General features: G+C 45.7%; 5 protein-coding genes across 12 annotated transcripts in view; 1 reads left to right on the top strand and 4 right to left on the bottom strand.

Annotated features, from left to right (window-relative positions):
* The window catches only part of TAC3 (tachykinin 3), a 3,865-nt gene extending 669 nt beyond the window's left edge, over positions 1-3,196 (bottom strand). The window contains exons 1-3 of the mRNA XM_011375872.1: positions 3,014-3,196; positions 560-656; positions 335-364 (exon numbers count right to left, since the gene is read on the bottom strand). Coding sequence (XP_011374174.1) covers positions 335-364; positions 560-656; positions 3,014-3,196 — 310 coding nt within the window. The remainder of the gene's footprint in view (positions 1-334; positions 365-559; positions 657-3,013) is intronic.
* Positions 3,197-8,572: 5,376 nt separating this feature from the next.
* MYO1A (myosin IA) lies at positions 8,573-30,282 on the bottom strand. Of its 2 annotated transcripts, XM_011375632.2 has the most exons (28): positions 29,968-30,282; positions 28,020-28,153; positions 27,783-27,898; positions 27,430-27,524; positions 27,132-27,236; positions 26,881-26,927; positions 26,681-26,744; positions 26,381-26,479; positions 24,334-24,437; positions 24,060-24,207; positions 23,461-23,579; positions 23,295-23,381; positions 21,865-21,930; positions 21,634-21,738; positions 19,599-19,661; positions 19,207-19,407; positions 18,811-19,037; positions 18,256-18,456; positions 17,994-18,087; positions 17,366-17,515; positions 17,191-17,259; positions 16,665-16,739; positions 12,783-12,917; positions 10,256-10,362; positions 9,755-9,887; positions 9,492-9,644; positions 9,218-9,345; positions 8,573-8,928 (listed from the first exon to the last, which is right to left on the bottom strand). In XM_011375632.2, exons 2-28 carry the CDS (start codon positions 28,131-28,133, stop codon positions 8,805-8,807), a joined length of 3,129 nt encoding a protein of 1,042 aa, XP_011373934.1. In that variant the 5' UTR covers positions 28,134-28,153; positions 29,968-30,282; the 3' UTR covers positions 8,573-8,804. The 2 variants fall into 2 exon arrangements, with proteins under 2 accessions (XP_011373934.1, XP_023376517.1); XM_023520749.1 differs by lacking the exons at positions 27,430-27,524; positions 28,020-28,153; positions 29,968-30,282 and having other exon boundaries at positions 27,783-27,858.
* Positions 30,283-33,490: 3,208 nt separating this feature from the next.
* Positions 33,491-52,301, bottom strand: NEMP1 (nuclear envelope integral membrane protein 1). Of its 4 annotated transcripts, none has more exons than XM_011375627.2 (9): positions 52,136-52,301; positions 45,961-46,085; positions 44,582-44,801; positions 42,213-42,285; positions 41,064-41,157; positions 40,517-40,631; positions 39,551-39,776; positions 38,581-38,754; positions 33,491-37,892 (listed from the first exon to the last, which is right to left on the bottom strand). In XM_011375627.2, exons 1-9 carry the CDS (start codon positions 52,290-52,292, stop codon positions 37,712-37,714), a joined length of 1,365 nt encoding a protein of 454 aa, XP_011373929.2. In that variant the 5' UTR covers positions 52,293-52,301; the 3' UTR covers positions 33,491-37,711. The 4 variants fall into 4 exon arrangements, with proteins under 4 accessions (XP_011373929.2, XP_011373930.1, XP_023376493.1 ...); XM_011375628.2 differs by lacking the exon at positions 52,136-52,301 and adding an exon at positions 51,888-52,094; XM_023520725.1 differs by lacking the exon at positions 52,136-52,301 and adding an exon at positions 51,733-51,857.
* Positions 52,302-59,059: 6,758 nt separating this feature from the next.
* On the top strand, positions 59,060-65,294 carry NAB2 (NGFI-A binding protein 2). 3 transcript variants are annotated; one of them, XM_011375625.1, is made up of 7 exons: positions 59,060-59,505; positions 60,947-61,820; positions 62,244-62,377; positions 62,724-62,775; positions 62,870-63,002; positions 63,216-63,413; positions 64,401-65,294. In XM_011375625.1, the coding sequence occupies exons 1-7, from the start codon at positions 59,423-59,425 to the stop codon at positions 64,508-64,510; spliced, it is 1,584 nt and encodes a 527-aa protein (XP_011373927.1). In that variant the 5' UTR covers positions 59,060-59,422; the 3' UTR covers positions 64,511-65,294. The 3 variants fall into 3 exon arrangements, with proteins under 3 accessions (XP_011373927.1, XP_011373928.1, XP_023376490.1); XM_023520722.1 differs by having other exon boundaries at positions 59,248-59,505; positions 63,201-63,413; XM_011375626.2 differs by lacking the exon at positions 63,216-63,413.
* The window catches only part of STAT6 (signal transducer and activator of transcription 6), a 13,602-nt gene continuing 9,676 nt past the window's right edge, over positions 65,234-69,159 (bottom strand). The window contains exons 16-23 of one of the 2 annotated variants that reach the window (XM_011375623.2): positions 68,929-69,065; positions 68,450-68,596; positions 68,169-68,232; positions 67,959-68,066; positions 67,675-67,767; positions 66,866-66,916; positions 66,643-66,774; positions 65,234-66,560 (exon numbers count right to left, since the gene is read on the bottom strand). In XM_011375623.2, the coding sequence (XP_011373925.1) occupies positions 66,371-66,560; positions 66,643-66,774; positions 66,866-66,916; positions 67,675-67,767; positions 67,959-68,066; positions 68,169-68,232; positions 68,450-68,596; positions 68,929-69,065 (922 nt within the window). In that variant the 3' untranslated portion in view covers positions 65,234-66,370. The remainder of the gene's footprint in view (positions 66,561-66,642; positions 66,775-66,865; positions 66,917-67,674; positions 67,768-67,958; positions 68,067-68,168; positions 68,233-68,449; positions 68,597-68,928; positions 69,066-69,159) is intronic. The other variant, XM_011375624.2, reaches the window with a different exon arrangement.

The following is a 69,159-nucleotide window of genomic DNA, read 5'->3' as shown; positions in this document are numbered from 1 at the left end:
TACTCCTAAACCCACACTCTCTGACCACCTCTCCCTCCTTCACATTTCATGAAGTCTCTGCCCCAACAAGTGACTGGCTTAGACTCTTCACAGCCACCAAGAGATCCTCTTGGTTTCCAATGACCAGCCAGCAGAGGAAGAATCCACCATGCCCCTCACACCTGCTTCTTCCCAGTTCCCAGGGGCCTCTCACATTCAGGCAAGGCTAGCCGAACCGTTGCATATTGTTTGCACCACCTGAGATCGGGCCTGCCAAAATAGTCAGTGAGCTCCACACCCACAGAGCTCTGGGCAAGTGGTCAGCTCAGATAGGGAGGGAGATGAGGCTACTCACGTTTCTGGAAGAGTGACAATGTCTTGGGATCTGTGAAACCAAGAACAAGTGTGTTACTGGAAAGTGGAATTTGGAAAGTGACGATTAGGGGGTGGTTCAAATCACAATCTTCAATTAATTACTAGGCCACCTCCAGTCTTCTTCCCACCTGAAGGGGTCTCCCAGGCCTATTTAATCTTCACAGTCCTATCCCCACATGCCCCCCTCCCCAGGGCTGCTTCCTACCCTTGCTAGCTTTGCCCAGAGTTTTGAGCAATTCATCCACAGAGACTGAGCCACTGCCAGAGAGTGTCTTGAGCAACTGGTTGATATCCGGGAGCTTCTATGGGAGAAAAACAAAGAGGGCTGAGGCAAGGGTCTCACACCTGATCCACTCACTCTTTTCCCACAATAAACAGTCTCTTCCTGAGTCTATCACAGCTCGACCTGACATTTATTTCTTCCAGGGTCTCCTCTGGTTTACAATGGAAGAGAAGTGGCTCTCAAAGTGTGGTCCGTGGGCCAGCAGCATCACCACCAGGAGCTTGTTAGAAATGCATAATCTCAGTCCTACCTCAGACCTACTGAGAGAGAATCTGCATTTTAACCAGGGCCCCAGGTGACTCACATGCACAGCAAGGTTTGAGAAGCCCTGGTAAAGGAAATACATTGGGCATCCCCGCAGGCTGACCAGCTGTCCCTTTGCTCAGGACTAAGGGCCTTTATGGGATGTGGGACTTTCGGTGCTCAAGCTGAGATGGTCCTGGCAAAACTGGGACAGTTGGCCACGCTACCCAAGCTCAAGGGCCCCCTGTCCCTTGAGGTCCTCTCCCAGCTCCTACCACCTCTCAGTGAGCAGGACCATCTGTTCTTTGCTCCCTGGCATGTGAGGAACTAGTTTGCCCAAGGATGTGGTTGCCTCACTGAGTGAGCCATGAATTCCCCACTCACAAGAGAGGCCCATCAGACAGGGCAAGTTTCTTTGGGTCTGTAGTCCATGAATGAGTTGCAGACAGGATTTGGTCCTGGGAACAGGTGGGAGTAGGCAGCTGGGGTACATCTGCAACCCCAAGATCCCCCCACTCTGTGCTATGTCTATGGATGTTTCTCTCCCTATGTTTACCACTGCCTCTCACTCTTTTCTTCTCCATGGGTTTCTGCCTCTGGTTTTCTCTCCCTCTCCCCCTTTCTACCCTGGATTTAAATTTTTAGGAAGGCAGCAAGCTCAGAGTGATACCTTTACTCCTCCACCCCACGACTGAACCCTAGGTTCTGGAGTTGCTGCCAATCAGGGTTCTTAATTGTCTAAGAGATCTTTTTAGCAACCTGGGCACAGCAGGATGGTTGGCGGGCACATACTGCATACCACACACCACACACCCAGTTCATTGCAGCCACGAAGAGACAATGACAATGATCATGTTTGGAGATTCTCACTTTGAATCTCAGAGGTGCCTCTCTCTCCAGAGTCCACACGTCCCTGGGCTGCCAAGCACACACAGAAGCACATTGACACAGGATGCACCCCCACACGGACCAATCCAGTTGCCTAGGCACTCATATATCTTACCTTCTTCTCACTCCGATTTCCCTCACCTTCACAGACCTTCGAGGAGAAGGGGTGGGACAGCCATCTCTCTCTTTCACTGACCAAGAGGGGCAAGGTCTCAAAGCAAATATACCCAGAAATTCTATCTTGAGCTGGAACTTTGGGCTCTGAACACAGCGTCCAGCCCATATTTGGCACTCTCTGTGTGTTTTGTGAACTGGCTCTTGTCTTTGGGATGTGGTACAACTGCTGCCACCTGCAAGGCTGCCAGCCTATTGTGCCCTGGGACACCTCACCAGCTAGAGGAAGGCTGGCGATCTCTCTCTGCCCAGTGCATAGTTTCCCAGGCAGCCACGTTCCCCAAATTGTTCAAATGCTCTGCTTACCTCCTGTAATGAGATGCTAAACAGATTTGAGCTGGAGAGGAAATTTGACTTCACTCACTGAATTTGTAATAAGTTCCACCTATAATCATCTTAAAAGCATTTGTATCAACGTAATTGCTATCATTTCAAAACCTTAAAAAGACTTCCTCCTTGCTCTCCTCCTGTAGCCCTACCCTGACAAGTCCTATTCTTTTCCATAGAGGAACTTTGAAAATCAGGGCCCAACCCGTTTTGTGTTCTTTTTTTTTTTCTTCCTATCCTGACTAAGCAGTGACTAGAGGGGGTCAAGGGAGAGGAGAGGAAAGGGTTAGGATCTTAGGAGCACCTGAGGTTACCAGGGAGTAGATGAGCAGAGAACAGAGAATTTATTTGAATTTTGAAAACAAAATAATACACATAACCGATAGGTAAAATGGCATACAAATGACTATTTGGGAGAAAAATTCTGTGTTTCATACCATCCAGGGAATAGAGAGGATCTGCCCCCACCCCTGCAAAGGAACAGAACCTGAGTGGACCATAGAGAGCCTTAGACCACCCTGGCCCACCCCTCACGGTACCATCTAATCAGCAAGTCATCAGTCAATTATATTGGTAGGGCACCTCATACATACAAGGTGTCAAATTCACGCAGAGGGATGGAGACACTTACAGACATGCCCTGAGACAGTGAAAACATGAGTTGACTATAGAGGCAGGGAAATCCAGCCCTCTGATGGATAACCCAGGTAACTCCCAATCCACCTGCTCCGCTTTCCTTCCTACAGCCTTCGGGAGCACTGCTCCCATGACGTTGCCCCGTACTTTGCCAGGGTAGGTCCAGCTGGAGGAGTACTTTACCTCCTTGTGGCTCCTATCAGGCACCATCTGCTCCTGTGACTTCTTGCAGACAGCCCCTCGAGCCAGGCTGAGGACCAGGATGGCTGCCAACAGCAGGGCACTCCGCATGGTGCCTAGGAGGGCAAAGGGACAGGAAGGAAAGGCAGGGAGGAGGACACGATGCAGGGGCAAACACAGGAAACATTCGTGACCAGTAGCCCTGATTCACCAGTCCTCAGTGCCCACATCCAAGCCCTGGTGAGTATTTCTGAGCAGAGGGGGATATTCCTTGAGCTTGGCTTCTCTGCTCCTCCATTAAATATTTTCCCAGGATGCGCACCTGGCAATGAGCAATGATGCAATAGTGCTGGGAACTCTAGGTTCTGAAGGAAGATGATAGATTTACAGGACATGCATGGGTCTATTTTCTAAGTCGACTTGAGGAGGGATCCTGGATTCTATTCTCCAGCACTAGGTAACCCCAAGACTTCGGCAAAAACTTTCTAGTATGGTACGATCAGTCTGCACCCAAAGGCTCCAAACATTACTAGCTCTCAACCCCTTTCTTTCTGCTTTCTGCTCATTTCCCTGCTCCCCAATCAAAGTCTGCCACCTCCTTTATTTCTCCTAACTCTGGCCCCTCTTCTTTGGTGCCAGCTCCAGTCCTTCCAACATTCACTCATTCCCACCTACCTGTGGAGCAGCTTTGAGCCTAGAGCTGGATGGTCTAGCAGGATCAGGGAGCTGGCTGGGAGGACTGCCTTGCTCCCCACAAAAGCTGGTCCTGCTGGTGCTGCTGGTGCTGCTAGTGCTGCAGGTGCTGCTGTAAAGAGAGAAACAGAGTAAAGGGGATCTGGGAATGTGGCAAGATCTCCAGCCCAGCTGCCTGATAAAGGCTCTGGGAGGGTCTGGGGGAGCCGGGGGAGGGGCTGAGAATCACCAATCCCAGGGTGGCTGGAAGGGAGGGGGAGGCTGATGGGAAGGAGGGTATAGGCTGCAGACACACACACACACACACACACACACACACACGTGCGCGTGCGCACACACCCCACAAAACCAGCAGCAGGCTGGAGTTATCCAGCAGTCTACTTTTTGACAGCCCCTGAGCTGGGCACATTAAAGAATGATTTGTGTATGGTTTGTCATAAAATTTCCATGCTAGGTCCAGCTCAATATGTGCAGTCCTTGGGCCTCTTTTTCCCCTTGTTCACCCACCAGCTCCTTGCTTTTAAACCTTCAAACTAGACTTGCCCAACCAGAACAATTTCAGGCTAGTGCTTCTTGGTCCGCCCACCACTAGGACAACAGAATAGCGAGGCTCAGGCCCTTGAGGATGGAGAGGTGACCCTGGCATCCCCTCCAGTCCTCATTTCACCCTCTGTCCTCCTCTCATTTGGAGTGGATCCATCACCTTTGTCCTCAAATGAACTGAGATTCAGTACTTCTCCCTGCTATTGAATGCAGAGATCTTTAGTGTCTGGCTTTCTCTACCACCTTCCCCCTGTGCCAATGTCCCTCCCCTCAGCCTCTCCATCCCACTCCTTCTTGACCCCTGAATCAGGGTGACTTAGTTGCATCCTTCTAGAGTTCTAACTTCTAGCCCTCCTGATATAATCTTGGAAGGGAGGAACAGAACACTACAGCTGAGCTGTTTCCCCACCCTTGTCCCCAACCCCAGCATCGATTTCTTAATTGCTTTTTCCAACACAGTTATATTTTTCCCCGCTTTCATCTGTCTCCCTGAGATTTAGGCACCTTCTCCCCTCACCTTTCAAGCTTCTTGTTCACTCTCCACACTGTAGAGAGGGCTTATGCTGCTCTTTTCACACCTAAGGTAGAGCCCCTGGGGAGAGTCAGAGTTACAACCAAGATGAGTGAGGAGACCCAAAAAGATGCTGCTAAAAGAGATGAGGAAAGAGGCAGAGTGAAGGCTGTTTCAGAGCAATTCATCACTCCCAGCATTTATAATGGATGTAGGATCTGAACATTTGCAAGGTTGGCACAGAGCAATCCATTCAATTTTCATCATCACCACATGTGAGTAGGAAATAGTCCCATTTTTCAGATGAGGAAAATGAGGCTCAAAAAGCTCAGTTCCATGCTTCAGGACATACAGCTACTGGACAACAGCCTCAGATTCAGATTTTCTCACTCTGAATCTCTGCATCATTTTATTGCACTGGTATGAGCTTTGACCAGAGGAAGTGGTGGCCCACCTACCCAAGAGACCTGGAAATTTGTAACCTGTACTCTTCTACATCTCGACACTGGGGAGAAAACCATAGCTCTGTAGTGTATTTACTACAAAGCTTCCTGCTCACCAACACCTTCCCTAATCAATCTATAACCTATTTAAAATTACTACTACTCCATACTCCATATCCCCCACCTATTTCTTTTCTTCATGCACTTATTTTAAGTCTGTCTACCCCTCTCTCCCCACCAGAATGTCAGCATCACAGGAGCAAGGACTTTTGTCATTTTGCGGTTGGATCTCTAGCTCTACAGTGTTTGGCATATAAATGGGTGCTCAAAAAAATTATCTATAAAACAGAAAGGAAGCCCAAGCCCAGCTTCTCACACTGCAACCCACAATGTGGGTCCTCCATAGAGCCTCTCAAGTGCTGCTAGGGTCTTGAAATGTTTGTCTCCCCATGCCACACTCCCAACACCCCACCCACCCTGGGACTTGGGCCATACTGAAAGAAGTCACTCTAGCTGCACAGAGCCCCATGCTCACCCCTGAATGAGGGCAGCAGCTAGGACTCTAGGCCCCTTTATGATGTGAAAGGCTAATGGGGCCTCATCCAAAGCTTCTCATTATCCACCTAATTATAGGGCCCAGGACCCAGGGTTGGGAGCCTTTGGTGGGATGAGGGGTAGAAGTGGGAGGCTGTTTACGTGTAAATGGCATGACTGGTTCATGTCTTTGAGAAGATCAGGTGTTGTTCTAATTGGGCCTAGCCATCTCCCACTTCCTCCCTTCCTCCCCGCACCAACCTGGAGGAAGTCCAAGCTAGGCAGGCTGAAGGGAGTTGGGGTACAGGAGGAAGAAGACTGAAGGCTAAGACTAAAGCCTCCTTCCTGGGTCCCATCTCTGTGTCAGCCTCCCTCCCCTCGCCAACCCATCTATCCCTGCCCCCAGGCCCTGGCACCAGGGAAGCAAGGCTTTAGCAAAGGTCCACCATGAATAATGTCCTTTGATGATGTAGCGTCTCACAGAGTATGGCAGGAGTCAAGGATGGGGGGGAGCAAGGGAATGGCAGGGAGAACTGATCGCCCCTTGATCTCTGGGATTAGCAAAGACTTAAAAGAACTGATGCTAAACTAAGTCAGAGAAGAGATGAAGGAAGGAGGCTTTGGAGGTATCCACCAAACGAAAATGAATCAGGAGGCGTCCCTAGAATTAAATGACAAAGTTTTATTCAAGGGTCTTTAGATTTGCAAATTTGAAAAGAACACTATCAAGTAACACCCAGAGCGTTTTGAAGAAAAAAGTTGAGAGTTCTTACAATAAAAAGTACATTCTTGAGAAAAATCGGCACTGCATTCTCTTGGGGGTTAGGTGACTCCCAGGATGGCCAGTGCACCACAGAGGCTGAAACAACTTTGAGAATGCTGGACTGGCTGAGTGGGGTGGGGAGGTGGTCAATAGAATTTCAGTTTCTCCCATCGCTACAGAGCCGATTCGAGCCTTATAACACAGGTAGGGAAACTGAGCCCCTGTAGAATTCAGGGAGAGGAAAACACATAGTCCTGGGCTCCAGAAGAGAAGAGAGGCAGAGACAGGAAAGAGGAAGAAGAAGGGAGAGATGGAGAGTAAAGAAAGAGAGGAACCCCCACCCTTATTCAAAGCAGCAACCATCTACATGACTGATAGGGGGAGGACAGGAGGGAGAGCAGGGACCTTGGCCCCTCCCCCCTCCCAGCATACCTAGCCTAGAGAGTCGACAGTGCCTTCAGCCCCCGGAAAGGAAAAGCAGGGTAGGGAGCAGCAGCTGCATATTCTCCTGAAATTGCTTCTGAAAATGACCAGACACTTCACTGGAAAAGTGACGACAATTTGGGCCCTGGGAGCAGGAGATGAGGTGGAGAGGAGGATAGGTCAGGCTCTGGTCATCACTGCCCCTCAGCCAGACAGGATCTCCTCGACCTGATTCTGAGAAGCCAAGGATGGGGGCAGCTGTGGGGTGGGGAGGCTGGGCAGAGCCTGATGTACCTCTATTCAGAACAGAGCCCCGCTACGACAGCGCTAGCCCCTCACCCTTTTGGGAAGAGCTGCCTCCCTGGGTCCTAGCACAGCTCAGAGCAGGTTGTGCCAGAACATGAACACGGGGCTTGTGCTCAGAGAGCAAGATTAATCTGCAGACAAGACGAGAAGTTAATCAGGTCTCCCACAGTATGATTACCTGGGGCCGTGAGCTGCCTGCCGATGGAAGCTGGGTGGAGGGAGACCCCAGTCTCAAAGCACAGTAAGCTCAATGGTGGAAACAGGGAAGAGGCAGGAAAGGCAGAGATTGTGAAAGGAGGGGGAGAGACATCCAGAGACAGAAACAAAAGCAGCCATTTGTATACTCTCAGAGCACAGATCTAAATTTTACTGCAAATAATAGGAGCTGCTTGTTCCCTAAAGGTAGACTCTGGGGTGGGAGAGGCTGCGATAAGACAGAGTCTATGAGGAAATACATACAAAGAGGGGGATGTTAAAGCATTATACAAAATGTTGTGTATTAATATTAGTCAGAGCCCACAGAAACGGGGACAATGAGATGGTGTGAGACAGAAATTGAGAAAAAATAATGACAATGACACAGAGAAAATAAATTAAGACAAGAGGGAAAAGGGTAGGTCATAGGAATGGGAGAGTCTGGGTGGGGTAGCCTCCTTCTGTCAAGTGTCACCAGCTGCAGGCCCCAGCTGTGGACAATGTGATTAGCAAGACAACTGCTGGCAGCAGCCTGGCATCTCTGGTGTACGGAAAGGAAGGGGGTGCCAGGGTGGGGCAGGTGTGATGTAGCTCTGTGTTGAGCTTGGGGGTGGAGGGGGTGATGGAGCCCCTGGGGACCAGGACCCTGCATTCCCTAGCTCACCACAGCTCACACGAGCCCTCTAGCCTTGGGCCTCTTTTCAGACTGAATCACCAAAGGATCCGAGTTTTCAACAAGGCAGGGATCCTCACTTCTTCCCTCTAGGGACACACTTAATGAATCAGCCCATTGGACACCTGCGACCTCAGTCCCATCCCTGCCCCCACCTCAGTCTCTCGAAAGCTCAGCCGGTCAAGGACCCAGAGACAATTTCCCTTCTTTTCCATTCTTATTATCTGTGTTAGCTAGCTCCAAGGAGCCTGAAGAAGGGGAAAGGGCTGGCGGGGACACAGGGGTGAAGGGGAAGGGGGTGGGGTGGGGAGAGGAGGAGTGGGCCTAAGTACAAGCCAGTGATAAGATGGGGAACAGCGACCACTCACGCTAACCACACCTTTGGGAAATCACTTGTTTTATTAGTGGGCAAAGAGGCTGAGGGTGGGAGGAAGCTAAGTTTGGAGAAAGGACTGGGAAGGTTTAGAAGAAAGGTCCTCTTCAAGGGTTCTTCAATCTCCAAGCGCCATCTCATGATCAGCGGGGTTAGACATGAGGTTCTCCCTCATAGGTGGGTGGGTGGGTGGGGCTGGTGCTGGTCCAGGAGGAAGAAACAGCAGTCTCTGCATTTGGCCCCCACTTTCTTACTATAGAGACTAGACAGTCACTTCCAAGCCACGACTCCCCTTCTTCTTGCAGCTTAGCTTGCCGTTCTCACCACCCTTAGGCCCCTGGATGACCTTGACAGCCACACTTCTCTCTTTGAACCTCACTGAGAACCTGGAGCGGGGAACAGACAGAAAGGCAAAGCTAGTGCCTGCATTCTCTACTCCCATATCTTCATGATGGCTTCCCCTCCCCTTCCTGAGGCAAGTACATCCCTCCATCCCCCCATATCAGAAGACTCAGGACCCCAGAGAACTTGTGTGAGGAGACTAAGAAGCTTCTCTCAGTCTACCCCCAACATAATATGCTTCACTTTCTGACTGCACAAATTTTCGTGGTCACAAGGACCAACAGCTTGGTCGTCTGCCCCAAGCCATTTCTCAGCCTCAGCTCATGGACTTACTGCTCAGCCACAGTGACTGGAAGCTGCTTCTGTGTGGTATCCAGCACCGCCTGGTACATTTTGGTCAGCAGTTCAACCACATGCTCGCTGACAAGCAGGAAGTCCCCCTTGGAACCCACCGATGAAATCTTAAGAAGGGGAAAAAAAGAATAGGAAAGGGATTTCAAAGGCCTAGAATAAGAGGTCTGGTCCCCATTACCTCCGGTCTGCCCTAGCCCTATGATGTCTATAACCTTCTCTAGTTTGAGGTCCTGCCCCCACCCAGTTCTGATACCTCATTCAGATGCAAGCCAAAAAGCCCATCCTTGAAGCTGGTGACTGACACCCCAGCCACACTGTCCAGCCCAATGACAGTTTTGACCTGGGACTTCTTGGCATCTGTGAGAATTATGTGCTCTTTGGTAAGGAGGAGAATTCGAGAAGAAGTCTAGGGACAAAACAGGAAAGGGTGAGGAAAGGCAGGATCAAGCCCCACCCTTCCAGCCAGCAGCCTAGGCTCTGGATCAGGCGCGGAGAGTTCAGAACGCAGGCCTTCACCTTGCCATTGCCACGATTGATCTTCTGCACAGTCTCTGCCACCAGGATAGGCCCTTCCTCGCTGCTTTTCAGAGTCTGCAGCTTGGGGTTTCCTTGCAGCCCAATGTAGTCACCGCGGAATGGAATGGGAACACTGAGGATGCATAAAAAGTATGCAGTGGAGACAAAGTCCTTACCCTGACTCCCAAGGCCCTGCACCTCCCTCCACTGAGTTCCCATCCTAACGCCCCTTCCCCCATTCGCCACCATATCCTCTATCACAGTGGTTCCCAGAGCACGGTCCAGGATCAACATTGGTAACCCCTGGGAACCTGTTAAAAAGGCAAATTCTTGGGCTACGCCCTCCAGACCTGCTGAATCAGAAACTCTGAGGAGGGAGTATAATAATCTGGGTGTTATCAAGCCTGCCATGAAGTTTGAGACCCACTGCTCTATCCCACCTGGTGAATATTCTCTTTGCTCTTGTTGAAACTGACCGTGCAAGGTCTGAGAGGCCCTCACCTCGGCGGGTATGCAGCCTTCTTGCCCTTGAATAGTTCACTGGCACAGAGCTTCTCCCTCAGGATCTCCACCTGCTTTGGGGACAGCTGATCCCGGAATTTCTTGCACTATGAGTGGAGAAGGGCAGAAGCTATGATCATGGAGGAAGAAGGCAGGGCTGGGAAGGGAGGTAGAGAGGACTCTGAGACATGGAAAGAGAGTGGCAGGGACTGGAGAAGAAGAGAGACAGAGGGAAAAGGACAGGCGCTAGACACTTCAGAGGGCAGGAGCCGAAAGAATGTTGGGAAGTAGGATGGGGTCCGAGGGATGCTGGGGGAGGGGGATGAGAACAATCCAATACAAGCCCCAGTTCGAGACAGGTGCTAAATAAGTATTTCCTGAACAGAAGACTATGCTAAGTGAAATAAGTGAGACATGAAAGGACAAATATTGCATGGTTTCACTTATATGAGATACCTAAAATATAGTCATGGGCACAACAACATTTCGGTCAATGACAAACTGCATATACGACAGTGGGTCCCATAAAATTATAATGAAATGAGAAATTTCTACCACCTAATGACACTGTAGCACACGCATCACTCATGTGTTTGTGATGTTGCTGGTGTAAACGAACCTACTGTGCTGCCAGTCATATACAAGTATAGCTCATGTAATCATGTAAAGTAATAATTCTTGATAATGGTAATAAATGACTATATTACGGGTTTATTATTTACTAGGTTATACTTTTTATCATTATTTTGGAGTGTACTCTTTCTACTTACATAAAAAAGTTTGCTGTATACCAGTATGTCATGTTATGCTGGCAGCAGCCAAACACATCTCGCGTTTACTGTATCTCTTGATTGCATCATTTTATCTTGTCCTTGATTTAATTGCATGGTGTTTTATACAGTAACATGCTGTATAGGTTTGTTAACCAGGAAGAGCAGGATATACCGTACAGCCTAGGTGTGTAGTAGGCTATACGTAGGCTATATCCAGGTTTGTGTAAGAGCACTCGGTGATGTCACACAGCAACAAAATTGTCTAACAATGCTTTCTCAGGACATATCCCTGTCGCTAAATGGAGTATGACTCCAGCCAAATTCATAGAGATTATAGGTTCCAGGGGCTGGTAGTGAGGGGGATGGGGAATTATTGCTTAATCTGTACAGAGTTTCAGTCTCGGATGATGAAAAAAAAAAGATGTAGATGGATGGTGGTGATCATTGTACAACAATGTGAATGTGCTCAATGCCACCAAACTGTGTACTTCAAAATAGTTAAAATGGTAAATTTTGTTGTGTATATTTTACTATAATTTAAAAAAGAGAAAGGGATAAATGAATGGGACTACATTAAACTAAAAAGCTTCTGCACAGCAAAAGAAACTATCGACAAGGTAAAGAGACAACCATCCGAATGGGAAAATATATTTGCAAGCAATGCCTCCAATAAGGGCCTAATATCCAAAATATACAAAGAACTCATATGACTCAATAACAACAAAAAAAAACAAACAATCCAATAAAAAAATGGGCAGGGGACCTGAACAGACACTTCTCCCAAGAAGACATACAAATGGCCAACAAATATGTGAAAAGATGCTCAACATCCCTAGCTATTAGGGAAATGCAAATCAAAACCACAATGAGATGTCATCTCACACCTGTTAGAATGGCTGTTATCAACAGGACAAGTAATAACAAATGTTGCAGAGGATGCAGAGAAAAAGAACCCCTCACACACTGCTGGTGGGGCTGCAAATTGGTACAACCACTATGGAAAACAGTATGGAAGTTCCTCAAGAATTGATTTACCATATGATCCAGCAATCCCTCTACTGGGTATTTACCCCAAAGACTTGAAATCTCATATCTGAAAAGATATTTGCACACCTATGTTCATAGCAGCATTATTCACGGTGGCCGGGACATGGAAGCAACCAAAGTGTCCTTTGATAGATGATTGGCTAAAGAAGCTGTGGTACATATATACAATGGGATATTACTCAGCCATAAGAAGAGGTGAAATACTGCCATTTGCAACAACATGGATAGACCTCGAGATAATCATGCTAAGCGAAATAAGCCAGACAGAAAAAGTTGAAAACCACATGATATCACTTATACATGGGATGTAAACCTAAAAGCAACAAACGAACAGGACAAACAAACAGAGACTCATGGACATGGACAATAGACTAGTGGTCACTAGAGGATGTGGTGGGCGGGGAGGAGGGAGGTAGATGGGGTAAAAGGGGTTACATATGTTGTGACAGGAAAAAATCTAAATATGGGATGGGAACATACAATTCAATATGTATATATGCCTTACTGTTAAATTGTATGCCTGAAACTTACTGGATTTTGTTAACCAATGTCGCCAAATAAATAAATAAACAAATAAAATAAAAATAAATTAAAAAGAGAAAAAAGTGGAAGATGCAGAAGAGGAAAATCAGAGGGCAGAGAACAGAAACACAAATGAGAGGGGAGGTGCCTGGGCACCAGGAGAGGCTGCCCTAAGCCCCACTCACCTTCCACTGGTAGAAGAGCTGCTGTAGCTCCTGATTAGCTGTGCTGAAGTACTTGTAAGGGGCAGCTGGCCACTCTTTGTTCAAGATATTGGTAGACGGCAAGTTGTTCTTCAGCCCCAGTAGAAATTTTTGTACCTTTGTTGGAAGCAGGAGAATTAAGTTGAATGATACAAAGACCTCCCAATAAGCAAACTCACACCCAGATCCTGCCACTTAAATGGAGGAAGACCACCCATAGTGAGAAGCAACAGGTAGAGCTAAGGAGACGAAGGGTGTCAACTCCTGGATCTCTTTCAGCATGAAGTGTAGGCTTGAGGCTGGGCTTGAGATTGAAGGGAGAGAAAGATTCATTCCAAGCAAAGACCCTCTACCCTGAGTAGTGATATGGGAGGAACAAGTATGAAAGCTGGCCTCAATATTTTGCTCCTTAATCTTCCTATTCTCTCAGCTGACAGTTGCCTAGAGCCGGCTGCCACTGTCTGTTATTGGACAAGAACCAAATTTCCCTTCCTTTCTGATCAGTCAAGCACGACACCTCAACCTGGCATTCAAAGTCCTCTCCTTAGAGCCCAACCTCTTGTCACGGGATCCTCTGCATTACCCTGGCACACCAACCAAACAGGACTCCTTGCCATGCCCTCTGCCCAGCCCATGCATTATTACCAACCACTCTGTGTGCCTTAGCTCATGCTGCTCTCAGCTCAACTCTGCCAGCCCAGATTCTACCCATCCTTTCAGATACAGCTCGTAGCCTCCCAGATTCCCTGGGCCAAGGGTGCCTCTCCTTTCTTTGGCGCCCCCTAGCATTTTGTCAATACTTCTGTTTTTGTACTACTGTTTTTCCCATGGAAATCTTCTCCCTTTTCCAGACAATGAGTGCTTGGGAGTCAGTTTCCCAGGTCTTGAATTTTTTCACCATTCAACATTTATTGAGTGTGTGCTCTGTACCTGGCACTGTTCTAGGATGGAGACACAGCAGTGAACAGAGCAAACAAAGTCTTCATTCTCATTGAGGTTACATTCTACTGGGGGTGGGGAAGGAGATCACCCACAAGCAAATAAACATATACAATGTAATGCCAGATAATTATATATGTTATGATGCAAAAAAGCAGGCCTTGAGACCGGAATGAGTGCTAGCATATTCCAGAAATAGAAAGAAAGCCAGTGTGACTGGACTAAATTGAGCAAGAGGAGAGAAGATCAGAGAGATGGTTGGTCAAGAACAGATCATGAAGGGCCTTGTAGGCTGTGGTAAGGCCATAGGCTTTTATTAGGAGTGAAATGTAACACCATTAGAGGGTTTTAAGGGGAAGGGTGACATAATCTGACTTAAGATTTTTAAAAATGTAATACAATTTATTTTCTTATTTTGAAAGTTTTTAAACTTGCATAAAAGTTGAAAACATTACAATGAACATCTGTATACCATATATCCCTCACCTGAATTCATCAACTGATGTTAACATCTTGCTCTATCGGCATGCCCTTTAACACATGCGCACTTGTATATAAATGCATACAAACATATAAATACATACATGCACACGCGTATACCAATCTTCACTGCCATATCATCTTAAAGTAGGTTACAGATATCATGACGTTGTCCCCTAAAACTTAAGCATGTACCTCCTAAGAATTGAGACATCCTCCTACACAATCATAATTCCATCACTACATCTAAGAAAATTAACATTAACTAGACACACTCATTCAACAGCAATGCATACTCAAATTTCTCCTAATGCCCTTTATAAACTTCTAAAAATATCCTTTTTAGCTTTGTTATTTTTCCTGTTCCAGGATCCAATCAAGTTTCACCCATGGCATCTGACTGTTTCGTCTCCCCCAATCTAGCACTAGGACTCCTAAGTCTTTATATACCAGGGAATACCCAGCACCCTGTTTATTTATGGGATAGAATTATTAAAGGTATAGAAAATGACTTGATCTTGAGCACTTCCAAATTTTGGGAATTTTCATGAAAACTTTTTCTAAGACATTAGGATAAAAAAAAAAATTAAAATAGAAAAAGGCAGAGCACTCAGTATATTGCCCCAGGAACTATCCAAGCTCTTTGCATCTTCCACTACAAAGACCTAGTGCACTTGGTTTAATCACTCCAGAGTCTCAAGTCCTTGGTCTAGCTTTGATTTAATTCAGTAAACACTCCTAAGCATCTCCCATAACACCCCATGTTCCAACTGATGTTGAGCCTCTAAGGGTTTTCGTTTTTTGATTGTTTTTTCTAGATCTGTAAAGTTCTGCCTTTCCCTATGCACCCCTCCTGCCCCCAGGGCAACCAGGGCCATGTATGCCTGGGTTGTTCAGGCCTCTATTGGGAGAAGAGGGGTGAGCAGTCTTAAGACAGTGGTTAAAACTCTGGAGTCAAATAGTCTGTATCCCAGCTCTACCACTTACCAGCTGTAGAACTCCTAGCAGGTTATTCAACCTCTCTGAGCCTTAGTTTTTACCTATAAAATGAGGGAAAGAAAAGGGCCTACCTCACAGGGTTATTGAAAGCATTAGAGTTAATGCATATAAAGGGCTTAGTGCATCATTAAGTATTCAAAAAACAGTAGGTATTAGTATAAGTTATAGGGAAGGCAATGACAATATATCTACTAATCAGAAACACTAGGGGAATCGATGCCTCGTGGCTCCCTGCATGCATCCTTCTGTAGGGGGTATGACTTAGTGAAATGTTGTTCTAAACCCAGCCTCTCCTGGGGTGATACTCAGCAGATGCCTGATAATATTCATGTGAAAGAAACGGTGGAAGAGGGGGTGGAAGAGGGGCAAGTCGTGAGCTAAGAGCAAAATCAGATTGCAGGTCTCAGGTATGCAGTTATGCAGCAAGAGGGCAGGAACTCTGAGAAGGCAGACACCCTGGAGCCAGCTGAGGAGAAGCCAGACAACAGAAGAGGCCTAGGAAAATAGAGCTTCCCTGGGGAGCGGGGAGGAGGACACAGTGAAGGCTCAGGGAGTCAGTGGAGAGGCCCAGAGTCCCCATTTCTCCAACTGGCCAACAGATCCAGCCTCTCTGACAACAAAGAAGAGTTCCAATGAATGTGTCTTGGGTCTGAAAGAGCACAGTTATTATCCTAACAATGGGTCAAATATCAAATCAGCAGAGGGGAATTCTCATTTATCCCAGCCCCCTGTCCAAGACCTCTCTTTCTTCCTCCTTTTCTCTGGCCTTTCCAAGGCTTCACTGGAAGTGCTGCTCCCTCTCTGTCTGATTTCCCTCCAACACCTCTCAGAAGCATCATTGCTATCAAATGGCTGTCTCTGGAAATCACCCGTCTCCGTCCCTGTTTTCCTCTGACTGGAAACTGCCAATAGTTTGAATGTCCAGGCCTGGTCCTGGCTTCTTCCTGCCCTCTCTGACCTGAGTCCTCCAGAATTAAGAGCCTTCCTGAGATTTAATTTCAGACTTGCCTGCTACAGTTTCAGAAGAGATAGAAGGGGCCTCGGAATGTTGGGTTAGTTAACGCTATATATGTCCTCACTCTGCTCTTCAGTGAGGCTCAGCCCCTTCAAATGTTCTTAATCACCCAGCCCCAGACTCTTCTCAGGTCTATTCACCATGGACCAGTGGGTAGGCATGCTGGGAACCCCTCCTACCACAGGGTTGCTCATAGTGTCTACTGAAGCCAAAATGTGCTCTTATTGTGCTCCTGGGCCCCAAGGCACTGGGGAGGGTCTGCTCCCTGTCCCACCTCTTCTTCTCCTAGGACTTAATTAAGTACATGCAGGTCAAGGAAGGTCTTAGGGGAAAGCTTGGAGTCACATCTTCTCAAACCCCACATCTGTTTCTTCCAAACCTGTCCCTTCCTCTTCAACCCCCCTCTTCCACCCTCAATACCCACCACTTACCATGCTCTTGTAGATGAAATTTGTCAAGGTGAGGGCAGCCCCTGACCGGAAGTATTTTCGATAATCCTTGCGGGCCTGGCAGGGACATACAAGAAAGGAGCTAAAGTAAAGATAGACAGTTAGACCCAGAAGATAGAAGGTAGACCTTGAAGAAGTTCTGCTTTCTCTCAACCACACAAACAGAGTAAGATAAAGAGCTGAGACTGTACCTGAAGAAATAAAGTCAGACAAGTTGGCAGTGAGGACACTCCAAACAGATGGCAGAGCTCTGCTGCGAAGTCAGAGACACACCCAGGCATATATACAGATCTCCCCAACACATATCCACAACTCTCAGACACACACGGAGCGGGCCCCGAAACACGCCTAGATACAGATGTGCCATCGCACTGAGGTATGTCCTGGGTGTAGGCAGGACTTGCTTTCTAATGCTTTTCCCCCCACAGCAGCTGGAACGATACAGGAGGAACCATTTGGGAGAAGGAACTACATGTGGGGAAGCAACCTCTCTCCCCTTCCCCATTACCTTCCACCCTCTCACAAAAGCCTGGATCAGCAATATCGACGCCTTTATCTTTCCATAGCGTTTCTTTTGCTGTAGAAAACAATGAGCCCATTAGAAAAACTCCATCTCCTGAACCACCTCTCCCATTTCCCACTCTATTAGAGTGAGGGGGTGGGACTTTAGGGGTAACTGGTACCATGTTGCCCCGAAACCAAGAGGAAATGAGGATCTGACTCTTGCGCATCAGCTGGTAGTAGGTGCGGCTGCGCCAGCCTCGGTATATCTTCTGTATGAGTGTGACCAGCTGGTGGATTCTAAGGTGCCTCTGCTCTTCCAGGTAGAAAAGCTGTGGAGAGGTGGAAGGTTAGAATGGAGATGCTGGCCTAGAGGAGTAGCGCTCTCTGCTCCTGTACCCCATGGCACCAGAGGCTCCCCTGCCAGTGTTTTATTCAAGCATTCCTTTATCGTCTTAGTTCATTCATTTATTCATTCATTCATTTAACAACCATCCACTGAACTCTAACTGTAGTAGGCACTTTGCTAGGATTTGGAAACTCAGACGCGAGCAGCACATTGCCCCGGCCCTCAAGGAGTCCTGCTTCAGGCAGAGGCGCTCAGAGAGGGCCATGCAGGCACACCTGACTCCCAGGGCTCAGGACAGGGTGGGAACCCAAGGATTTGGTCCCCACAGTGAGAAGACTTCCTCTTCCACTATCTAGTCCACATTACAAGTGCTTCCTTCCCCACCCAGCCTCTCACTCAGATGAGCTCTCCACTCTTCCACCTAGCACATCTGCCAAGCACAGGTGCACTCTCCAACTCACAGTCTTGGGGCTTCTAATGAAGATCTTTGTCTTCCCAAAGGCTACCTCCTCTGAGTGTATGTTCAGCTCCTCCAGGACCTTCTCGATCCCCTCCCTACAGGAGCAGATGGAGAAAGCTGCTGAGAGGCAACACAGGGGAGGGCCATCTCCCCCTTTTCCCTAACCTCTTTCACAATGGAAGAAGAGTTCAGAGCTTGAACAAGAAGACTTCAGAGTCTCTTCCCCCCCTCATAGATGTTCCCTCTCCCCCACTGAGTCTTACCTGTCTCCTCCATTCCACTGAGGCCAAGTGCTCCGGCTCAGCAATCGGTACCTTTCCAGAAAGGGCCTGTACCCCTGGCGGAAGGCATAGCCTGCACGTCGTACCCGCACGTTCTCTAGCAGTCCCAGGTACTGAACCTGGACTGCCACCAGCTCCGAGGAAAACTGACCTCGCTGCTGATGCTCATTGGGCTTTATACACCTGGTGGGAGATGAGGCAAGGCACCGGCTTCAGAAGCTTCATCTTTGCCAGTGTAACCCTCCTGGTTTCTACACCCCCATTCTGCATATATTCCCCTTAGATGAAAAATTTCAGAGGAAGTGGAGACATTGGCCATTCCAGTTTCACTCATTATTGTATGATCCCTACCAAAATCTGATGTTCTCCCTGCTACAAGATTCTCATCTCCTCATCTGGCTCTGTTTTCCATAAGGAAAGGGCCACTGATACCCTTATTCCAGAGACCCCCACACACGTGGACCTGTTCTACAGTGCATGGACCCTGCGCATGCCATCATGTATGTATCATGTTCCTCTGTGTGCCTAGCACATCACCTGATGTAATTGGGGTTCTTGGAATAAAGGTTCTTCATAAGTATGGCCACAGAATTCTTGAACTGGGCCCCAGCAGTTGGGGGGCGTTTGAGAGACGCCTGTTTGGGATCACCCTCAGGGAACAAGGACTGAAGGAGGGGATGCTGGGCCTTCCACATGGCCTGGGACAGGTCCCGGAAGAGTAGGTCGTTATTCTTGTCAATGAAGCTGTTCACGTTGTACATTACCTGTAGAAAAACAGCTATTGTCTGGAGAGCCCATGACCTTGTCCCAGCATTTGGCCCTCCCAGTCTCATTGTGAAGTATTCCCTGTTCGCATCTCACCCCAATTCCTCCCCCATTGCCTTCAGCCTGTGCTCAGGCCCTAGTCTTGACCCTCCAGGCCTGCCATATCACCTTGCCCGCATAGTGGCTGATTCGGAAGCAGCTGAGGCCCATGGTGTGGTCATACTGGCGCTGCGCGTTCTGGGTGACTTTGCTCTCATAGTGACTATGCTTGGAGAAGAGCTGGTTCAGCTTTGCTAGGAAGGTGGAGTCACTGACCACCCCAGGCCGCAGGCACTCCTCATCCAGCATGGCCAGGATACCTCGCTGATTCTATCCAAGGGAACGAGATCAGCTCGACCTAGACCTGATCCTCCAAGATTTCCACATCCCCACTGCCACCCCTCTGCCCACTCATCCCTTGCCTTCTCTACCATGCTTACCAAGTGAGTTGGGTGGGTGGAGACAGGGACAGGGGAAGGATATTCAGGGAAGGTCCTGGAGATAAGAGAAGGATAACTCACGTGTTCAATAAGGTTACAGATAATGCCATTATCAAAGTAGTCCACCTTTTCCCATAGTATGCCCTGGCAAGGGGAGACATGACAAATTACAGGGCGTGGGTACAAAATAAGCCCTCAAAGACCTCACCAGACCCAGGTCCCCTTTCCCCCACCCCACAAAGGACCATCAGAAAGCCCTATAGTTCAGAGGAATCCTTTTGGTGTGGTTTCTGTTTATGTCCCTATTCCTCCAAGGTTGATAGAGAATTTGTGGGGTGGGTGGAGAGACAGAGCAAGGGTGAGGGGGAGACAATGCAGAGAGCCCTATAGGTGCTGTAGGGTGAAGAGGGAAGTGTAAGGTGTTGGATGAAGACTGAGGTAGGGATTATGGCACTGTGGGGGTGGGGGCGGATCCTTGAGTAAGTGGAAGGGCAAACGGCCACACCACTCTGGCAATGAACTAAAGAACCAAAGCACATAAGTAAGTTTATCATCAAACAACCGACTTAATTTGCTATATCTTCAAAGACCTACATTGGTGATTCTCAAATTTCAGTGTGCATCGCAAGTACCTGGAGAGCTTGTTAAAACACAGATTGCTGCCCCAACCCCCCGAGTTTCTGATTCAGCGGGTGTGGGACAGGGCCTGGGAATTTGCATCCTAACATGTTCCCTGGGGATGGTGATGCTGCTGGTCCAGGACACCACTTTAAGAATCACTGATCTACATAATACCTTGGGACGATATATATTTTTTAAAAAGGCAAAAATGGTTGAGAAGCAAAAGACCCAAAGACAATCATTCTCAGCTTGAGGGATTTGCTGGGGATCAGGTTTACTGGCAGGATAGCTGCTAATCCTACCCAAGGGCCAGACCTCCCAGCTCATTCCCAGGTGTTACTGGAAAAACAAGACTTTCTCTCCCTCCTCCCTTACAGGTCCTTAGAGAATGCAGAGTAGAATTAAGTAAAGTTGCCCTCTCACTTCATTCCAAAAATGCCTTCCCCAACTGATTAAATGAATTATGATATCCTTACAATGCTATGGTCGCTGTAAAAAAGCATCTTTATATACTGATACAAAAAGATAGTTCGCTAATTTATGAAAACAAGGTATAGAACAGAGTGTATTCACTGCTACTTGAATAAATTTTGTGGAAAAATATATTTACAGATTGGTCTGATCACACATCAAAGACTTCTGGAGGAAGGCCCTGTTCAGATGCCTCTAGATGGGGGAGAACCAGGAGGCCGGGGACAGGGTGAGAGAGAGACCTTTCTTTATACACCTTCTTAAGCTTTTTGAATCTTGAAGTATGGAGATGTATTATCTATTTCATTATTTAAATTTTTAAAATAAACCATACGAACAACTAAAAAAGCTTTTCCACACATTACGACCTCATTGCCTGAATGCGGGAGCTCACAGGGAGCATCCCTAGGAGGGTTTTGATGAGTGAGACTCAGCCATTCACACTTTGCAGCAGATTAGCTCAATCAGATAGCCATTCTGACACCCAGCCATAGAGAACAGGGGTTTTGCTGAACAGGAGAAGGAGTGTGGAAATTCTGAGCCATAGGGCACTTCTGGTGAGGAAGACTGGGTTCAGGGTGCTACAAGAGGATAAGGGGAGATCAGCCAGGGCCTGGAGGAGACAAATGATTCTGAGACATTAGAGAAGAGCACACAAAGGGATGTGGTAGGGCGCCAAGCCCAGGAGAAATGTCCCTTCTAAATTTGGCTCACAGTAGCCGTAGGCCAAGCACAGCTGTCACTTCACTCTTGTCAGGAATCTCTCCCTCAATACACACCCTTCCATCAATCTGCCTCCTTCCTTGCCTGGCCTGGAGTGGGAAAATGGAGAACTAAGGGGGTGGAGAGCATAAAATTAGGGCTTCTTGGTAATGCTAGAATGTTCAGTTGTACAAGGGAAACCTTTTGTCCTTTGTGTTCCCATCTGGGGACGATTGAGAGGAAATTGTGATCAAGGAGAAAGATCTGGCATGTGCCGAGAAGTCGTTTAAGAGAGGAAAAGGAGGAAGAAGTCTTAGCTTACCTCTCTCTGATATTCCTCTTGCTCCTCTTTCAGTGTTATTTCTGTGAACACCTGCTGTAGCTTCTCATTGCAGTAGTTGATCACAAATTGCTCAAAGCTATTATCCTGAGGAAGGTACACAGGTTAAAGAGAGATCAAAATGCTTCCTACCTTTCAGCACTACCTCCCTCTCTCACATCTGCCCCTAACCCTAGGGAAGCAGGGTATTGAGGTTAGACAAATCTCTCTTACCTCTAATATTTCAAAGCCGTAGATATCCAGAACCCCCATTACCTTCTTCTTCTCCTCAGTGCCCACCTGAAGAGGAGGAAAAGACAAATCTGAGAACAAGCCCCCTCTGTACACCAGACTAGGCCCTTCTACAGTGGATGTGATTGGAGCAAGAGATAAATAGAACTCGGGTGACCTTTGACCAAGCTGGAAAGGAATTGTTGTGATTTTATTTATCCTCTATATGCTGGAGGACAAGCAAAGAGAGAAGAAAGGAGAAAAGGGAAGATGCAAGTACATGCCAGCATGGTGCTCCCAGGGTATGACTAGAAAGACTTTGAAATCCTCTCACTAAAATAATCGTCTCTTATATTTGTAGAGCATTTTACAAAAAATTCCATGTTCTTATTTTATTAATTCTATCATAACCCTATAAGGAGTGATTATTCCCATTTTACAGATTAAAATATCAAATTTCAAAAGGACTAAGCATTTACCCAAACTTAGATTCAAATCCCACTTTACCCTCCAGTAATAGCTTCTAAACTGATGGCATTGTCATATACATAATTTTTAAATAATAGCTCTATTTTGATCTAATTCATATACCATAAAATTTACCCTTTAAAAGTATACAATTCAGTGGTGTACAACCATCACCACTACCTTATTCCAGAGCATTTTCATCATCCCCAAAAGAAATCTTGTACCCATGCCCATTAATAGTCCCTCCCTATTCCCCTCTCTCCCCACCCCGCCCCTCAGCCTCTGGTAACTACTAATCTACTTCCCATGTCTATGGATTTGCCTGTTCTTGATATTTCTTATAAATGGAGTCATACAAAATGTGCGTGGCCTTTCATGTTTGGCTTCTTTTACTCAACGTTTTCAAGGTTCATCCATGTTGGGTGTTTATCAGTACTTAATTCCTTTTCATGGCCAAAAAAATATACCATTGTATGGATACATCACGTTTTATTTATTCATTCCTCAGTTGATGGAAATTTGGATTGTTTCCACTTTTTGACTCTTATGAATAATGCCCCCGTGAACATTCGTGTACAGGTTTTTATGTGGATATCTGTTTTCGGTTTGCTTGAACATATAACCCAGAATTGCTGGGTTATATAGTAATCACGTACATAATTTTATCTGAGCCTCACTAAACTTGTGAAGCAGGTAGGCATTAATGTCCCATTTTCCAAATCAGGAAACTGAAGTTCAGAATCTTTGTGAAACTGAAAGACCACACTGGTGGTAAGTAGCAGAATCAGATAGTCAAACTCAAACACCAGTGATGTTTCCACAGCAGCACACTCTTAGAAAAAACTGTATGCTACCCTCATCACCATTACTCTGTTCATCTCAGAACCCAAGGTATAGGGCTGATGACCATGGCAAGAGAAGCGGGGCAGGCAGGAGAGTATTGAGGGAAGAGGGCAATCTCTCACCTTGATACTCTCGTTGATTCGATTCACTATCCAGCTGAAGAGGCGGCTATAGATGTTCTTAGCCAGAGCATCCCGAGCATACTGAGCCTACAAGGTGGGGCCAAGTTGGTTAGTGTGGCACTCACAGAAAAGACTTCGAATCAGCCCCTTCCTTAAGGCCCCTTACCTGGATGACATTCAATGCAGTGACCACCTTTTCTTTAGCAGTTTCCATGGTCCTGGAGCACAAAGCTCTCTCTAATTCCTCTGAATTCAAACCCACCATTTCCCCAATCTCCTGAACACCTGGAGTGATGAGGAAATACAACATGGCCTGAGAGAGGGCTTTCTCTCAGGGGAGGGAAGAAGGGCTAATAAGTAAAATTGCTGGGAGACTGGTGTCCCTGGGTCTTCCTGGGGAAGTCCTTGAAGCAATCCAGAACATGGCTCTGGAGAAAGCTCTGGGGAGGAAAAAAGGGAGCTCTCGGAACTTTGCATGCAGTATCTACGTTAATATGAGAATCTCCTGAAATAGGTGTAATTGTCGCCATTTTGCAAAATATCAGCTGAGGCTCGGAGAGGTCCCACAATCTAGGTCTATCAAACTTCAAAACCTCACTCCAATATGCTTACTGGGAGTTCTCAATGAGCATGTTTGGGGAAGAACTCAGGAGTAGGCTAAGTGGGACTAAATCAGAGTGAAGTCGATTATGCCGGAGATCGTGGAAGAACAGATGGTAGGAGATTCAGGGAGCTGGGTGGGGGCTCTGGCAGGATGGTGCAGACCTTTCCCATCACAGATGCCACTTGCTGATATCCCACTGGCCTGGATCTCATCTGACAGCTCCACGTTCCCCAGCTTCAGCACCATGGCTGTCACCTCTAGCACCCATCGAATCTCCTCCTTCGAGAACCCAATCACAGTCATTGCACTCTTAGAGAGAAAGCAGAAATCAGAAGCTGAACTGTGGTGCCAGTCCAGTGCCTCCCTTCTCCAAGCTAGAGCCTGGGCTCAGGGGATGGCCTAAGGGCCCAAGCCTACCCCACCTTGGGAACCCACCTGGACAGCTTTGAAGTTGGAGGCGTCGTCCATGCCATCTACTATGGACACTTCCCGGTTCAGATAGGCATAGCCACTTGTATCCTGCTCGAGCTTCAGAGCCTCTGGAAGGGCCAGCGTGCAAGGAGAGAGGTAGTACATGGGCCCTCTGGAAGCCTCCAGCTTTGACCCTCATATCCCTTGCCCTAGGTTCGCTCATTCGCTTATCCAAAGGAGTCATTTTTTTGTTTTGTTTTAAGTTCTTCCTTTGCCTCCTTTGTTTTGGGATCATTAATTCCTAAAACAGACTCAATTTTTAAGTGGTATTTAGGGTTTAGGTGGTCATGATTATTGGTGTTTTCCCCCAACTTTTATGAAAGAAAAGCATCATTGTACTCTTCTCCCTACCCTCAGGGTTCTAAATAATAAAAACAAATACGTGAACCCTCCACTTTGCTAAAGTCTCTGTGGCTCTGGGAGGAAAGAGAGTGAGCACATATCTCCCATCTGCCTCAGCCTCAACCCCGCAGTCTCGTTGGTGCATTCATCATCTGTTCACTAAGCACTGACAAAGGTGCTATGTTCCCCAGTCCTGACACCCCCCCTTTTGGAAGGTTTTCTCTGGCATCGTGGGGCTGAGCCAAATGGCTCTCTTGTGTTCCCTCATGGTGAATCTCTAGCCCAGCCCCAATCACATAGGCTAGGTTTGTTTGTTTTTTTCTCTCTCCCGCAGATAAACAACTTGTGTTGGGACTGTTTTTCATCTTCATATACTGTGCGCCTGGCTGGCATGCAGCACCTTTTTCTTTTTAAAAAATGAATCAGGGGAATGGTCAGTCGTTTACCTGAGATGGGAAAGAGTGGGTTAATCATGGAGCTTTAAGGATATCAATTATCTGTTGTTCTAATGGTTTGAGAATCAGGAAGTGTCTCTCAAACTAGAATTTAATGGCAGCTTCCCCTGAGACACCAATTTTGAAACTGAAGCTTGCTAAAGGAGGGCATCTAAACGGAGAATGAGTCAGAAATGCCCTGGGATGATGACATTAGGGTGGCCCCACCCAGACTCAACTTAAACCAATGAGTGACAGAATCAGCCAGAACAAGACACTAGTGCCTATGATTCAGACAAATTAAACACAACCAAGACAATTAAGCCAGGAAGGAGGATGAGCTCTTGAACCATAGAGATCTCCCAGAGGCAAAAAGGAGATGGATACAAGTCCGGCATAGAATAACCAGAAATCAAAGGGACAGGTCTTTGGAGGACAGACACTCACAGTGCTCACAGCTAGAAGGGGGAATGGGAGGCAAACTCTGAAAGGATCTCTCTCAAGTCCCACCAGACCCTGCAGTGATGCCCACCCAGAGCCACTCTGGGCCAGTACAATAGCATTCAAGCTGGGATGGGCTCTTCCTCAAGAGAAGGCAATGTGCTCCATGCCTTCTGCTTCTATAGCCATCTGCAAGGGCCTATTGACACTGATTTCACTGTATTGAGTTATACTTGTTCATACATCTGCCATCCCTAGGAGACTGAAAGCTCCTCAAGGACAAAGTCCATGTCTTACTCGACTCTATATCCCTAGAGGCTAGCACAATGTTCAATCATAGTGGGTGTTCAAGAGATGTTTGATGAATGAATGAATGAATGAGCGATTGAGTGAATGAGTGAAACCTACACAGAACTACCTAAAAAGAAGAAATCAAAAATAAGAGTCCTGAGTGAGGCAGATGTAGAGCTACCAATAAAGTCCCTTAAGTTGATGACAGGAAAAGATGGTGGATGCAAATGAGTGTTCCATTTTTGAAGCCAGTTTGGGGAAAAAAATAACCCAGGCAGGACAGGGGAATAAGAGCAGTGAAGAAGCAAGTAAAGCTTATTCCTAGCAATAAAACCCCAGAAAAGGAAGAGAACACAGAGGTCATGGGATTTGTTTCCAGCAATGGTGGATGAGATTCAGAATGAGGAAAGCAGGAAGAAGTCTGAGGGTCTCAAGGGAAGAGGGCTTCAGGGGCCCAGAAAGGATTGAATGGAGGTTGGAGATGTTCCAGGGCAGGTGCATACTCAGCAGCTGTGTATCTGCTCCAGCCAGTAGCTGATAGAAGATGTGGAAATTCCTTTCTCCTTTGAGCTGCTTCACCACTCGGGATTTCTCCAGCAGATCTGGCAGAGAATTATAAAATGTTCTGAGGGTCTAGGAGATCTCTCAGCTTCCCTCCAATTCTGCCTCATCCCTGGTGTTCCTAGTGGTTGGTAAGTCTGGTAGTCTAATGTTCCTCCTACTTACGGTAGCAGATTAACAGAAAGGGACACTGTGGGGCAGGTGGGAAAGAGAGGCGGTAAGCAGAATGAGGAGACACGTACAGTTTGTGATGACGCCACCGAGGGGGGATCCCTTGAAGTCAAATTCAATATCCATGTATTTTCCCTTCAGAGACCAGAGAGAGAGAGAGACTTTGCTTCCTCCTCTTCTCACCACTCTGTTCAGGAGGGGTCTGTGCCACATTCCTCCCTCTCAAATCCCTACACCCTCTCCTCCCAGGCCCAGGGAGATGTTCACTCACGAATCGAGAGGAATTGTTGTTGCGAATGGTCTTGGCATTGCCAAAAGCTGCAGAGATGAGGAGAGGGGCAGTGAGGTGGCTGAGGGAAGAAGAGGGACTCTAGAGAAGGAAAAGCAGGAAGGTCTTCCAGTCATTGTGCCAATCTCAGTTTTTTCAGGCTAAATGAGAACAGTGGTTTTGGAGCACCAGGGAAGAGAGTCCAGGGATGAGTGGCTCTGGGGATGGCAGGGAGGGGAGGGGAAAATTCTCACCTTCCAGCACTGGGTTTGACTGAAGCAGTTGCTCCTTCACAGCGTTCACCTGCTCCCCTTTCCCACAGACGGCCGCCACATAAGACATCACCAGCTTGCTAGCCTCTGTGCAAGAGAAGCCCTCACATGGATCCCCAGACCACCCTCCTTAACTTCCTTCATTCCAGCACCTCGGACTCCTCAGAGTCAGAAAAACCAAGAGGGAATTTCAGGGGCAGGGGAGGGACAAGACTAGGCTTGGCTTGGAAAGCAACAAGGGGGTAGTTCCAGTGGTGATTCACCCAGCCAGGTGCCTCACCAGTCTTCCCGGCTCCACTCTCGCCTGTGATGAGGATACACTGGTCTTGGTCCCGGTACCTCAGTGACTGGTATGCCACATTTGCCAATGCATAGCTTGGGGGGAGGAAGTGGGTAATGACTACTGTGGGGACAGTCCAAGACACCATCTTTCTCTTGATCCCCAGCCTCCAAATTCACCCACCCTCCACATCTGGACCAGATTGAGGCAAGTGACAGGCCTAGGAAGGGGCCTCTAGAGGACCAGGAGAAGAAAGGGCAGCTGGAGAACATCCTTCAGGAGAAAGGCTAGAGGAAATGAGGATGTCTCATTGTCAGGAACATCCATCACCATCCCTTGGTCCCTCTACTCACATATGGGGCTTCAGCTCATAGAAGGTATACTCCTGGTATTTGGCAATGAACTCTGGGCCATAGATGGGCAGCTGTTGGTAGGGATTCATGGAGACCACGACATTCCCAATGTAGGTCTGGAGCCGAAGAAGAAAGAGAAGGAAATGAGCGGGGGTAAGGGTCAGGGGGCAGAAGGAGTGGGAGCACGTAAACTCTCTAGCCACACACCCATGGTCAAGGGCACCAATACACACTCACATAAATCTCTTTGTTTTCATAGCGCAGCTTGAGGTTCTTGAGCAGAGACTCCTGCTCCAGGGGTTCCAGGAGCACAAGGTCTTCCACCCCCACGGAATCTTCCCGTAGAGTCATGTTCAGAATGACTACTGATCCTGGGAGTAGAGTCATGTTCAGAAGGGCTATTGATCCTGGGAGTAAGGCGGGCAGTTTGCTGATGTCTGTTCAGCTTTAGAGACTAGTAACCGAAGTGGGGAAGGTAGAAGGACCTAATAGAGCCTTCCTCTCTCCTAGTCCTGGCCCTAGAGAAAGCCCCTAACCTAGGAGAGGTCTCTGCACTAGCCTAAGCTAACTGTGGAAGGCTGCAGAAAACTCATTGGGAGGTGAGGGAATCCTCTGCTCCTTGGATTGGGGCAGAGGTAGGACAGGACCACCTGCCTCCGACCACCAGGGTAAGGAAGGCACCTCGTAGGTAGTGGCTGGAGGAGCACAGTTGTGTTTGCAAGAAGGCTGGGGAGGACAGGGCAAGCAAAACTTTGTGCCACAGCCAGGCATCAAAAGCTCTCCCCGCTCCTACACTGAGGCCTTGGCCAGGGTCCAGACTCCCTGACCATTTGTCCCCAGTTCTCCTTCTCAACTCCCTACCTCCCACAGCTCCTATTTCGGTCACTCAATCCACTCATGCCCATTTCAGCGTTCTCTCCTCCTCTTTCATTGATACACTGAGATTCATTTTTTAAATGGGGACAGATGAGGTGATAAGTTTGAGGGCAGAGGCAGGAGTTCCTCCATAAAAGATTGGAATACCTCAAAGAAAATGAAAGTGAGATTTGTTTCCCAACAAACAAGTAGCTGTTGAGACCTCTGGATGTGCCTACATTTTTGTTCCTATTTTTCTGCTTCCAGCTTTTATACCCATTCTTGTAACCTGACAGGGACTTTGCCCCAGAAGGACACACCCAGATTTTTAGTAGCTGGTGGGAATGGTCAAGGAGGAGCAGAGTTAAAAGGGCAGAGAGCATTGTGGGGCCCAGCCCCACGCAGAAGACACATGGCAGGTATTCCATAAGGTGGAAGCCTAGCCCTCCCCAGTCTTTCCTGTGGGACTGAGTAGGTGAGGTGGCCTGGTACAGGACAGAATTATCAGTACAATGGTCAATGCCACTCCCTAACAGGAATAAAACAGCCATATCGTCCTCTTCTCCTGTACTGCTGAACCCGGGTGGGGCAGGGGAAGGAAGCAGGAATGGTAGGTGGGGCAAAATTCCAGTCAAGATGGCAGAGTAGGTAAATGCTGTGCTTGTCTCCTCTCATGACCACATCAAAATTACAATCAAACTATGGAACAACCATCATTGAGAATTGCCTGAAGTCTAGCTGACTAGAGGTCCTGTAACTAAGTATATACAGAAGAAGCTACTTGGAGACTGGTGGAAGGGGCAGAGACTCAGAACAGAGTTGGTCCCACAACCATGTGTGGCAGTTAAAAATTAGGAAAGAGGAGGCAAAAAGGGGACATGGGCTGCCTTCTCCCTTTACTCTACTTTCCGAAAGCTTCAGAAAAAGAAAGCACTTGTCACTTCCTGGAACACACGTGGAGGGAGCAGTAACACTGAAATAGCAATCTCTAGCAATCATGTAGTAATTACCACAAGCCAGATAGGGCTCTAAATATTTTACATATATTCATTCATCTAATGCTTACAATATCCCCATGAACTAGGTACTATTATTATCTCGCATTTTCCAGGTTTTTTTTTTTTTTTTTAAAGTTAAGTTGTTAAGTAACTTGGCAGGTAAGGACGGGAAACAGAAACAGGGCTGGGAGAAAGCATCATCTTTGGATTTGGATTTGAGGAAAGTGAGAATGTGATTGGTTGGAGGTAGGGAAGGGGAAAAGGAAGCAGACCCCCAAGAGGTACTCCAAGATGTAAAAAGAAGAGCAGCGACAGGTCAGGACAACACTCACCCAACACTGGAACTAGGGAGTAACTTCACTGTCCCTTGAAGAATGATGGATAAAATCCCAATTTGATAGGGAGGGGTCATAGGATGTCCAGGCCCCAAAGGTGGAGAGATGACTTTGTTAACAGGAGCTGTCCATGGTGTCAGAGAAGCCAGAAAAGAGATCGCCTTCCTCTTGCCAGTGTCCACTCTTCTGACCTTCCTCTGTGCTGCCTCCTCTAGCCACGGTTCCCTGTCAGTCAAGCCAGGAGAGGCCAGAGACTGCTGCTCAGCACAAAGTTCGAAGCTGTTCCTGGTGAGGGTGTGGCTCACTTAACCCTTCACAGGCATGAATCCCTAGAGGGAGACATTTGGTCACAGGAGAAAATGCCCTCTAGGTAGTAAAGGGTATCTGGCTGGCCTTGGCTGAACAGCTAACGTAGAGTTCTTGCTCCATTACCCCCAAAATTTGGAAATGAGAGCAGGGGCTGAATTTAAAGCCAAGGACAAGCTTTTCCAAAAAGTCAGGAATTTGTCAAGGAGGAAGGCAGGCTTGGGTATCTTCCTAAAGAAGAATCAGTACATCCCTCAAAACTATACTTCCTACTTTATTGAAAGTCTGGGGGTGTCAATGACATTATTTGAAGAACTAAGCAGACAATATCCCCAAATTCTTCACTTCCCTCCCACCATGAATCAGACCCTATCATACAAATCTAAAGACTAAAGTTAGTAATAACACAACACTTATATATGCATCAGTTTCATTGAAATCCCACCTGTATCATCATCGCATTGAATCACACTGCCCTGTGAGGTAGGCAGTGCAGGTACTCCATTAAAAAGAAAAAGTAGGGGCAAACATCAAGGCTCAGAGAGGTTACACAATATGCCCATAGTTCCGCAGACAGCCTGTAGCAGAACCGGAAACAGAATGCAGCTTCTTGACCCTGTTCACCATAGGTTCCAGCCCAAATCCTGGTATTTCTCATTTTAATCCTTCTTTTGTGCTAGGATACTGAATAAGCCCCTGAGATGCTGTTTCCTGGGCACTAGCCCAGTTGGAAATATCTGCCTTCGATAGACAAGAAGCTTATAAAATCCTATTTTCCAGGGTACCCCCTCATCTACCTAAGAAAATTCCTAAACAGCAGACTCCTTCTGCCCACCATCCTCCCTCCCAGGCATCACAAACAGCAAATTAAGTAATTACAGACACTTTGCTGAAAACCGAGACTTGATTTGTCGATTCCCAGTCACGGCTGCTTGGTTCAAGGTCCAAACTCTATTGCTTTGCAGAAGCACTCTGCATAAGCTTGGCCTATCAGCAATTCCATTATCAACCTGCCCTTACATAATTTATTGATCTACTATATATATACGAAGGGGGGAAAAGGAAAGGAAAAGAGAAAAGGCTAAGTGGACATGACATCAGAACATAATCCTATATACAGGTAGAGCAGTATCACAGTGTCAGAGGCAGAAATGACAACAGATCGCCTCTTTTACAGTGGAGGAAACAAATAGACCTAGAGTAAAAAACCACTTTCCCAGGATCACATCACTGCAAACCTGGAAGAGTTGAGACCAGAACCCAGGTCTCCTGTTCCCTACGCCAGGAATCTACAGCTGCCTACAACTGGGGTTTATCTGTGTCTATCCATTCACTCATTTATTGAGTGCCTATTATGTGCCCACAAAAGAATTGACTCCAAAATGAGATGGCAACCTCAAGCTTAGAATGGCATAAACAATGGCATAAACATCACAGCTAGGGTGACCAACAGTCCTGGTTTGTCCGGGACCTGAGATGAGTCCTCTGGACATAGAAATTTGAGTGCTAAAACCAGGGAAGTTCCAGGCTAACTGGAATGAGAGTGGGCCACTCTCAATTAATAAGGTATGAAATGCACATCCAAGTCAGCTGGGATTCCAAGATCTGTCAAGGCATTCCTGAGGTGGGGAGAAGGCATGGGGGTGGTGCAGGATTATGATCTCCTGGTTACCAGGCAAAACTGAAGCAACTGGAGCTTACTGGTCCTCCTCCAGTCTGACTCTGAAATCCCCTTCTTCTTTGCCCCCAAGAAAATTTCTAGTTCATTTAGGGGCCTGAGGGAACTTTTTAGAGTGATAGAAATGTTCTATACCATGATTATGGTGGTGGTTACACAATTGTCTACATTTGTCAAAACAGCAAATTTAAAACTGAAGAATTTTATTATACGTCAATTATACTTCGACAAATCTGGCAAAAAAAAAAATCTAAATTATTTAGTTCTGATTTCTGAGAGTTGGGAGGCCAGCAATCGGATTAAACCAATTCACATTCATTAGTCCTCCCAAGGGTATTCAGTTTTTAAAAGATGTTACACATTAAAAACACAGAATTTTTCAGATACGATAAAGATATTTGGTGGTAGAGGGTCTTCTTGACTCTTGCAAATTATCTGGTGTCAGTAACAACATTGATCGAGTACTTACTATGTACCAGGCAATAAGCTAAGTGCTTTAAGTTCTTGCTATTATTCAAAGGGAGATCCACAGACCAGCAGCATCTGAATCACCTGGTGGTTTATTAGAAATGCAGAATCTTGGGCCCCAACTCAGACTTATTGAACCAAAAGCCTGCATTTTAACAAGCTCCCCAGATACTTCCTATGAATGTTAAAGTTTGAGAACTACTTTATACATCTTATCTTTTTCTTTATCCTCACTAAAACTCTATGATGTAGCATATCAGACAATTATGCTTTAAGTTTTTATTACTTTAGCCTTTAATGATCACCTGTGTCTCCTACTTACCTAGCAGTTAATAGAAGGGAGAGGAAAAAAGATGCCACTAGTGTGCATTAATCTACATAAATTTACATATGGTCCACATCCTCTTCCTCCAATTTCACCATTTTTGAAAAATGGATAATGGATTGCCATGTATTCTAAATAACCAAGGAAAAAGGAGACAGGTACAGAATTAATACAAATGCTATAATGGATTCCCAAAGAAAATAGCCAAAACATAAAAGATAGAAGTTACCAGACTTCTACTACAGAAGCTGTGCCTAGACATAATTGAGGTTTTTATTCCATGGCCCCTAATGCCCATGATAGCCTTGCTCCCTCTTCCACCCTACATAAAGCTCTTGGCAGGCATTTTCAACTGGATCCATGGGTCTTCCCCTAACCCCAGTAGAGAAATAAAACAAATACTTTATACCATTAAAAAAAATTTAAAAACTAAAGTACAGAGTTAGCTCCCTCGACCAGCAATATCCTATACGTTGTTTTTTCTGAGACAGCACAGTGGTACTATCTGCTACTCCTGCAAGAATACCCCTTAAATATCTGGCATCCTGGAAAATCACCCAGTCCAGAAATGGAAGTGGAGCAAGAAATACCCAGGACGGGAAGCGGAGGTTAAGCAAAAAAGGAAAATAGATGGCATGCTAAACCATCTCATTAGAAAGATAAAACTGAGGAGCTAATTGCTGATTACCTGAAAACAAGAGATACAGACAAGAAAAGTACATGCTCATTAAGAGAAACCACTATATAGTCTATAAAACTTTATTAAAATTGGGATTACTTACAAACTTGTACAATAAAAATGAAAAAATATATAATAAGACATTGTTATTTTCTTACAGAAGAGTGAAAATGAGACTCATGGCAAAGAGCCGTCCCTGATAATTTTGTTCCTTTCAAACATTCATGGAAATTTATTTTAAATATAAATGACAAATCTTTTTAAATAACACTAAGGCATTACCCACAGGCTAAAACTTACCCAGGAATTCCTTACCCCTGCTATTTCACCATCAGCTCTAGAAACATGGGAAACTGAGGCAAGTGCAGGCTGTAACAGTTCTACATTATGAGTTATCTATTATGGTAACATAAGAATGTTGCCCACACTCTAGTAAAGTTCAAAGAAGGTGATTTCACTATTTTCAAGTTATTTTTCAAGAGCGTGAAGAGAAAGATAACACACATGGGTTGGGGTGTGGGAGCCCAAAGCCCCATATTTTGGGAGGCTGTGTGCCATTCCCATCCCCACTAAAGCCGTGCTTTGATGTTCACATGAATCTGCATTAAGTTTATTCCCAGCAAGCTCTGGCTCCCATCACATAAGGCACCAAACACCCTTTTCAAGGTAGTAACCATCTGAATCCAACTTAATAGCAACTGAATCCTTAAGGTGTTAGCAAGAGACACCACCAGATCACTACAATTGCATAGATTTCCCTAAAAACATAATTTCTGCTACATCAAAACAGAAGTAAAAGGTTATGCCTTGTGCAATGGCTATTTTTATGTTATTACTTGGTTTCAGCGTCTATGTAAGATGAAGGCAAAATAAATCTGTTAAACTGTCCTCTCCTTGGTTGAGATAAAATTCTTGGCATTTCAATATAGGTTATTATCTCATATGTCAGACCTGAGTCCAAAAGAATATTAAAAGGACATTTAATTTCCTTTCCTCCTACTTCAACTTTCACTACTCAATTCAGAGAAAAGTTATGAGTACACAGCTAGGAACCATTTTTACGCAGGCATCCATCTGAGCCCATTTTTTTTTCAGTAACAACAAAAAGATTGAGGGCAATTGCATAATCCATTCCCATGCCTTTTATGGCTATCGGGGCCTTGGGGGACCATCTGGCCTGTTTGGGTCCTTTCATTCATCAAATCTCTATTGTATATGCCAAGTGGAGACTGGGTTGAAGGGAACACAGTCAGTGAAGAGAGGGCCAGACTCTAGACTGGGATGTTTTAGCACAAAATGGAACACTGGAACTATTATCAGCAAAATCCCCTTTGTACGAAATATTAAGGCCACGAATTTGGGAGGAGAAATAAACTAGTTTTGGTAAGATGAAGTGGCTGATAGGGATTTCTTGTTAGAAGATATCAAAATTGCTAAATTTTCCTTATTTTTGGTCACTGGTCTCGTGAAAGCAATCTGAGTGGGAAAAGGAAAGGGAAATGTTTTAGGCCAGTTGGCTCTTATATTCCCATTAATGGGAGACCTGCTCGACACAACTTGCTCAGACCAATTAGAGGCAATAGATTTCCAATGCCGATGAGTCTCTGAGCCTTAGGGCCAATTTATGGTTGATATTTGCAGAGCAAGATGCTGACATGGCAGCAGACATGGCTCCAATGTCCAGCTCACTCCATAGTTATCCTTCAATTCTTCTCGATGAGATCAGTCTGAGAGATGAGACTACGCTGAAATTGCAAGAGCTATAACTGCCAGAGAAAATTAAATGGGGGCTTCAAGTAGTGACTGAGCCAGCAGACTAAGTGGCCAAGAGGGAGACAAGCAGCTTCTAAAGGTTTACAAAGTCAAGCAATCTCCGGGCACCCGGAGGCTCTGAAGCATCTAGGGCAGAGCCACACTGGTAGACAGGTCAGGGACACAGCACACCAAAGGCACTGTCCTTCACTGTCTGAGAGCAACTCTCATACTGTGGGACCCACTGTGATCTCCACTGCCTATAGCTCAGTCTCCAGCTACCAGACAGAAAGTAATGAATGGTTTTGATTTTACTCACCCCAAATTCAAACGCAGTGAAAAAACTGGTCTTAAGATGGAAACTGTATTTTACAAGTTTACTAAACAGAAAAAAAGCTTTCCCAACCTCGTAATGCTTTCTCACTGAAATAAATACATGCATCAGGACAAAAGTCATCCTGGAGGCAAGCTACCACCTCCCAAGGAGCTATTTAGGGGAAGGCACCAAAGTTTCCAGGGAATCTGAGACCTCTTGCACAGCTGAATTATTTTTTCAAATCAACTTATACTCAAATATCCTAGGTGTGTTTCTATAAATAAGAAGAAAAGCAGTATATTTTGACGGTCTTAGTTCTTTGTAGAGGGATAAAATTCTACCATATACATAATTCACAAAGGCATAAAGGTTTCTCAATATAAAGCTTCTTTACCCTGCAACTTTAACCCACAGCAGCTGCCAAATACTGCTTATTTTTCGCTTTCTAATATATGTCTATTTGCTGCCAATTGAGGTAGTTGTCACTTTAGGAATGAGTAAAGCGATGGGAAACACTGCTGGAAATAATCAACCTAGAGGAATATCTCAGAGCTGACATTTTGGAAGTCAGTAATGGAGCCCAGGGACTTTGGAAATTATCTGCTAAATGCCTGGTCCAAAAGTGTCATTCGACTTTTTAAAAAATCATCTGCCTTCTCTATGACCATGGCAAGCCAGTAAGTCTAATGTTGTGCTCCTGCCATCGGTGTCTATCTTCCTGGCTAGAGTAATTATAGCTTTTCCAAGGCATGACGGTGAAGTTCACAGACAGAACCAAGCTAATGATGGAGACTTGGGAATTTGCTCCCTCAGAAATGGCATTGCTGGTTTATAAGGGTACTTTCCAATGGTAAAAGAATCTGAAACTAATGCCACTGTAATAAAAGGCAGCATGAAACTCTGGTCAGAAAAGGAACTGCAAACAAGTATAATACATTTCTGGAAAAAATGTGTCTGTTTCTGATGGCTGAATGAGCATCCAAAGGCATGAAGATTACCTGGAGGTCTATTCATGGCAAACTGTGGCAATCGCATAGCTACAACTTGTATGTTGTATCAAGAAACTTCATAGTTAATTTCAGGGCTTACAAATTTGCCAGATTTCATGGGGGAATGGCATAGATGGTAAGGAAAGGCTAAAAGGAATAAGAATAATGAATAGACAAAAGAAGGGAAAGAAAATTTCTTGATTCTACTGCAACTCAAAGATATGTGACCCACTGACAAGAAAAACAGAGAACCTGTAAAAGCATTTAAAGTCTCTAACTAAGATCACTTCTCCTAAACAGCAGGAATAATGCTAAAAACCAAGGGGAAGAGACTATAAGAAATGAAACAAACTCTGAAAAGTACACACTTCACAGGCAAGGGAATAGACCCTTCATGAAAGGACAAAGGGAGCAAAGAAGAATGGGAAGGAAAGAATGCAATGTATTTTTAAGATGGAATTGAAAGCTGAATGTAATAAAAAGCCCAACAGACCTCCCTTACAGAAGAGCTTTACAGGCATGTTCCTAAAAGCAAGCAGGACTCAGAATATCATGTGTGTGAGAACTAATTCAAAGCTCAACACAACAGCTTCTGGAACTTTAGCGGATAATCCATATTAATAAATATGTAGGGGCCTGCAGGGCTTGTCACTCTGGAGTGCTTGCTGGTTCTGGAACATGAATTTCTTACATTTTAAAACATATACTCACTTAAAAAAAACAAGACAAAAATAAAAATCTATTTTCCTCTTAAAACAAGGATTATTTTAGTCACTGAAATAAAAGCAGAAGTGAAGGAGGCTCAGATTTGTGGATTTCTCTCTGGAAGATGCAGCCTATGGTCGGAAAGCACTACTGCACATATAATAGTTCTCACTTCTGAGTGCCAGCCACAGTGGCAAAAATGCCACAACTGAATCAACTTTCAAAGAGGAGCTAGAACGCTGTGTTAGCTGTGCTCGTCCAGTTTCTTCGGAAACATAAAGGTGAGCTGATAGCTTAACCAACGGGAAGCAGTCACTACTTTATCTACTCTCATTCCTCAGGGATCCCACCGAGACCACTAAGACCATTTCCAGAGGGAGGCCTACTCAGGCCTCTAATTTCAGTGGGAGAATTTCTGCACTATCTCACTCTTTTTCAAAGAGTTGAGAAGCGACTGCATGACACATGCGACATGGACCATCAAGGTACCAAGCCAGTCCACATAAAAATAACTGACAACCACCTAAGTCCGGAAGTTGTTCTCTGTTATAGCAGGGTACTGAGAATGTGAGTCCTCCTCCTCAGAGGATGTATCTTCATAGCTTTCACCTTGGGCAATAATGCTTCCTAATCCATACTCCTGCTCATGAACAGAAACCTCATTTGGTGTGAGGTGAAAAGAGCCTTCCACAAAGTCAGCAAATCTGGAAAAGAGAAGATAATATTCATTAGGAACTTTCTGTGCTTTCTAGTTTCTTTCAAAATTATAAGTTGAAACCCTTGATATGCTCACAGTCCAAATTATGTTGTGTCTAGCCAATATCATGGTCCTTACTCTAGCAGTTAAGTGGACTAAAGCAAAAAATAAGGAGAAAAAGAAAGCTGGGATCACAGGCCAACATTCCCTGTAACTACATCTTGCTTAATAAGCACTAGCCTATCCTTTTTAGTTATAGAAGTTCTAAGGTTCCTCTAGTTATCCATAATCCTGATAAGAGATTAAGGGTCATTACATATTCATTCATGTTTATGGTCTTATAAACTTTGTCATGAGGATTCCAAATTGAAGCTTCATTTGTATAGTTGCTCCAAGGAGAAAAAGAAAACTCAGAGAGCAATTCAAAGCTATCAGAGGGGAAACTTAATATGGTACTGGAGTCTTCTCATTTCAATGCTACAAGCAAAGCTAGAATAGATAGCTCCTTGAGGAACCAGAAAATAGGCTACTACTTAACATATGGATGATATACATACTTTTCTCTTGACTAGTTCTAGATGAAAAGGAAAATAAAGCCACAAATACAAAATGATTATCTAGAAGTATGATCTCTGTTAAAACTCAAAGTCACAATTATCCTAACAGATGTTTGGCATATCTGATCAAGAGTTTACCTCTTTGGAGACTGGATTCGAGAAATAGTCTTCCAAGCAGAGCAGTCTGGACTGTTACAATATTCTCGAAGCTCCTCTAAAGCCTTTCGGGTCTCCACCTCTCCTTGTATCCGATACTCCTCTTCTGTCAGGAGACGAGGGGAGACAGTCTTTTCTGTTGCCTTACACATCTTTCTGCGCTTACCAAAATAACACCATGAATCATTAATCAGTAATCTATATCCATCCTTACTTCTAGCTCCCTTCAGAGGGCCAAGCATACAGAAGAAAGTCTGAATTTTAAGAGTCATCACTCTCATCTTTCCTCCACAGATGTCTTTAGTTATAAAGATATATAACTCTTGATACATTAAACTATGAGTAACAAGTCAGAGTGGTCAATATTATTCACTAAAGTGAATAAATTTACTTATTTTCCAATAAATGATAGACAAAGTATTTATTTTCCAATAAATGGAAAAATGACAAGAAAATGATGGTATAAGACTGTGGTCCATTAACTTGGTTCCTCAGACTGTAAGAATCACCTTGACTATCTGTAATAGAATAACCACTGACAATCTCAGAACCTAGGACCATTCCATATTCACTATGCAAGGTGATAACGAGCTATGAATTACATCTTAAGAACTGGACTCCCAGAGCAATCTGAGAGTCAGCGTGAAACAATCTGAAACCAGGTGACCTGAGGCATGTGATATAAAAGTAATGTACTTTGCACCACCTAGTGGTAACAGGAACATATGACACTTTACTGGATGCTTTTATTTTATATAAAATGACTGGAATAAAATGATAAACATGCCTATAGAGAGTCTAAAAAAACAGACTCAGGAAGGAACAGAAGTAAAAGTAATAACACAATAAATTTTCATTAACAAAAAGGTTCCCAGGTCAACAATTCTGTATCCTTTTGCTGTAACTACATCCCACACTGCACTTTCCAATAGGTACATTCCCTTTCAGTCACCTGTAGGTGATGTACAGCCACTGAATAGGGTACTCCAGGTTCTTAGTACACAGCGCAATGATGATAATGGCAAGGGCAATGTGCGGTATCTGGATACTAGAATACATTAAACACAGGCCCATCAGCTGCAAAGTCCAGGTCAGCAGGTTGATACTTCGCTCATTCTCCAAAGGCCCATACTTGTAACAGACTGCAAAACTCATGAATCCAACTGTGAGGATATAGCCTATAAGAAGAGTTAACAGAAGACATCCTTTTTCATCTATAACTGGTAAAAATAATTTGTGTGGGGAACAGCACTAAATTCATTATATAGCACCTATTGAACCAGGAAAATGGACAAGATCTTTACTCAGTTATCTGTACTTTTATTCATTATTTGAATATATTTATCTCTTTAAGCTTCTATCCTTCCTGTTGTCCCAGATTTACCTGGTTCAGATGGAGCACTGTGCCATGTTAAATAATTCTAGAATAGTCTTTTTAAAAAACCTAATATATGAAAATCTGGATTAATCACCTCTAAAAGCATAGATTAAGGATTCTTATTTGTATAACCAAGAGATTATTGCTTTATGGATAGGCTTCACTGCAGAGTTCTTTGTTTCTTAAGGTCTTCAAGTACATTTAAAATATAATTATTGTGCTTGCTTCGGCAGGATATATACTAAAATATTAAAATATGATTATATTAATAAAGTCAATTTACAGCTTTTGGGAAAGATGCCTATTGTGTAAAGAAAGGTTAGTTAACACCAACAAATCAAAGTCTTCTCCCTAGCAACATCATTTTAAGAGAAGATACAATAACTGTAGAGGGGTTAGAAATAAGCGAAGAACCATGATTCTTAAAAATTAATAAAATGGCATGGACTATTAAACTCCTGTAAGCAGCAACATCTTTTCATGATTAACTAAAACAGCCTATAAACATATAAAAAGGAAAGCAAAACAGACAACACTTACTTAAAAGATACTGCCAGTAACACTTCCAGATCTCTTGTAAATTTTTAAACACTAGTTGAATGAGGTACAGTGAAAAGGACCAGCCTCCCACCAGGATGATATAAATGGGACTTTTCTAAGACAAAGAAATGAAAGCAAAAAAGTTACAATAGGCTTTTCATACATAAAAGCAAAATGGAACTATGATTTAAAAAAAAAATTCAACCTACTAAAAAACACATCTTAAAAAGATGTCCTTTATATTTAAAATGGTACAGTCTGGCAAAGAACACTGGGAAAATGAGATGCTAAATAACATAAAAGCCTGACTATGTAATTAGCAAACAGAAAGAAGACTTTAATCCCCACTGAGCACAGAATTTTAAATAAAAAGGGAGAGTCTGTATGTAACCAGGCCCAAGATTCATCACGGAAAGTACCTTTCTAAATTAAGAGAAGCATAGGACATTGACTTATCAGCCATCAATGCAAATTTTCAGTGCTGTAAGATTATTCAAGCAAACAATCCAAGCTCACCCTAATCACCTGTGAGTATTCTGCTATTTACCTTGGGCATAAACTTGGATAGCATGAAAATGATGATTAGCAGAGAGGCCACAATTCCCACACTCATCCCGGTGGAATAGTAGAAGATCTGGCTTCTGCAGAGAGAAAATGTATTTCATGACTATTTGTGTATTCTTCATACATGGCATTGTTCAAAGTAGGACAACTATCCCAGCCAAAAGAGAAAAAAAGTACAAGGTTAGAGCACGTATTTGCCCAAAACTTGAGGTCAGAAAACTGAAGAGACTGGTACAATGTGGTTGCTGCCAGATTATAAAGATTAGTATCAATGAGGTCCCCTCAAATAATATACCTCGGTAATATACCTCTGCTTACCACTCCCATCCCCAACATCTCTACCAATCCAATTTTTAATAATCTTTCTTCTGAGGAACTGTATACCTTCTTTGGGGAGAAGGGACAGGAATACTGCCTTCATGGAGACTGGAAACTAGAACTGAATTGATTACCCAGAAGGATAAACCAAACACAGGGCATAGAACAGAAAGCTCTTACTCCTATTTCAGGCTCCTCCTATCCAGTTATGCCTCCCTCACTGTTTCTCTCTGGATCCCCAAATAAGGAACTATCACCAATCTCACTCCAGCCCACCTTCAAACTTCAATTGTTAATCTTTCATTCACTACTCCACAGATATTCTTTTTCCTGTATACAGTAAATGCTGATTCTACCTTTGCTCAATGTTTGTCTAGTTATCTATTTTTTTATATTTGTACATGTCAGTTTCACCTAGCTTAGCTAGTAAGTTCCTCAAGGCAAGAAATGAATAATAAGTGGTTAATATCTGTTTCTTTACCTCTGAACGCATGAAACTTATCAACACATAGTCTAGTAAAAATAAGGCCTTAACACATTTCTAATGGTGGAAAGAGTGGTTGATAAACTGGTTAAATCCCATCATGAGATGGGTCAAATAAATAAGGGAGATTTCATTATTGACAATCTTATTCAATGCCAAAAAAAAAAAATTGTAACATATATTAAAGTATTTGTTTAATTATCCAAGCAGGCAATGGCCTAGCCGTTAAAGGTCCTGGAAAAGGGAATGGAAGCACTTAAAGTTTTTATGATAAAAGTCAAGCAGGTGGGTCTAAGCCTTATCATTCCACACTCTAGCCTTGGAACCTACCTGCTCAGCAAGTCTCCACAAAAAAATAACATAAGTCCAAGGAAGAAAACGAGGAAGAGTTTGGGGTCAAATCCTGAAATAAATAGAGACTTCTGCTTAATAGGGGAACCAAACAATTTAAGGCATTATAGTAGTCCCCCCCTCATCTGCAGAGGATACGTTCCAAGACCCCCAGTGGATGCCTGAATCCATGGATAATACTGAACCCTATCCATACTAGATTTTCTTCTCTCTCTCTATATATATACCTGATAAAGTTTAATTTATAAATTAGGCACAACAATAACTAAAAATAGAACAATAACAACATACTATAATAAAACTTATGTGAATGTGGTCATTCATTTCAGGGGACCCCTTGCTGAAGTCCATGTACAGGCTCAATGTTGTCTGGCGCAACACACTGCTGCCAGTCGGAACATATTTTCTGTTCATGTCTTCCACCCACAAATTTAATGCCTTTTCCGTCTTAACTAAGCACTTAATCATGTATCACAGCGGTAGCTTTTGCAGTTTGAGGTGCAACAGCAAAACTAACATGGATTTCTTTTTCCTTCTTCACAACTTCACGGATAGAAGATTCGTTCTTACCAATTATCTTAGCAACCTCAGCATACATTTTTTTCCTTTCCTTATTAAGTCAATAACTTTCACCTTGTATTTAAAGCACTGTACGGCTTCTCTTTGGCACATCTGAATTGCCAGCATCATTGCTCTTGTGCTTTGGGGCCATTAGTAAGTAAGAGTTACCTGCCACAGGCACAGTCACCTGCAACAGTCAGTCTGATAACCCAGACGACTAAGTGGCCAATGTGAGGGCAGAGTAAACAGCATGGATACACTGGACAAAGGGATGATTCACATCCAGACGGAATGGTTCGAGATGTTTTCATGCTACTCAGAATGGCACACAATTTAAAACTTATGAATTGTTTATTGAATTGTTTATTTCTGGAATTTCTCATTTAATATTTTTGGACCAAGGCTGACTGCAGGTAACTGAAACCACATAAAGTAAAACCATGGATAAGGGGGAACTACTGTACAGAATTAAAAACAATGTTGGCATTATTGGTTAACTAATAAAATAAATGCAAACAGCTCACTTAAACAGCATGTAAATTCCACACAAAGCCTAAGCATCCTTCAAAGAGAAAGTGTAATTAGGTCTCTGTCTAACCTGTACTTTCCTGAAGACCTTATTTTTATTTTGGCTAAATACACTAAAGCTAAAAGAAATCAAGTTTTGCTTGGATAGAGCCAGGCACAGTGCCATCAGCACTTCATGCAATCGCCCACAAGGGGTCTCTACCACTCTGGCTTTCAAGCCTTAAGTCACTTGTAGGCTGGGATTCAGCAGATTGGCCTAGACTTTGGGCCTGGGCCCTCTGCTGTTCTTCAACTGGCTGCTTCTCTCACCCAACATCACTATTCTCTTCCTTTTGCTACACAACCATTGTGTTAAAAAAGCCTACACCCAAACACATCTCACCTAGGACCAGGGGCCTCCAGCAGAGGTCCCTTAGTGGCATGCCAAACGCTCCCACAGCTTTCACATTTAAGAGCTTTGAGTCTAGGGGAGATCCACAACGGAACAGGAGCAAGAGATCAGTAAATGTAAAAGGAACACTAAAAAACAGGTCAATCCTATACAACCAAAGAACTGTAGAACTCTAAGACAATTAGAAGGGCACAAACTACTTTGTAGCAAAACCCGGGATTGTTTCTACTACTTGCAACAACCCAGGACCCTGGGTAAGTAACCAAAGAGAGACCAAAAGTCATGGAAAATTCAACAGCATAGTGATCTGCCTCCTCTGTGAAACTTTCTCAGACACATTCAGAAAAGGGAAAACTTCTCCCAGTTCCACTAAATAGGCCTTAAACTAAAGTGATCTTCCTATTAATTTATGGTTCTACAAATACCTTTCGCTTGTGAAGTATTAATATTCAGTTCTACTTTTCTTCAATTTTTACTGTTTAACCATTCATGTCTTCAAATGTAGACTTTACGTTTCAGGACATCTATCCTTGCCTAGAACTACCCAGAAGGCAGGAATACATCTTTCTTACTCTAAAGAATATTAGGACTATCAGGTCAGGGCCATTGGAAGTATTAGGAATGTACATCTTCACAATTCTAACTAAGGAAGTACTCAGAACTATCTAAGGTGAAGTCACAAATCTAGGCCTAAAGGATTTTATGCGGGGTGGAGTGTCTCTAAACTGCCTGGAGCAGTGGTGTACTTAGGTTATAATCAGAACCAAAATGGAACTGTCTTGAGCTGACTTCTTTGTCTAATTATACCATCCAAAGCTTAGTCCCGTCTCACTACAGAATCCACCAGAAAAAGAGAGGTAAGACTTACTGCGGGTCACAGTGACACTGTACTGGGTGTCTTCCTCTATAATATCAACTTTGAGGCAGGTTTTTGTGCTGTATAGACCCACATTAACATAGGTGTCATTCAATTTCTCTTTTAAAAAGGAGGAAAAAAAGTTCCAGATACTAAACTGCTCTAGCTCCTTCAGTTTCTCCTCATTCTCCACCTGGGTGACTCGTACCAGTTTGGAACTATTTACCCGGATCTGTAACACAAATAAAATCTGGATGAGAAAAAAAGTAGGAATTTAATTCTCACAAACACAATTGAAAAAAAACTTTAGAGCACATATCTAAATCAGAAATGGCACTAGTTTTCCACAAGCCTTATGAAAAACACAGATGCAGTGGCTAAAACATATTAGGCAAATAACACTGCACATGGTACAAAGAGGCAGCTGTTAGAAGGCCTTATTGTTAACATAATCTAAATCTACTATTAGGCCAGAACATAGAGGAGGGAAAAAGACTTCCAAGCTGAAAGAGTTATCAACAACTATTTATGAGAGATCATACAAAGTAAGGGCCTAGAATATTAAGAAAATTGCCAGGCATAAACCACCCCAAAAATGTTTCCCATAATGACAGGCTGAGAAATTCAACCCTTTGTCACGAATCACTGACTATGGGTAAATGTTGGTTATAATTTGCCCCAGATGGAATATGATCTGTATATCAGACAATTAAAAAAAAAATTTAAAAAACCCACAAGCCCATCTTTATGTTTTTGATGTGAACAACAAATGTCCTTATCAGTAACTATGCTTATAGGAGCAGCAATATTTCCCAAAGGACTCATTTTGTTCAATCATTATTACAGCCAGACACTCTTGCTTGCCAGGTAGCTTAACAGTGTCATGAAACAAATGAAACCAAAGTCATTCTATCAAGGGGAAACTTCAGCTCAGAGGGTTATGAAACATCTTGTGTAGAATCGAAATAGGAGCAGCAAGACAAAAGAATTTACATCCTGACAGGCACGCAACAGTTTCCAAGCCAAAGACACAACAGTTTCCAGGCCAAAGATGGCATAAGGCCTTTAAAAAGAAAGCGGGGGGGCGGGGGGGGAAACAGCGTGGGTGCTGGCGTGCATAGGAGTGAGGGCAAAAGAAGGAGGCAGTTTCTTTGGGAAAAGGAGGAAGTTTACCTCAGGGTCAAGTATTCTGAGCTACTTAAAGGCGCAGAGAGAGGAACACAAAGCATGCATAAATGCTTATTAACGAAAAATAATTCAGGATTCTCTCAACCCTATCAAAATTGTTAGTAATACTTTTTCAAAAACTGTGTATGAAAGAAACATATCAAAGTACTTGCTAATACAAATATTTACAGAAGCTGCCCATGCCAGGGCCTTCGTGTTATTACCTGTATCCGTGTCCATACATCATGCCACTTTGGGAGAAGCACATTTTTATAACAGAATTGTTGCCTGGTAATCATATTATAAACTTGAGATTCCTGAAGCATGGCCACACCTACATCAATTCCAGCTTAATACAAAGAAAGGAAATAAGAATTAAATATAACATAACAGAACAATCTAATAACTATAATTCATTTCATAAAAAGAATTAAACTGACCACTTTCTTAAAGTTGGGGTTAAAATGTTAACGACTGAAAAACAAAAAGAAAACTGAGATGAGAGAAGAAATAAAGTAGTCTTATTTCTGTCAAATTTAATAATTTAAATACAAAGTCACTAAGCTACTATTGTTTAAAACAGTTTGCTGTTTTCAACAATGCTATCAGGTAGGCACTCTCATAATTCCTATTTCACGAATAAAGAAACTGATGTTTGAGAAAAATGAATTTGCCCAAAGTCACACAACTAGTAAATTAGCTTAATTGAGATTCACACTCAGGTCTTGTTTCCCTCATAAAGGCATAGCTGAAGTAACCCCATCTGATGGTTTTCTCTATCCCTTTCTTGAGTAGGATGAACAGAATTGGCAACGTTTTGCATATATGCATAGCACTTTGAGTAGTTACTAAAAGATTGCAAAGTTGCTTTTTTCCAGATGTTTTGTTTCATTTCAAGTTTTAATAACAGCGAAGAATATATGCAGTTCCTTTAGCTTTACCAAAACAGAAGATTCTCCCCTTCAGGAGTTTTATATTCAATCTCAGATAATTTAAGGTTTTAAAGTGACCGCTCTCTTGTATCTTCCCATCCAAGTTATACAAGCTACCTTCTTTACTACAAAACATTTAAATAATTTCTTCCTTGAGTTCTATATTGTACTTACCAATTTATTAAGTGCTACTCTAAGCGGAAATTTAGTTATCTTTCTGGTTCTTAGTTATAAAGGTGGTAGATTTAAAATACTAAACACACACATATACACACAAACCCACAAAAACACAAAAACCTTAACAAAACTTAGAAAACCAAAGTTACACACAAAAAAAGGCAATGATGCCCGCCAATCCAAAATGGTTTTAGAGTGAAGCTAACGCTAATTTTGAAGTGAAATTCAGCCTTAAACCTAAATGTAAGAACAAAAACTATAAAACTCTTAGAAGAAAACACAGGTATAAATCTTCGTCACCTTGGATTAGGCAATGGTTTCTTATATATGACACTAAAGCATAGCAACCAAAGGAAGAAAAAAAAAAACAGATAAATCAGACTTCATAAAAATTTAAAGCTTTTGTTTCAAAGGACACTATCAAGAAAGTGAAAAGAAAACCCACAAAAAGGGAGAAAATATTTATAAATCATATATCTAATAAGGGTCTAGTATCCAGAATACATAACAAACTACAACTCAACAATATAAAGGGAAATAACCCAATTTTTTAAATAGGCAAAGGATTTGAATAGACATTTCTCCAAAGAAGTTATACAAACGGCCAATAAGCACATGAAAAAATGCTAAACATCATTAGTCATTAGGGAAATGCAAATCAAAACCACAATGAAATAACACTTCACACTCACTAGGATAGCTATAAGCAAAAAGAGAACAATACCGACTGTTAGTGAGGATGTGGAGAAACTGATATTCTCATATATTACTAGCAGGGGTGTAAAATGGTGCAGCCTCTTTGGAAAACAGTTTGGCAGTTCCTCAAAAAGTTAAAACATAGAGTTATTATATGACCTAGCAATTCCACTCCTATGTATATAGGTCATATAATAACTCTATGTTTTAACAAGAGAAGTGAAAACATAATGTTCACACAAAAACTTGTACATGAATATTCATAGTAGCAATATCCATAATAACCAAGAAGTGAAAACTCAAATGTCCATCAACTGATGAATGGATAAAATGTAGTATAGCAATACAAGTACTGATACATAGTACAACATGGATGAACCTTGAAAACATTATGCTAAATGAAAATATCCAGACACAAAAAGGCCACATGTTGAATGATTCCATTTTTATGAAACATCTAGAATAGGCAAGTCCACAGAGAAAGAAAGATTAGTAATTGCCAGGGGCTGGGAGGGGAAATGGGAAGTGAATACAAAGGTGTATGGGGTCTCATTGTGGAGGAATGAAAATATTCTGGAATTATTCAGTGGTGATGGTTGTAAGACCTCGTGAATATACTAAAAACCACTGAAAAGGTGGATCTTATGGTATGGGAATTATATCTCAACTTTTTTTCTTTACTTCAGTCTTGAAACTGTGGAAGAGGAGTTTTCCTTGACCCTCTTAGGGTCACTGGCTGGGCCTGAAAAATAAACTGACAAAGACAGATTAAGAGGAGAAAAGCATACAAATTTATTTAATGTTTTATGTGACACAAAAGCCTTCGTAAGAAAATGAGGACCCTAAAAACCTCTGTAAGAAATGAAGACCCCTCCAAGACCATAAGAACTATGTACTTTTATGCTGAGTTTGATGAAGAGTAGACAATACTAGAGGAATAAGATAGGTTTAGGAACACGAGGTAATTGTGGGAATCTGGGGGAAACTGAGCAAGGCCTATTAGGATTCTTCTTGGGGTCCCTTTATCTTCGAAGATAAGGATGCTTTCCTCCAGATATAGGGAGGGCACTTGTCACATGAGGATTTTATGGCCTGCTTCAGGGAAGAAGGGCAAAGTGGGGGAGCTCAGCACCATGGTCAGCCACATCTTTGGACATTCATTGATAGGTAAAATATTCCAATTCAGCCTAAAAGGATAATCTGTGGAAACAATCACCACTCCAGCTGTAGTTTAAATTGTTAGAAACACAGAACTAAATCAGATGACCATAAACATATACAAATTGTTAAAATGCTCGGTAGAACCTTGTGCTTCCCACAGCTAAAGAGCATACACCACCTTTCTTTCCCTCCCTACGGTGAGAGTTAGTTAGCATGTTAAAAAGTAGACTAAATTAAATATTCGGGAAAATGCTTTCTGAGCCCAAAGATCTACTTCTCAAAAAATGCCTTCTTCGAATTTAGTGAATCACAATTCAGAGGTTGATAACTTCATATCTACTTATGATCATTACATACTTTTCGCCTACTTTTCAATCAACAACACTGCTCATTTAACATCTATAGGAAGAGAGTAATGAAAATGATTCATAGTATGTGAGGACCAGAACAAACACTATAAAGTCATGAAAAACAATCTCTTCTAATTCTTAAGTAGCCTCTATTCATTTCTGTAAGGAGGTAATCCAATTCATACTTAAAAGCCTCCTTAAAAACTAACATCTTAAATCAGCAGGCTTAGCAAAGGATTATTCAATAGGACTCTGGAACTGACTGGTTATTTGGAATAAAACCAATCTAGATCTTCATCTCACACTAAATGCTAACCCTAATTATAGGTTAAAAAATAAAATAAAATAAATTTTAATTGTACCACAAAAATAATATCAATTCAATTTTGGAGGGTTCTTTAAGCATAAAAGCAATGGACATAAATCTAGAGAATAAAATCAAGTGACTATATAAAAATATAAATCTTCTATTTAAAAAGATAAAGGGGGCAATCACAGTTCTGCAATAGATTATAAGTATATATGTTTAAAAGTTTATACGAATTGATTTTTAAAGTACACAAAAATCCCAGTAAAAAGTAATCACAATAGGCCAAGAACAAAGGATACAAACACACTCTAAAAAAATTCAAGTCAAAACAGAAAATTAAATAGCTAATCAACAGTTGAAAGATGCTCCCTCGCAAATAATGCAAGAAATGTAACGTACATTAAGATACCACTTTCACTCTATGAAATTAGCAAAGGTGTTACAGTCTAGAATATCCAACGCTAGCAAGGGTCACAAGCAAATATTGCTGATAGTGGTGTAAATTGGCACGCCTTTTCAAGAAAGTATTTTAGCAAGATGTTTCGACGGTCTTAAATATGTTTTAGCTTTTGACCTAATAAATCTATTTTTTTTATTTTTAATTAAATTTTTAAATTTTATAAAAAGACAATCTACTTCAAGTAAAAAAAATTTCACAGATCAGCTACTACTTTAGGTTCTAACAGTGTCTTAAGCTGAGAAACACATGCTGCACAAAATATAAGCTTACTGAGATGGGTAATTAAAAGACCAGGTGGTTGGTAACAGTATACTCAAACCCCAATCATAGTAAAACCAGTATAAAAACCATGAAGGCATTCCTTGAACATTTATAAATCCATTTCTGAGAATTTATCTTTTAAAAAATCTAAATGCAACAAATTTATACACAAAAATGTTTGCAAAGTGTTATCTACAATTAAAAACTAGAAAACACCACAAATATCCAACCAAGAGTAGAAACCACAAACATCCAACCAAATGTTTAATTCAGAAACATTACATGTCTATGGCCATGCTACCCTGAATAAGCCCGATGCCATCTGATCTCTGAAGCTAAGCAGGGTCCAGCATGGTTAGTACTTGGATGGAAGACCACCTAGGAAGACCAGGTACTGCAGGCTTAAAAAATAAGAGATTGTAAACTGACAAGGTCCTTGCAATCTGTGAGGTCAACCAAGGGTTGCCTCACATAAAAAGAAAATTAAAAAAAAAATAAAATAATTAAGAAAAATTTAATTAAAAAATGTGGAAAAAGACCAGAAGTGTGCTAAAATGGATCGCCTCTGAAAGGAATAAACGGTGAGAGGTTTTTTTCTTTATACTTAATTGGATTTGCCAAGTAGTCTAAAATAAACTCATGTTGTTTTTATAATAACATTTTTCAAAAACCTCCAGTGAGAAAGAACTCCCTGCCTTTTGAAGTACTCCATTCAGTTTTTAGGTACCTCTGACTTTTAGAAAGTTCTTCTCTATTTCGAATGTCACTTTGTAGCTATCACTCACATGATATATCAGGTCACACAGAACAAATATCCCTGCAGGTTACCCTTCTCTAAGTCAAGATGTTCCTGTTCCTCTCCTCACTAAAGAAACTTAGACTGCTGATTGAGCTCTATGTAGGAACATTTTTGTATATATTTTCTCTTTCATCCCCACAATCCACAACCCCACTTTAGAGGTTAGCGTTAGCCATCTGGCCCAAGTTCATTCAGATTATAAATAGCCCTTCAAACTTTACTCTGAGCCCTGACTCTAGAAAAGTACCTCCCTGGATACCGACTCCCCTCTCCCTTAACAAAAAAAAAAAAAAAGGTTTCAGAAGGAAGAGCAGCACTTTAGAACTAGATCTATGGATCCTGAGACAACCTTAAAGCTGCAGGTAAAGATTATCATAAGTGACAGCATGAGATAGGCAAAAAACGAAGGGACAGGTAAGACAGCACGTGTTTACAAGATAAAATTAACCCCGTGAGTTTCGACTCCCTCCAGTGGAAGTTTGGAAACCTCACTTATTTTTCTGTTATGCATTTAACGACAAGTAGGTAGATGAAAACTCTTAACACTCTAGGTTTTCTAGATTAGAGCGGAAGTTTCAACCTAGTCCAAAGCCAATTATCTAGCAGAAAGTATCAAATTAGTTCACCTAAGGCATTATATTTCCAAAAGTAACCTATTCAATGCTGAATGGCGCTTGTATCTTTTGGGGTTTTTTTGTTTTTGTTTTTGAAATGGGAATTTAACGGCTCCAGGTCTATTCTATAGGGCCGGTAGGAGCCAGGATCTTACAAGAGCTGAAGACGTTAGCGATCATTGCATTTCAGTAAACTGTATTATCTGTTCAGCCGCCCGAGTCCTGACAGAGCGTACGTTCAGAAGGTGTTGCTCATTTGTTGAATGAATGGGATGCTCCCTTTCCAGTGGCAGCTATGCCTGCCGGTAACGGTCCCCAGGTCTCCCTTCTTTTTTAACCAGGAAACTCGAGGCCGGTGAAGCGCGACGCAGCCCCCAGGGCCGCTTCTCACCCAGTCTAGGCCTCCCTTCCAGTCTCTGTCAAAAGGCTCCATGCTCCTCCCCACTGTGAGCGGCTCCACCAGGCCGCCCCAGGCCGACCCCTCAGTGCCGACGCCCATCCGTCGACAAGGAAGCTTCTTCCTTTGCGTACAGCCGCGCCACTCCGCAGAGTAACAGGCGGCGCCCGGGAACACTCCCCACTTTTCTAAATATAACCCGCTTGGCACCCGCCCCCTTGGCAGTTGCTGCCGGGTGGTACCTGAGCCGCAGACCAAGCAGCCGGAGAGAACCAAGAGCAGCCGCACTGCCCCACCGCCCCCGGCCCCGCAACCCCAGGACCCGGCACCAACTACTGCCCGAGAGACCGCCACATTCATTCCTCCCGCCATAGTCGCTTTACGCCGCCGCCTCCTCATGTGCCTCGCCCCAGCAACTAATCCCGAACAGACAGGGCCACCAGCCTATCCACTACAAGACTTACCCCCTAACACCCAATCGGACAGGCGGAGCTTCAAGCACTCAGTCCTTTGCGGACCCTATAATCCCGCCTCTTAGCAACTGATGCGAGAGGGCGGGAGAAGCAGCTTTCAGCCTATTAGAAAACGGGTCTCACTTTAGCAATGGCGACAGGAAGATCCCACCCCTTAACAACATGCTTCCGTCTTCAGTTTATTTACAACTGGCGCGATTGATGGTAAGTTTAGCCAATAGAAAGTCAGAATGGGCGAGGCCTCCTTGACCAAACTTGATATTTTTGTCGAAACGGAAGTTCTGTTTTTCTCCTTTCCTTTTGTCACGATCTTTTTGTTATGAGAAATTTATAATTGAGACCTCTTTATATGTAGGGTCCTGACGGGACAATTTTTTTAAGTAAGTCTATTGAGACTTCCAAAGCCCTAAATGATTTAAAACAAAAGTTACCAAAAAAATTGTCAGGGTTTCATAGGAATGAATGTATAAATGTTAGCATTTTAAAATGCAGTCATAGGGGTTTCTTTTGGAAACGAAATGAATGTGAGGATTAAGAGAAATTTTTTTATTCCTCACATGTGAGATAAATGTTATCGCCATTTAAGAAGCCAAGGAAGGCTAAGAGGCAAAGGGACCTGCCCACGATTGCGTAATTAGCTGGGCTGGGGTATGGTTCCAACCCAAGTGTTACTGCCTGTGTTCTTTATATGCATCAAGCTGCTTCTTCCCATTAAATGATTTCACATAGTGTGGGCCTAGCAGAGTGCCTGGTACATAACAAGTGCTCAGTAAACGTTAGTACAAACGTTAGTACAAACGTTAGTACTTATTTTTTAGAGGATCTAATAGTGATGGGTAGAAACTAGAGATGATGGAACCTACTGTGTTGAGGGGAAATTCAAGGAAGGAGGTAACTGCTGGAGCTAAACCGTGAGCAGGAGAAAAAACTTGATCCTCAGAAAAAGTGTAGGTCACCCTCGTGATAATGGTCTCACACACACACTCTGTTAGCTGACCTAGAGGGGTCAATATAAATCAATCATGTTGATATTATGTACCCTCGTGTGATGAAAATGGCATTTTAACTTCTGGTTTTCCTTCCCAAAACCCATAAAAGTAATCTAATCATGTGGAAACCGTTAAATTCAGATAGAGGGGCATCCTACAAAATACCTGACTCCTCAAAACTGTCAAGGTCATCAAAAACAAGGAAAGTCTAAGGAACTGTAACACCAAGAGGTGCCTAAGGAGACATGATAAACAAATGTTATATATATATATGTATGGGATCCTGGAACAAAAAAATAGGTAAATCTGAAAAAACTATAGACATTTAATTAACAACAATATATCAATACTTGTTCATTCATGGTGGCAAATATACTATACCTTATATATTAATAATGGAAACTGGATGTGAGGTATTTGGGAACTCTACCACCTTCTCAATATTTTTGTAAATCTAAAACTGTCTTTAAAAATAATTTGTGTATGTACACACGCTTCATTTTCTACCGGGCCCCAAATTCTCACCACTCAGAGCTCACTCTTTGGTTTTGACTAAAGGCCAAGGGGACTGATTCCAACTTTGGAAACTAATTCCAGAAAATTACTGACCACTGACTGCTAAAATGTAAAAATGAGATGTACAGTAATGAGACTCATCATCCAAAAACACATCACACCTTACCATCAAAATGAATTCTATCACTTCACAGTAATCACTCAAGGAGGTTTTAACATCATTTTTTAAATGAGGACACTGCTCAAAAGATACTGAGAATCATCTTCAGAATCTACAGCATACACTGCAATGAATATTATCTGCAGGTGGATCTGACTTATGCAAATAACCAGAAGAACTCAAGCCAACACCAATTAGTAAATGGGGTGAGAAATCTGGATAGCAAATGTGTTTCCGAATTTTTTTGGATTTTAGAAAGGTGATATGGTGTATATACAACATAAAGCAACAATCCCAATGGAGTCCGGGACAGTACGCTATGAACAAGTTAGTATTTCTGCAATGATATCTGTGAATAGTTACACTGGGATACACCTAAGTGTAATTTAAAAAACTATAAATAACTTCATGTAAGTTTATGTCAGGTCTGCCACAAAATAAGTTCAGGTCAAATTAGGTTTTGTCAGCAAATGAGTTTTCAAAGACTTGGTTTTCATAGTTTTTATTTTAGGGAAAGAATTGCATATAGTGAATATTTGATAAAGATAATTCCCAAAGCTTTAAGAAGCACTCCATTCCATTTACTCTGTCACCCAAGCTAGAAGTCTGAGAGTCACCCTAACCCTTCTTCTCTTCCCCTAGCCCCTTAGCCACTCAATTATTGGGTCTTATTGATTTGAATCTTTTGAAATCTGTCCTCTTCTTTCCATCCCATGCCAGTGATTTAGTCCAGCACTTTGTCATCTCACACTTGGGCCACTTAAGTTTCCTCCAAGCTGGCCTCTCTGCTGTTCTTGCAGCCATAAAAACCTTCCTCCACACTACTCCTAAATGCAGATCTGATCATGTCACTCCCGTGTTACAAAGTCTTTATAGTCCCATAGTATTTCCTGTGATATAGTCCAGGGTCTTTACTATGATCTAAAATAGATGTAAAGAAACAACTACAGCAGTGCTATTCAGAGTTGGTTACTCTGCAATGAAACAATTTCAGAAATTAAGTGTAAGGCTATAGAAACTTTCATGGCAATTTGACAGAGAACTGTTATATTTACTGAATCCAATAAAATGGGGATTTTATTTTGCTTTTTTAATAACTCACTTTTTGTGGAGTTTATAGAAAGTGGACAATAGATTGGAATATCTTAAATTGGTCCTTTACTATAGTTTGAGAAGCCTTAGTTTATAATATCCTTAATGAAATGGCCTTGTACACCTCCTTGGGCTCCTTTTTAAGCACCACCACCCTTCGTCCAGCAATAATGAACAATTTCTAGTTTCTTAAATGTAGCATCCTGTTTTGTACCTCCCTGTAAGTTTACATTCTGCTCTGACTTGACTATCCCTTCCTCCTGGAAATCTATTCAGACTTCAAAATCCTAGGCTGCATCATTATCTCCTTTAGATGCCTGTCTAAATCTGTCTTTCACCACCCCAGGCAGAATAGATCATTTGCCTCCTATACTTCTGTCATTGTTTGTACCCCTATTATTGCACTACACTGTAATTATTTTATATGTCTATTTCTTCTACTAGTCTATGAGATCCTTAAAGTCAGCTTGTCTCTTTGAAGGATGAACTTCTCTTGTAAGCTGACTAAATTGAAGGACAACACTCCTTAGACTATAATACTAACATGTTACTGAAATAGGAAAAAGGTATCATTACTTTACATTTTTCTGTTAATAGCAAAGATTTCAGCCTTCTACCTTTAGCACCTGGGCATGAATTAATTTACCAGAATAGTGGACATTTTAGAAGGCCAAGGAGCCAGATTTGTGAGACTCACTGGAAACTAATAAGGAAGGAGACCGAGGAAAAAAATGTCTCCACTTAAACAGCTTTGCCCAGGTTCAGCTCCCTGTGGAGTAAAATTTGTGTCAACTGCCCCTTTCAAAGTTGCTCAGGCCTGGAAATAGCATCATCAGCCCATGCATTGAAGAGGGCCCACCAAATAACAGATCCATCCTGGAGAGGTCCTGGGCTGAGAGTGAAATAAGCAACTATACTGAAATGTGTATAGAGAGCCATGAGGCCACTGAGAGGTGGGAGGGAGGAATGCCGCCTAGAGGAAAAAAAGAGTCCAAGGTGACCTTTGAGCCAGACCTTGCTGAGTGAGCTGGATTTGGCCTGGTGAAAAATTGTGGGGATGGGGGGCAGTGAACAGTGCACTCTGCTGGGTTAAAACCTACGCGTGCCTGGCAATGATAATCCTTCTGGTGGGCCATTTCTTCACTCCTCTTTCACCTACTTTCTTCATAACCGTTTTCCCTTTTCTTGGAAAATTGTGAAGATACTGTTTCCCTTCCTGGAAGAGACCAGTGTACACAATAAATTAGTTATTAGTCAATCATTAACAAATTATTTATAGACAACTTATCAATTGATTAAATAGGAAGGAGTCCCGTAGCTCTGCTCTCAGTGCCTCTGAGACCTCTGAGGTGCGGATGGGGGAGCAGGTGAGTCAAGTAGGAAAGTGGTCCTGAGCCACACTGGAGAAAATGGAGCCCATGGAGAAAAAGAGAAGAAATGAAGATCTTTGTATTTGCCTCACTCCCTTTTTGTCATCTGCCCCTCCCCCTGCCCCTTATCTTTATGTGTTTTCCTACAGTTTCTCATAGCCTCAGCTGTCTCTGTGTCTCTCCTTTTGCTAAAGACTGGAAATTCCTTGTTCTTAACGGAAGGGAGTAGGAGGGGAGTTGAGGGTGGTAGGAGTGGGAGGGAAGTGAAGAACAGACATCTCAGCAGCTCGGGCTGCGGGGGCGCTCTGGGCCTCTGGCGGGGCTTGACAAGTCAATGATATTTTTCATGTATATATTTTTAAATCCACACATAGGGGCTCACATATAAACCGAGACAGAGACACAGATATACAAGTAGATGAAAAGAAACATCTAAATACATAATCTCAGGGTATAGAGGCACAAACTGGCAATATCATAAATTTGCTTAGCATTTTAAAATTTACAAAGTTTTCATATACGTCCTCTCATTTGAACCTCATGACAACCCCGAGAAACAAAGATACAAACGCTCAGGAGTTTTACACACACGTTCGCACCCAAACAGACCCCTCCAGAGTCCCCTAGAGGAGGTGGCAGGCCAGGTCCGCGAGTTTTTCCTCCCCCCCCCTCCCTCTCTGCTCGCGTTCGCGCCCCATAATCGAGGAGTGGCGCCCCCATTATCGGCTCCTTTCTCGTTCTCTTTCCTGGGCCAGGACTCAGGCGGCCGGCGCCCGGTTAGTGACTGCCCCTTTGCTTCACTCCGTGCTCCGCCCTCTTCCCCGGTCTTGCATCTCCCTGCGGATCCAGGGGCTCAGCACCGCCCCTAGAGGGCAGGTGGGAGGGAGGGGGCGCCTCTAGCAGAGGCTGCGTGGGCGGAGGATGTGCGTCACGGGGAGCGTGGGCAGCAGGAGGGAGGAGGCACGTGGAAACCCGCGGCCAGTGGCTGGCAACCCGGGCTCCAATCTAAGCAGAGGGGAGTGGAGGAGGGGGCGCTCGCACACATCGTGGGGGGAGGTCCAGGAGTGCCCCCGAGGGAGCCTCTCTAGCGGTGCCCTCCAGTCGCGGGATAGGGGATGGCGGGAGAACTCAGTTTGCTCCTACCACCTCCCACTGGGTTTGGGGTTTAATGGAATGGAGAAAAGAATCTTAGCTCCTGAAATCCCCCCAAGCCCCCGGTAATACACCCTTTCTCTCCTGCCCGTACCGGAGACAACACAAAGGTCCCCTTGCCAGGCCAGAATGTAAAACCCGTCCACGCCCACACCGCCCACGCCCTGCCTGGCCGGGCCACTCAGAAGTGCGGAATGGTGGGGCGGGGCTGAGCTTTCGGACTGAAGGGAACCTTGCCTCTGGACCGTGGGTTCGCTTCCCGCCTACCCCCGCCCCTGCTTCCTCCGACTGCATTTCCTCACGGCCTAGAGCCGCAGAGCCAGGCCCTCAGAGCCCCAGCCTGCCCCCCCCCCACCCCGCAACCTCAGCCCATCCAGCCGTGGGCGGGAGTGTAATGGGAACCAGATGGGGCTAGAAGAAACAAAAGGGAGGAGTGGGTGGAGGGTTGCGAAGGTGTGGCTAGGCTTCTTGAAGGAGCTCCTTCTACCAACTCTTCTGTCGATAGCCGTGTTACATGCTCCCGGCCTCCTGCCCATCTTCCATTACACTCCCCGGCGAAATAACCTAAGAGACGTCCCCAAAAGGGGTATCCTTCATATCCCGGCTTTGCCACACACAATTCCCCAGGAGCAGGTTCCCATCCTCAGCAAATAGGGTGCGACGAGTAGACGAAGGCGGGGTGCCCCTCCCACCCCTGCCTGACCTATGCGTTAAGAAAACCTGACGCGTCTAATCAACGCGCGTATAAGTGGCAGCTTCTAGCATAACCCGCCCATTCTTGTTCCCTAAACTTCAGCTTGGACTGTAAGCACGGATGGAGGAGGCCTGGGTTTCCGAAAGCGGCCTCTTCAAATTACTCCTTTTGGAGCTGGAGAAGAGCACTGGGATAACTAAGAGATTCCTGCAGAGCCCCACGCTCACAGAACCGCCATAAATGCACTCTATGGGAGTTAGAGGCACGCACGACAGGAGCCGCACACCCCAAGACTCCTCCAACTTTTCTCGGCTCACTCCTAACATTCACACGTCCACCACCCCGAGGCCTGAGTGTGGGCAGCGGGCATCCGCGTAGTTGTTTAGGCGCGTATGCACGTCCATGCGCTTCTCCATGTCTTCGTGTACCTATGCGTGGTTGTGAAACTCCGCTCCGACGGGTAGGGATGGCAGGGGGACTGAGGGGGGAGGCGGAGGAATGTCGCCGGCTGGGCTCTCACGTGGGCACGTGGGCGCGGAGAAGGCCGGCTGTGCATCCGGCGTGGGCAGCTCGGAGCAACCTCGCTCCTCCCGCTGGGTCCCCAAGCCCGCTTTCCCCAGCCCGGCCTCGGTCAACCCAGTCCCCACTTCGGCGCCCCGACTCCAAGTCCCCGCCCCCACCTCTTGCTCCACACATCCCCCTCCTCCAGTCTCCGCCTTTCTGTCTCTCCGCCGCGGCGTCTCCACGGCCGACGGAGAGGCCCGGGCGCCCGCCCCCCGCCCCCGGCCCCCGCCCCCGACTCTGCCCACGCCCTCCTCCCGCCCCGCAGCCAGCGCCGCGCGGGGCCCCGCTCCCCGTGCGTCCTGTGGGGGTGGAGGCGCGGAGAGGCGGCAAGCGCAGCCGGGGAGTGGGGGGGCAGAGGCACAGACAGAGTCGCGGAGGCTCTGAGAGAGGAGACGTGGAGGGAGGGACGGAGCCCGGACAGCGGCGGACACGGCCTCGCACGCCGGGAAGAGCGCAGCGCGCACCAGGCGCCGCACGCCGGGCACGGAGAGGGGCAGCCCCGGTGGTCTGAGGCCGTCCATGCACAGAGCGCCCTCCCCCACAGCCGACCAGCCGCCGGGCGGAGGGGACTGCGGCCGCCGGACCCCGCAGTCCAAACCCAAGTTAGTGGGCAAAAGGAATCGGTGGGGAGTGGAGATGGGTGGAGCTGGACTCGGGAAAGGGGTCCGGAGGGCGGAGGTCGCCGAGAGGACGAGGGGAAGCGGTACGGGGGTGGGGGGTGGAGACTGATGGAAAACGGAGTGAGTTCAAATTACGGGGCCCTGGGAGCTGGCAGGGATCTGATGAACCGGGATGTAAAAGAATACTACCTGATTCTCTATCTTCCGTTTACTCTGCGGGCATGACCTAGCATGTGAGCCCTCTCAAAGAATGTGGGGGCCCCCAAGCGCCAGGGGAAGCCCTGGAGCTCTAGCTGGCAACAGTGCCGGGGGGAGGGCCGCTCGGCTGGCTCAGTCTGTCGTTGGCACGGAGCGCACGGGGACCGGGATCCGGGAGAAGCCGGCGCCTTTCAGCCAAGAGAGCATCAGCGAGTCTGTAGAGAAGCAGGGGATTGCCTTAGGCTTTTCTTCCCATTTCTGTGCCTTTATTTACAACATAGGGAGGGGAGTTTCGGCGTGCAGCCCCTCCTTCAAGAGGCTTTGAGCCGCTCCCCGACTCCACTTGAGATGTGGGTGGAAAATGAGGGAGAGGTAGGCGGGAGCCCCCCCCCGGCAGTTTTCGCCCACAGACGCTACCACGGTAGGAGTGTGTGTGGGCAGAACAGGCCCAGAGCAGAATAATTGAGGCACTCCTCCCCTCCCCACTGAGATGAAGGTACCGGCCTACCTACCTAGTAGGTGGGGAAGGTCACTGCTGGGAGAGGAGCCAACTGGGGGCACTGGAGGGGAGGGCAAGTCCTGGGACGAAGAGGAAGAGTGTACTAAGAATGCCTAATCCCTGGGAAAAGCTGCGGGTAGCTTAGCAGAACAGGGGTCCACCAGGCTCGCAGAGTGGGGAAAAAGCAGGGAAGGGGCCACACCCCTCCCTCTCAGCCACACGGGGAGGACGCCACCAGAAAGCGAAGCTGGCCAGCAGTGGCCCCAGATGTCTACTATGGGAAGAACGGGGGCTCTACATTTACCTCTGTGTGAGATATCACCCTGAGTAATGGCGAGTCTGCTGATGTTTAGAATGGAAAATAAAATAAGGCCCTTGTTTTGGAGGATAGAGAGGTCTAGCCATCTGGGATGTGCTGGCTAGTCTCAGTGCTCAAGGTCTCCTTGTCTCATGCCAGAAAGATGAAAGCTGAGTATGAGGCTAAGAGCTACTTACGCAGATACTGGGCTGGCTTTGGGTACTTCTGTCCAGTCTGGGATGGCACTGGCATATTTGTGCCTCTGAGCAGTGCCTGATTTTCATAGTCTGCCTGGGCACTAAGCAGAGAGCATTCAAAAGAAAAAGAAGAAAAGCAGGTAGGAAGAAGACAATTGAGTGTGGGTTGGTAGCCAGCAGGCAGACTTGCACTGATTGCCCTCCTCTTTCTCTGGTGCGCCTCCTTCTCAGGCCTACTACCCGAGCCATGGCACTGCCTCGGACATTGGGGGAGCTGCAGCTGTACCGAGTCCTGCAGCGCGCCAACCTCCTTTCCTACTACGAGACCTTCATCCAGCAGGGAGGGGATGATGTGCAGCAGCTGTGCGAGGCGGGTGAGGAGGAGTTCTTGGAGATCATGGCACTCGTGGGCATGGCCACCAAGCCCCTCCATGTCCGACGCCTACAGAAGGCACTGAGAGAGTGGGCCACCAATCCAGGGCTCTTCAGCCAGCCAGTGCCTGCCGTGCCCGTCTCCAGCATTCCACTCTTCAAGATCTCTGAGACTGCGGGCACCCGGAAAGGGAGCATGAGCAATGGGCATGGCAGCCCAGGGGAAAAGGCAGGCAGTGCTCGCAGTTTTAGCCCCAAGAGCCCCCTTGAACTTGGAGAGAAACTGTCACCACTGCCTGGGGGACCTGGGGCAGGGGACGCCCGAATTTGGCCAGGTCGGAGCACTCCAGAGTCTGATGTTGGGGCAGGAGGAGAAGAGGAGGCTGGCTCACCCCCCTTCTCCCCACCTGCAGGGGGTGGAGTCCCTGAGGGGAATGGGGCTGGGAGTTTGACAGCAACTGGGGCTGGGGGTAGTCCAGAGAGACTGGAGCCAGAAATGGTACGAATGGTGGTGGAGAGTGTGGAAAGGATCTTCAGGAGCTTCCCGAGAGGGGATGCTGGGGAGGTTACGTCCCTGCTGAAGCTGAACAAGAAGCTGGCACGGAGTGTTGGGCACATCTTTGAGATGGATGATAATGACAGCCAGAAGGAGGAGGAGATCCGCAAATACAGCATCATCTATGGCCGCTTTGACTCTAAGCGGCGGGAGGGCAAGCAGCTCAGCCTGCATGAGGTGAGGACCCTACCCTCCCAGGATTGCTCTTGGCTCCCAGGCCTCAACCTACTCACCTGTGAGTCTTCACACTCCCCAAGTCTGTTTCATTACTCCTTGACCAGAACCCCAGCCTGATCCCTTCACCCCAAACCTAACTACTACAGTGCTTCCCTCTTCAACTGAGGAGGTAGCAGAGAGCCCACCTATCCAGCTCCATGCTGCTCAGGACTCCACAGGAGTGGAGGAGCCCTCAGGCATTCCTAGGAAGCTGTGGGTGCTGACTTCTGTCTTCCTCCCTCAGAAAGCTCCTACGTAGTGTCAAAACCCAAACAGCCATCTGATGGGTGGGCCTCATTTGTCTGATGGTGAAAAGTTAGGAGGAGGTCTGGGCAAGGCAGTGGGGAGTTAGAATACTGACTGCTCTGGTGGTCCTTTGCACAGCTGACCATCAATGAGGCTGCTGCCCAGTTCTGCATGAGGGACAACACGCTCTTACTGCGAAGGGTAGAGCTCTTCTCCTTGTCACGACAAGTAGCCCGAGAGAGCACCTACTTGTCCTCATTGAAGGGATCCAGGTGAGATTTTCTTCTCCAGGTTCTTCCTAGATTAGAATCCTGCCGAGGAGCTGGGTCACGTGCTAATCTCCAGTTCCGGTGCCTCCAGGCCTGCTTCCCACCCACTTGCATGTCCTGCCTTTGGTGAAATTCACTTTTCTGGGGGTCTGGTTCCTTCTCCCATCCATCTCAGATGCTCTCTGACACCACCACCCCCTTCCCCCACCCCCCCGCCAATAATAGTGCTTGACTCCTGCTCAGCCAGCTTCTTTCTAGGGTCTTGAAATAATGCATACCAGATTATGTGCCCTCTCTATAATATGTTCTTCCTCAGCCTCATCCTCCTCATTTTTCTCTATCTTTGCAGGCTCCACCCTGAAGAATTGGGAGGCCCCCCACTGAAGAAGCTGAAACAGGAGGTGGGTTTTCCAGGGTGCATGTAGGAGGTTAGGGCAGCCTTCCCCAGTCCCTTCTCTTGCTAGGTCGTCATTTCCCCATTTGGGATATTTACAGGTTGGAGAACAAAGTCACTCTGAAATCCAGCAGCCTCCTCCAGGCCCTGAGTCCTATGCACCCCCATACCGCCCCAGCCTGGAGGAAGACAGCGCCAGCCTGTCCGGCGAGAGTCTAGACGGACATTTGCAGGGTGAGTGTACATCAAAACACTTCCCTCTTTTCGGGGGTGGAGTGGTTGGAAGGCATGGGAGGAGGGAGCCAGGAGGCAAACTGCCTGGAACAGGGTTGGGAGACCTGGCTGGTTGGGAGTAAAAAGGCCTGGACCTATGGGTATGGCTGTGTGGTTGAGGGTGGGGGTTCTGTTGACTGTAGTCCCTTACCTGACCAGTGCCCATGCCCACAGCTGTGGGGTCATGCCCAAGGCTGACGCCGCCCCCTGCTGACCTGCCTCTGGCATTGCCAGCCCATGGGCTGTGGAGCCGCCATATCCTGCAGCAGACACTGATGGATGAGGGGCTGCGGCTAGCCCGCCTCGTCTCCCATGACCGAGACCGCGTGGGCCGCCTCAGCCCCTGTGTGCCTGCAAAGCCGCCTCTTGCAGGTGAGGCAGCCAGCAGTGCTGTCCCTAAGCACACCCACTACCCAGGCCCTATGTAGCAATTTTGGTGTATTGAGGCCAAGTGAGAGGAAGAGGGTTGTAGTCAGCAGGGCAGTAGAATGGTGGGGACCCTGCTAACCAGGACTTGGGTTGAGAAGAGGAGGACCTTGCAGGACTGTTCCTACAGGGAAGGGTCTGACCTTAACAAATCCGTGAAGGGAGAGCTGGGGTGAGTAGGAAGACAGAGAAGACAGGATGAAGGAGAGAGCAGGAGGAGGGTCACCAGGGAGGGAAGCTTGACGAGAACTTCTACTAATGCAGGAGAGTAGAGCAGGCAGAGTTGCGGTGGGGCTGCCTAGCCTGGAAGTGGAGGAGCCCAAAGGGGGATGCTTTGTGTATGGATGAGGAAAGGGGGAGTAGGCCAGCAGAGGGCTAGGCAGCGGCTGGGCTGAGAGTGACGCAGCAGACAAAGCCACCAACCTTGGCTTGGTATTTTTAAACTGTGCGTGGGTGAGAAGTGGGGGCGGGGACTGCAAGGGGGCTCTTGGGGGAGGAGCTGGGAGGCTGGCTTCCTGTGTTCCCCCTGACTTGGCTTCTAAGAAACTTGGGGGGCATGGTTTGGTGGGTGGGGCCTGGGAGGGGGCCAGAGACGAGTGGGGGTGGCAAAGCCTGGAAAGGGGGGAGGGGGAGAGGTCAGAGCCAAGTCGCCCCCACAGCTCCTGACAGAACCAGAAATTCCAGCAGAGCGGAGGCGGGAGAGACAGAGAAAGAGAGACACATACAGAGATAGAGAGCTAGCTACGCACAGCCAGAAAGAGGAGGGGGTGCATACACTTGGATATGGAACCCCCTCCAAATACACACAGTGGGCAAGAGTCAGTAACGCAGTAAATCAAGCTCATCTTTGCTGCCTTTTCTACCCCTGCCTCTGTTCTCAACCACCTCTCTCTGCAGCATCACGCCCCCCTAACCTACCACTTCTTCCTACAGAGTTCGAGGAAGGGCTGCTGGACAGATGCCCTGCCCCAGGAACCCATCCAGCTCTGGTGGAAGGTCGCAGGAGCAGTGTGAAAGTGGAGGCTGAGGCCAGTCGGCAGTGAGGGGTGGACTGGTGTCTTCAGACCCAGGTCCCCGGACTTCTGGCTCCCACAGATCCCTATAATCTCGATCCCTGGCATCTAGTCACAACCCTGGATGGTTCCGCTGCCCTTCTCCTGCCTCCCCACCTGCTCCATGGGCGCAGGACTATGGGGCTTTTAAGCAATAACGAGCAAGGGCCTGGCGAGAGGACGCAAGGAGAGTGCGTGCTGCCCTTCACCCTTGCCCAGAGCGCGGGGCAAGGACTGCCTCCAGAGCATCTGGGATTCTCCCCTCCCTCCTCATACAACACACTCCCATTCTCTCTAGTTTGAACCAGTAGTGTGAGAAGTTGGATTCAGTTTGGACATGGGGGAAAGAGAGACTTCCCTGGGAAGGTCCAGCAGCTGAAAATGGAAGCGTTTCTCCCCAGAACTGGGGACCTGGGAACACTGGACCTGTTCCTCATCTCCTCTTTTCCCCCATTTTTGTGCTTCTAGTTTGTTTCTTTAATTTAACGAGTGCTGCAGTTTACCCACCCATCCCCATCTTTCCCCTAAGTCCTCAGCAGTTCTTTTCCTCCTGCACTGCCCTCTCGGTGGAGGGAGGGGTGGTGGATATGGGGTCCCCTTCGTTGGTCCCCATAGGAGACCTGGGTTGGACTCAGTGTCTCCTTCAGTATCTCCCTCAGCTGGGGGCTAGACCGCAGCACCTGTTCGAGCAGTTAGAGCGTCTTTCTTTTCAGATTGTGTACAGTAGATTATTTATTTTGTTATTTTGGAATAAAATTTATTTTATGGCTTAGGATCTATGACCCCCAAGAGGGAGAAAGGGTGGCATAGGATGGAGGAGTGTAGGAAAACTGGCTGTGGCTGGGGAAATAGGAAGCAGCAGGGGAGGGCCCGTAATACATGGAGAGAACCACACACCTGGGTCTGCCCCCCACTCACACCCGTCTTTGGTGGGATTGGCAGTGTTGACGCACCAAAGCTACAGCCATATGCAGATGTTATAGGCACATGGACCAACCTGAGCACACTCATACTCAAAGCTGAGTACATCTGGGTTAGCATGCATTAGACCAGCATGTTTGTCCGTGTCTTTTGTGCAGTGTCTCACACTTCAAAACTTATGTTGTTACGTAGGCAAAATCAGGTAGATGATGTTCTATATGGCAAGAATGACTAATGTATGTGACATCTATATGTTAACATGTCTCAGGTACACACCCTTTCACGCAGCTATACACCGAGAAACTTGGCCCGTGTATTTCTGAACCATCTCATACACAACCGAAAGCCTCTGACAGGAATCTGGAGCTGTTTGGGATTTGTTTTTTTTAATCTGGGCAAAACCCACATCGGTAACCAAATTATACAGGCCCCTCTTCTCCCACCCAGGATCTCCTGAACTACTTTATTCCCCCCAAGGCCATCCCCCCATCCCTAGGCCCTAGTGCAAGTGTCTGCATGTATCTGTGTGTTTCTGCATGTGCATTCCGGGTCCTGGCTGGGGGTGGAAGGAGCAGCCCTCCATGCCCTACTTAACCTGTGTTTTTGCCCAGCCCCCTTCCTGCTCAGCCCCATCTCCCAAGTAGAGCTGTGTGTATGTGCTGCATGTGCAGGCATGCTGGGGCGTGTCTCACTTTAGAACTTGAATTTCTTTTTCAGCTAAGGGAGGGGACGGGTGTGTGATAGGAGGGAAGGCGTGGATAGGCTCTATCCACTGAGCCTTTTCTGGGCAGTCTTTTTCTCCTGACCAGGGAGTGGTGGGGAAAGGAAGACACCCTCCCATCTGTTGTTTGACAGGAGCATAGGCAGGTATCCAGAGCAGGTCCACAGGGGTAGAAGAACTCTCTCTCTGAGCTCCCTCTCCAGCTAGGATCACCAACTAGGGTTGGCCCTTAGGTCCAGGTGGGACATTGAGATCCCCGACTGCCCATAGGGAGAGGGCTGCAGGAGGGGCTGGGCTCCCAAGGATCCTCCCCCTGATTCCCCTTGCCCCTCCAGGAGAAGCTTGGTGATGTCTTGTTCAGTGGGAGGCAGCAAGGGTGGGAACATATCTTCACCAACCCTGCGAGGAGGAAGGAGAAAGAAAGGCATGACACCCACTCTTCTAGACCCCACTCAGCCACCACCCCCAGGCCGCCACTCACCAAGTGCTCTGAGGGAATCCTCTCACTGGCTGGCTCAGGCAGCTCTCTTCCGCCATGGTCACATCTTGGCAGAGCAGGGGCTCAGGGCTGGACATGGCATGCTCCTGAGGCTGGCACGGCAGCAGGGTCCTGCTGGGACCAGAAAAGTGAATAAGATGTTGGGGGTGGGGTGAGGCTAGGAATCAATGGGGTGCATTGGATCAGGATGGAGACTGTCACTCACTGGGGGTGAGGCTGGTCAAAGGGCAGGCTCAAGGGCATCTGCAGGTGAGGTCTGGAAGCAGGAAGGAGAACACAGTCAGAAAGGAAGGCTGGGTGAGAGCAAGGTATTGCAAAATCAAGAACACTTGAGTAAGGAAACAATTTCTGGTTTCTTTTCCCAACTACATAGCCTTGGGCAAGCCATGTGAGCTTAGTCTTCCCATCTGTAAAGTGTGAGTTGAGGACTTGGAGAGGATGGGGTGGAAAAGGCTGGATTAGCTAATTTTTTGTGTTACTTTGGTGGTTCTAAATCCTCCACCTTAACTCCTGGTAGGGGAGATGTCACGCCTCGACCACTTCAAGGCCGAAACAAAAATAAAGTCAGTAGATAAGTGACCTTGGATTCCAGGAGCAGGAGAGAGAATACTAAATAAGGGGTTCCATCCCAGCCATGCCACTCACTTGCTGGGAGGCCTTGGACAAACTAACCCCTCTGAACATTAGGTTCCTCATCTTAATCCTTACATAGCTATTGCTATGAGCCAGGTACTAAGTTCAGCTTTACACATACTAACTCATTTATCCTTTACAATAATCCTATGAGGAAGGTGGCTTTTTGTTTTTGTTTTTTCCGTATTATAGTTGAGGCGCCAGAGTTAAGTAACTTGTCCAAAGTCAGTAAGCAGTGGAGCTGGAATTCGAACCCAGGGAAGTCTGGGTCTTAATGGAGTGGACAAAAGAGAGAAACCTTTTTGTTGCCCCTCTCTCAAAGAAGAGCCTCTCCTAACAAATGCGAATGCCCATCCCATCCCCAAGAGGTTTTTCACTTACTCCTGGAAGGCTGGCAACACATTGACCGATTCTTCTCGTGGGAGGGCTGGATATGAGGGGATGGAGTGAGAATGTTGTGGATACACCTGGGGCCTGGGGAAAGAAAGCAGGACCCCCTGATGCCAGGCCTTCTCTTGGATACCCCTAACTCCTGCTTCAGAATGGGGAATCCCTTTCATGGAAACGAAATTTCCCTTCAGCCCCCAGTGCCAGCTCCTCCAGCTGCCCATGCTGAAAGCCCGCCTGCACAGACCATTCCCATTTCCATCTCTCAAGCTCCTTACACCATGTCTGGTCCAAGCTGCATGGTCATGGAGTCAGGGGCCATTCCAAGATCATAAGTGGGTACCATGGTAGGCATTTGGGGCTCTGGGGTGGGAAGTGGCTGGTCCCTAGAGGAGAGAAGGAGGCACGTGTGACTGATCAAGCGTTGATGCTGCCACCCCTTCCTGCAAGTAAGTACCAGGCCCCACCCATCATCCCCACCACCATACCTTTCCACAGTCATCTTGATTGTAGCTGGGACGTAACCCCTGCCATCCTTACCTATTTGTTCATCTGTTGTGGGGAGGAAAGGAGAACTGTGAAGTGCTTGAGAGTTAGGAAGGAGGGGAGGTAGGAGAGGAAGGCATGGCTAATGGGCGAGTAGGAGAAGTGGGTCTGCAAAAATGGAGAGAGAAGTCAAGGATGACACACAGTGGGCAAGGAGGGGGCAGCTGGGAGCAGGGAGGAGGTGGAAGTCAGGAAGCAGTCAGAACCGCCAGCTCCAGCTCACGCTTGTAGTGGCTCCGGAAAGCCTCATCCTTAGGTTTCTTGGGGTAGAGATTTTTGAGCTGAGCAAGGTCCCGAATCCGGTCTCCCAGTGAGCGAATGGACAGGTCTTTGGCGGAGAATGGCTGGATGTTCTCTATCTGTGGGGAGCCTATGATAGGAACGAGACCCTGAGTTCTCTCTCTCCAGATTTTCTTCCCATTCCCCAGCCCTGACACAGAACTCATTCTCAATCTACCAAGGCAAGCGGGAGAGGACTTCAGGTGGGGGTATTGGGGGAAGAGACCCACCAATGTCCATCCCCACAGAGCTTACAGTGAGAAGGTAGAATTTTAGACCACAGAAGGAAGAAATGAAGTTGGACCTAAGGAAGAACTTTCTGAAGACCAGGGTCGGCATCAAGGAAACCAGAACATTTCCTTGCCAGGAGAAACTCCAGGGGGTGTAGGCACAGAAACAGAGGACTGGCAGGGGTGACCTCACCATCCTGGCCCCGGATGACATGGGCAATGGTGATGCCTCCAATCTCTGAATCACTGAAGCGAAGGAGGAAGGTTCCATCAGGCTCGTTGAGAAGAAGGCTGGTGACGTATTGTTTACTGATGAAGCCAATGATCAGCCTAACCAGGGTGAAGGAGAGGATGGGGTTGGAGGCATTGGAGGTGGAGAGGGAGCTGGAGGTGTAGCTGCTCAGGCCACCTGGGACAGAGACTC

This window comes from Pteropus vampyrus, unplaced genomic scaffold (genome assembly GCF_000151845.1).
Source record: "Pteropus vampyrus isolate Shadow unplaced genomic scaffold, Pvam_2.0 Scaffold276, whole genome shotgun sequence".
NCBI classification, from domain to species: domain Eukaryota; kingdom Metazoa; phylum Chordata; class Mammalia; order Chiroptera; family Pteropodidae; genus Pteropus; species Pteropus vampyrus.
Note: the sequence above shows the minus strand (reverse complement) of the source record. Positions and strands in the feature narration are given on the sequence as shown.

Coding starts and splice junctions, on each gene's coding strand:
- MYO1A (XM_011375632.2), bottom strand. CDS start 28,133: ATGACTCTACGGGAAGATTCCGTGGGGGTGGAAGACCTTGTGCTCCTG. Junction 21,739..21,864: donor ACGGCTTTGAAATATTAGAG/GTAAGAGAGATT, acceptor TACCTTCCTCAG/GATAATAGCTTTGAGCAATT. Junction 17,260..17,365: donor CTTGGTTTCGGGGCAACATG/GTACCAGTTACC, acceptor TGTTTTCTACAG/CAAAAGAAACGCTATGGAAA.
- NEMP1 (XM_011375627.2), bottom strand. CDS start 52,292: ATGAGGAGGCGGCGGCGTAAAGCGACTATGGCGGGAGGAATGAATGTG. Junction 46,086..52,135: donor CTGCTTGGTCTGCGGCTCAG/GTACCACCCGGC, acceptor CTTTGTATTAAG/CTGGAATTGATGTAGGTGTG. Junction 39,777..40,516: donor TTACTGGCAGTATCTTTTAA/GTAAGTGTTGTC, acceptor CTCTTCTTATAG/GCTATATCCTCACAGTTGGA.
- NAB2 (XM_023520722.1), top strand. CDS start 59,423: ATGCACAGAGCGCCCTCCCCCACAGCCGACCAGCCGCCGGGCGGAGGG. Junction 59,506..60,946: donor ACCCCGCAGTCCAAACCCAA/GTTAGTGGGCAA, acceptor CCTCCTTCTCAG/GCCTACTACCCGAGCCATGG. Junction 62,776..62,869: donor TGAAGAAGCTGAAACAGGAG/GTGGGTTTTCCA, acceptor GGATATTTACAG/GTTGGAGAACAAAGTCACTC.